The 69,265-nt window shown below is 43.3% G+C and overlaps 1 protein-coding gene across 1 annotated transcript; it reads right to left on the bottom strand.

Moving 5' to 3' along the window:
- Positions 1 to 9,569: 9,569 nt before the first annotated feature.
- On the bottom strand, positions 9,570 to 60,710 carry LOC132532419 (serine/threonine-protein phosphatase 2A 55 kDa regulatory subunit B beta isoform). The gene is made up of 4 exons (XM_060180495.1): positions 60,546 to 60,710; positions 21,998 to 22,167; positions 13,026 to 13,117; positions 9,570 to 10,309 (listed from the first exon to the last, which is right to left on the bottom strand). Exons 1-4 carry the CDS (start codon positions 60,682 to 60,684, stop codon positions 10,030 to 10,032), a joined length of 681 nt encoding a protein of 226 aa, XP_060036478.1. The 5' UTR covers positions 60,685 to 60,710; the 3' UTR covers positions 9,570 to 10,029.
- Between the last annotated feature and the right edge of the window lie 8,555 nt (positions 60,711 to 69,265).

The raw sequence follows: 69,265 nt of genomic DNA on the forward strand, positions 1-69,265 counted from the left end.
TAATTTATCCTTTCTTAAATAAAAAATAAATTAAAAGAATAATAATGTAAACACTAAGAGCAATATCCCTCATCTTGCCAGGGAAGGAAATGAGGGGTTGAAAAATGGAGTCCACCACTAAATAAATGCACCATGAAATTAGTACAATGACCCTAGTGCCCCTGCCCTGGTCATCTTTCTGTTAGAGTCCCATCAGAGTCTAGAAATCCATGCTCTAGTATACTCTGCAATTGGCCTGATATGCTGTCTGGTCCACTTTCTCTGGATGAGCAGTAGGCTGTGTTTAGCATGCAACTGTTGTCTCTCCTCTGTGACAAATGCAGCCTGACTATGCATAAGTCACCTGCACTTAGAGCTGGAAACCATTGGTCTTGATGAAATATGACTTTCAATTATGCCACAGTCAGAGAGGCTGAAATAAGATTGCCAAACTGGGAGGGGAGTTGAGTACTTTTTTTTTTTTTTCTTTAAAGAGTGACTTGGATATATAGAGTAAAAGCTGGCATTTACACCTCACACATTCCCTGCCAACCCAGCCATCCACCCCTGCCTCCCTGACCTACTGTTCTACCCCCTCAACTTTCCTCAGATTCCCTTCCCCCCATATCATGGACACCCAGGCAAATGAAAATGCCACTCTGCTCCCATCCCTGTCTTGTGCTATTAGCTGCATGCTCAGCTCTGAGCGATTTCTTTGGGGAGCTGACTCTTCTTCCTCTAGGAACATCTAGGGAGAGGTTTGCCTCACCTTTTGCTTCCAAGTAGGAGGGTTGAAAATAATAGCTGTCACTTCCCTTTGCCTCGTTACGAGGAATATTTAGTGCTGGAACTGGGATGTGGGGGAAATATCTTGGATGTGATGATGTTGCTCCCTGCTTCAGTGCACAAAGTATTGATTGTAAGCTGTCAAGTTTTCGCCATGCTTACAGGGTCCCAGAAGGCTCACTACTGTGGGGAGGGATAATGCATCAGGCAGGGCCGCATGTGCTCTATTAACTAACGTTCCACTTAAAGCTCTGTTGCTTGCTCTCAGAACATCTTGGCTTGCTGGCTCTGATTTTCCTTGTTTACTCCTTGTCTTCTCTGAGGTGTTCTATGATGCTGCCTATCAGGTTCTTGTAATTTAGTTTTCTCACAGCACTCTGAGGTTAGGCTTCTCTCAAGCATTGCATATTTGCTTATTATTTCAGTGAGTCCTTCCTGAGCACCTGCTGTGTGCCAGGTTCTGGGGAAGACAGAAGTGGACTTAGTGATCCCCAGATCCTCATGGAATTTAGGGTGGTCAGGAGAGTGCTGTTTAAAGCAGTTACACTAGAACTGCTTTTGTTATTTACCACACATTCTTGCTATTCTTCTTGTTGAGTTGGGCTACTGGAGAATTCCTAACATGTAAACCTTACAGACATTGTGTCATTATCTCTCTCTCTCTCTCTCTCTTTCTCTCATATTACAAAAGTTAATGTAACTAAGCTTAATAAGAAAGTGTATACAACTAATTTTTTATATCAAAGTAAAAAGATAGAGTGGAGGAGGGGACATGTGGGAGCAACTGACTTCTTTGTTGAACAGTCATTGTTTATTCTCATTCCAAGGGATCTATTTTCTCTTATTACTCATTAGAGTGCACATTTTACCATGTTCAAAGGCCTGAGCTTGAGTTTCTGGCCACCACATAGGAAACACCTTGCAAAGCAGAGTCTTTATGAGTGGTGAAATAGTACTGTGGCATCTCCCCTCTATCTCCCCCCCTTCTCTTATTGTCTGTCTAAATAGAGGGGAAGAGGAAGTCTGCTGGGAGCAGTTTAACTGTGCAGGCACAAAATCTCAGTCAGAACCATAATTCCAAAATTCTGTTGTCCACTAACTGCCATGTCCACACATTGATCTATTATAGGATTCATAAATGGATCCGATCCTTGTACATATGTGCCATGATTTAATTGCAGTGATAACTTCTTGTCAATAGTTTCTTTTTTTTTTAATTTGGAAGGGTGAACATTGCTTATTGCATCTATTCCATGAGCTCAAAGACCTGTCATTGTTTCCTTTAATATGAATTTTCATTGTTATTATTGTCACCAGGGTTATTGTTGGAACTCAGTGACTGTACAATTAGGTGCTGTTTACTGAGTGAATGAATGGATGCATCCAAGTCACCCAGTGGAGTGGCTATTCAGAGTAGTGATGCTGCTTCTATTTTTAGCAGTGGGGCAGCCCCCTTCCCTCACTTCTGTCCCAGACAAGCTGGCTGGGAAGGGGGTGTGGCACTAGCCCATCAGAGCACGGATCCCACTTCTCAGAGGTCTCTGGGTTCCCACACAAGGAGAAACTATGGAGAAATTATCTTTCTATTTTCACTGCAGCAGGCTCAGTTGCCCAAATGAATGGCCTCACAGCTGATTTCAGAGGTGGCTGAGTGCTAGGAGACCGTGGTGGTTGACTTTGCCAGGGATTGGGGCTGGGGAGTGACTAAGAACCTGGCAGTCACCACACATCTCCTTTGCTGGCTCAGCGGGGACTGCTATTTGGATGGTGTCTGAGGCCAGAACCAGCCAAGGTGGCTGAGTACCCTAGTGTTGCCACCAGCAGTTTGATCAGTGGGATATGGGTGAAATAAATTGGGGGATGCCTAGACAGCAATAATAAGGTCAGGACCAAGGTGAGAGCCCTCTGTGAGCTGCTTGGTTTCACTCTGTGCTTAGATGACAGATCAAATTTGTCTCCCTGGTCATCTACCAGACAGTATTTGGTCACAGGGAGACATGGCTTGTTTGTGAGGAGCATCATTGATAGAAATGAAAACAGGACCAGGTAACCAGCCCTTCCTTACCTGACGGGAAAGGGCAACAGCACATGTCTGCTACTGCTTCTGGCTCAGTCTTTTGAACTTGTTTCCCAACTTTGCAAGTGGAATGATATGTTTGCCAGGTGATTATATTTTTTAGTTTTGAATTTTTTTATTTAAAGATTTACTTGCCACCCGGGTTATCACTGAAGTTCAGTGCTTACATGATGAATTCACTCCCATTGGCCGTCTTTTAGCTCTTCCTTCTCCTTGTCTTCCCCCTCCCCACATTCCTCTTTTCTTCTTTGACAGAGACAGAAATTGAGAGGGGGAGACAGGGAGACAAAAGAGGGACACCTACATCAATTCCTCACTGCTTGTTGAAGGTCCCTCTCTTTCTCTTAAAACAGAAAGGGAGAGAGAAAGTAAAAGAGACCACAGCACCAAAGCTCCCTTTAGTGTGGTGGGAGGCCAGGCTTGAACTTGGGTCATGTTCATGGCAAAGCCATGTACTATCCAAGTGAGCTATTTCATTGACCCTGGTCTCATCTTGTCTGTGAGGGCACATCTGGAAGGTTTCCCTTATTCACCATGTGGACAACAGAAGTGTCATTCTACAGTTTCACTATTAGCAATGCTATATTCTTTTTTTAATTTAAGTTTTTTATTAATATTGATTTATAAAATTGTAATATAATAGGGGTATAATTCCATCAGTTCCCACCATCAGAGTCCTGTGTCCTCACCTCTCTGTTGGAAACTGCAGTAGTTCTTGCAAGGTCACCAATATGGACTGACTGTCTATATCAAACTATATGTATATATATATTATATGTATAATATATATTATATAATATATATTATATATATCCATATATATATATATTCCATTAGTTCTGCCTTCCTTCCTAAGTCACCCCTACATCTATTACTATTACTCTTTCCCCCTTTTTTTTTTCTCTTCTCTCTCAGAGAAGAGGGAATAGTACCTGGCTTCTGCTGGTGTTTTCCAGATCTGTTTCCCTTTGTTTGATGGCATAAAAACAGGCTTCCTGGTGACAGAGGCTTCAGGTCCTAGTGGAATGGAGGTGTAAGAGCTCTCTGGTTTACTTTCCCTATCAATTACTCTGGGAGTATGGACTGAAATTCTTTATGGCTTGCAGAAAGGTGGAAGTTCTGTAATTGCTTCTCTGCTGGACATGGGTGTTCAGTGGACCCATACCCCAAGCCTGTTTCTGTCTTCCCCTAGTGGGGTAGGGTCTCTGGAAAGGTGAGGTTCCAGGAAGCACTGGTGAGATCATCTACCCAGGAAAGTCAGGATGCAATGCCCCACTCTTGCTAGGTCTCTACAGACAGTGAGAAAAGGGGTTGGGGAAATACAGAACTCAAACAGGGGAGTAAGAGGGCAGCTCTGGACAGTTTTTCTGCAGGGTTGAAAAAGGGAAATTATGATCTCCCATGTTAGCAGCAATGGAGTCTGACTTTGATTATAATGAATCCAGGAGTGTTCAAAAATCAATGTGCTGTTGGTAACTGACTTATTTCATCAGGTGACTGACCCCCCCCCCCACCACCCCTACTGCCAACCAAAATTAGCTTCATCTTTGTTTCATGTGATAATTGTTCTGCTTCACACTTGCTGGTTGCCTGATGGGCTGATACAGTTGAGTTAATTAATAAGATCAAGGAGCGGTTTAAGGTGCTTCTGCTGAACAACAAACAAACAAACAAACAAACAAAGCTAGACTTTAAAGAAGTAATAGGCTAATTGGGAGCTGGGTATTGGCTTACCCAGTTGAGCACATACTTTACTATGTGTAAGGACCTAGGTTCAAGCCCCTAGTCTCCACCTGCATGGGGAAAGTTTCATGAGTGGTTAAACAGTGCTGCAGGCCTATCTCTCTCCTTATCTCCCCCTTCCCTCTTGATTTCTGTCTGCCCTATCAAAGAAAGAAGAAGGGAAAGAAGGTTAAGAAAAAAGGAAAAAAAAAAAACGACCACTGGGAGCTGTGGGTTCATTGTGCAGGTACTAAGTCCCAGTAATAACCCAGGTGGCAAAAAACAAACAAATAAACAAAAAAACTAATTAGGGGCTTTCTAAGTGGTTCACCCAGCAGAGCACATATATTATCATGCATAGGCACCCAAACCTAGACCTGGGCCACTGCAAGGGAATATCTGCATGGGAAGAAATCTCCATGAACAGTGGAGTAGTGCTGTAGCATTTTCCTCTTCTCTTGCTCTCCACCTCTCCCCCTATCTCTCTCTTTCTCACCTGCTTTCAAAAACAAACACACACAACAAAGGGTGTTGGGAGTGATGGAGTAGTGTAAGCACTGAGTCTCAGTGATAACCCTGGTGGCAAAGTAGTAAATCAGTTAAAAAAAAAAAGAAAAAAGAAACATATTGGTTCCTACTACCCATTCTCCTATGTCTGTCCCACAATTTCATTCTGGCTTGCATCTTTTTCCTGTTTCTTTCAAGTCACCTTCCTCTACCAGGCAAGAAAGCACAACGTCTGTCGAAGGTCAGCTCTGGAATTGCTTGTGTTGAAAGGTTGGGTCTGGTTGTAGCATCAGGAGGGTTTTATAAACATTTCCCCACACCAGCTGATGTCTTCAGGGTAACAGATGGCTCTGAACCACAGGCTGGGCAGGAGACAGCAGTGCAGGGGGTTCAGAACCCAGAACAGGCAAAGCAGCTGTTCATATCAAGGGGGACAGAGACTGACCTGTAGGCATCTCTTTTAAGTGCACCATCTCTGGGGCTGATGGGGAGGGCAAATGTAGAACTTAGTCTCCAGCAAAGACTGGGTCATTGTTGAAATGTGGTAGTGCTTTCTGCTGTGCTTGGTTCCATCTGTAGGCCCAATCCCTTTCTGTTTCATCTAGGGGCCTTGTATGTTTGCTCTCAAGTATCTTTTGTTCATGGTGGAGGAGAGAGTGGCTTCTCTGTACTCTTGGCTCCAAGGTATTTGGTCTCTGGGCTCAGAGTCTAGGGTTCTTACTTGGAGTGGGTATAGACTGTAGGAGTGTGTGAACCCCTTAAAAATCATGACCAAGGGGCCAGAGAGATAATTCAACATGTAGGATGTATACATTGCCATGTGCACAACCTGTGTCTGAGGGTGGGGGAGACAGCATAATGGTTATGCAAAGAGATTCCCACAGCTGAGGCTCTAAAGTCCCAGGTTCAATCCCCCCCCCCAACACCACTATATGTCAGAGCTGAGCAGTGCTCTGGTAAAAACGAACAACCCCAAGTTTGAGCCCCAGAATCACGTGGGAATGCTATCAAGGGAAGCTCTGATGATGCAGTATCTCACCTTCTATGTGAATATTAAAGCAGCTCAAGAATGGTGAAATAACATAGGTGATGTCCAGGGTCCATAATAGAGAGAGAAAGAAAGGAGAGAGAGAGAGAGAGAGAGAGAGAGAGAGAGGGAAAACCTTCATGACTGTTTTCTGGGGAAACGCTCTTGACTCCTGTGCGTGACAACCCATTGTCCTATAAGATCCTGTGACGCCATGAGGGACTTAACTGTTCTGTGCCGTCAGTGTCTTCATGTTTGATAAGCATGCTGTTAGTGGCTCAGAAACTGCTCGGAGGTGATGCTGAGGCACTTATCTGTTATGTTAATGTCTGTGTGATTCTGTTCATGTTAGGATAAATGGGAACATTAAATGTGACAGTTCATGATTCCTTTGAAGAAGGCAAAATCTTGCTTTTTGAAAGAGAAAAAAAGGTGACTGCAGTAGCACTAAATGAGCAATGGTGCAGAGCTGGGGACATTAAATCACCTCTAGTAGATGGGGGGAGCTGAGTCTCAGAGAAACAGAGACAAGGGCATTAAGGATAGAAAACTTAGGACCTTACTGGCCCTATTGATCCTGGTATAACAGTGATACTTCTTTAAAATACTTTTATTTTATTTTATTTTATTTATTTATTTCCTTTTGTTGCCCTTGTTGTTTTACTGCTGTAGTTATTATTGTTGTTATTGATGTCGTTGTTGTATAGGACAGAGAGAAATGGAGAGAGGAGGGGAAGACAGAGGGGGAGAGAAAGATAGACACCTGCAGACCTGCTTCACCGCCTTGAAGCGACTCCCCTGCAGGTGGGGAGCTGGGGGCTCTAACCGGGATCCTTACGCTGGTCCTTGCGCTTTGCACCACGTGCGCTTAACCTGCTGCGCTGACGCCCGACTCCCGACTCCCGATACTTTTTTTTAATGATGTTTCTGGGACTTCACCACTCTAAGCTGACTTTTTCAGGTAGCTGTAGAGTCAGAGAGGGAGTTAATGATTCCTTAATGATACCACTGAATCCATTTCTTCCCCAGTGCACTGAGGGCTAGACTCACATCTGGGTTATGCTCATGATAAAGCAGGCGCACTATCCAGGTGAGCTATCTTTGTTTTGAGTAGGAGAAGATTCTAACACTCTTTCAGGACTCCTCCATAAGCACTGCCCCGGGAGTCCCACCCAGTTATCAGCGGAGCCACTCACTACTGATGACTAGGACAGGCTTGCACCGCAGTGAACACAAGGGAGCACTGTGCAGGAAGGCAGCTACCTGGACTTTTGAGCTGTGCTGTTTCATACTGGGGCACAGCTTTCAAAAATGTACTGGCTTAAGCAGATAGTAGTTTCCTTGCCTACACACTGTTACCAGTTAGGTAGTAATTAGAACTCAAAGATGGCTCCTCTACTGGTTTTCTCTTCTCTAGGTTACACCTGAAAGTTAAGGCTTATTTATTTTGTCACTAGGGTTATCACTGGGGCTCAAAACCTGTTGTGGCCGCCATTACTAGTGGCCATTTCCCCCCTTTTCTTTCTTAAATACTTAAAAATAAAACACTTTTAATTTGATAGGATCAAGATAAATTGAGAAAGAAGAGGGGATAAAGGAGAGGGAGAGGGAGAGAGAGCAAGAGCGAGAACGAGAACGAGAGAGCACTACAGCCCTGCTTCACCATTTGTGAAGCCTCCCCCTGCAGGTGGGGACAAGAGACTTGAACCCAGGTCACTTAATCAGATGTACCATCGTCCAGCCCTGTCCCTTTTTCTCTTTGTGATAGACGTTGAGAGATAGAGGAAGAGAAATACAGAAGGAGAAACACCTGTAGCATTGCTCCACCTCTTGTGAAGCTTCCCCTCTGCAAGTGGGGACAGGGGCTTGAATCTGGGTTGTTTTTACATGGGAATGTGTGTGTTCTACCAAGTGTACCACCACCTGACCTGAAAGTTGGGGCTTCTAACCTATATACAAACTAAACGTTTAAGAAAAAACCCTTATCTCAAGACATTTGCCATCCACTCAGTAGCCGTTGGGAGAAATGAGTCACCTGGACATGGATGAAAATATGAAGCCTAACCCCACTATTCCAGATTCCTCCCACTTCTCCCCTAAACCATCTGTCTGATCAAATATGTAAGTCTCTTGAGTTCATTTAGCTTCCTTCCCAGAAGTGTGTCAAATAGAACATTCTGGAAGTTTTATACTTGAATTTTCTGTTGGATAAAGGATGAGGCAGTTTTCAAGTTTTAGGGCACTCTGTACTTTTTTTCTTTTCCTTTTTTTTTTTTTTTTTTCCATTTTGTCAGCAGGGTTATTGCTGGACTCGGTGCCTGCATGAGAATTTATCTTCTCCTGGTGGACATTTCCTTCCTTCTTTCCTTCTTCCTTCCCACAAAATAAATTGAGAGGGGGAGAGGGAGTCACCTGTAGCATTTGCTTCATCACTCATGAAGTTTCTCCCCTGCAGGTGAGAACTGGTGGGGGGGTGCTTGAACCCAGATCCTGCTACATGGTAATGTGTGCTCAACCTGGCCTGGCCCCTTCATGCCAACCCCCCCCCCTTTGGTTGCAGTTATTATTGTTCTTGATGTTGTCATTGTTGTATAGGACAGAGAGAAATGGAGAGAGGAGGGGAAGACAGAGAGAGGGAGAGAAAGACACCTGCAGACCTGCTTCACCACCTGTGAAGCAACTCCCTGCAGGTGGGGATCCCGAGGCTTGAACTGGAATCCTTACGCCAGTCCTTGAGCCACTTGTGCTTAACCCACTGTGCTACTGCCTGACTCCCTTTTAGGCCAACTTCTCATGGTGAAGTTTTCTGACCCCTCCCCAATCATTTTTTTTTTTTTTTTGGAGGTGAGCTCTCTGGTCTGTATTTTCCTGATCGTGAACTTGGGGTGGGTTAGAAGCATTTGACAATTAAAGTTTACAAGCAAACATTTATTTCACTGGCCATTTTTGCCCTAGCTGTAATGGAGATTGATGGCTGCATACTCAAATACAGAAGACACAGCACACCCCCAAAGAACAGAGCAGCCTTTCTTAGGGAGCCAGGGGAGGTGCACTTGGAATGGCAGCTAATAAAGCACCAGAGCTGGGCCTTTAGAAGTCAAGGCAGAAAAACAAGCTAGAAAAGGATTTGAAGAGAGAAAAGCCAGGGAACATAGATGTAGAGGACTGCAGGGATGCATTTCAAGTGGGAAAAAAAAAAAAGGCCAGAGTAACAAAGCAGCAGATGGAATCTGGGTGCTCAGGGCCTGGCCAAGCAGATTCTGAGAAGCACCGTGTGCAAAGCATTCTCTGTGTTCCCTGTTTCTATGGTGTTTACAGAAAAGGAGTACAGCTGTGTGGATGTGTTCTCTTCCCTCTTTATAGCCTTGTGAAATAAACCTCTGACTCAAAGGGAATGGCCCAAAAGGAAAATTGTGTAGGTGCAGGAGATGCAGACCCATTCTGATTGCTCACACAATGAAGAATTTCTCTTAAGAGTAAACGGTGTTTATTATTTTTTTCCAACCAAATGGGATTGCTTAATTAAAAAAAAAGTAGTCTCTTTTTTTTTCTCTTTAAATACTACAGACAACCTCATTATATCAGCAGACACCTAGAAACAAAAACACTGGACCCACCAGATAAAACTGGGCAATAAAAGCATCAGAAATTCAAGTCAACTAGGGAAGAATGACCGTTCACTGGCATCTCTCAACTCTAAACAGAAATGTCCTGGAACCCTATGGGGTATGACAAAAGTTTCTTAGAGAACAGGGGGTGGGGGGGTAGGTGGGAAATATGAACTCCTTTTAATGTGATTCCAGTTGTTTTCTGCATAGGGGGGATGAAAAGTCAGTGCATCAAATGAAGACCCAAAGGAGAAAAAAAACCCAGTTAAAACCATGTTTGACTAGTATTCAGTATGTGAGATTATAAGTAATAGCTTGCCCTCCTAGTTAACCTTGTCCTGGAATATATATAGGTTATTTGTAGCCGCCACTGCTATAATATTTTCTGAAGGATGCCAAGCTGTGTGCAAGATCTTTTTGCTAAAGTCCAGACTGTCAACACTGATCTCGTCTTTTCTCCGCTTGCCCCCCACACACACTTTTCGCGGTTTGAGGATGGCCCGGGGTTTGCTATTCTCCCTGGAGGCCTCCAGGGTGACATCACGCTTGGTGTTCCGGTCAAACATCCTGAAGAAGTTATTGTAGGAGCCTGTCATGATGACACTGCAAGGTAGAGAGGAAATAGGGAGTGAGTAGAGGCTACAGGAAGTTGCTTCTTTCTAGAGCAAACCAAAAACCGTGCCATGGCCAGTGTATGGCACTATTAGAAAAGCATGCCAACCAGAAAAAGAGCAAAAAAAGGGTTTGACTTCTAAGAGCTATAAGCTCTTTGGTGGAACTTGCAAATGAAGGACAATGATACCACTACTTGTGATTTATCTCGGTGTGGAAGGTGACTTGTGGTTCTTTGGCTCAGAAACTGAGTGTCATTAGTGGTTCCAGCCTTGCCTACCTCACATCGCAAGTGTGAGGCTAGAACAGGTTTCAAAAATTAGGGACACTTGTGAACATAAGGCATCAATGCACACATTTAAAACAAGGTGAGAGGGAGAGGGAGAGGGAGAGAGAGAGAGAGAGAGAGGAGAGAGGGAGAGAGAGAGAGAGAAAATCTGTGCATCTTTCAGTTCTAAACTTAGCCTTTTCAGAAAAACTCTTAAAAAAATGGATGTCAGCTGGCAGGGAGATAGATCAGCTGGTAGAGTACACACTTTATCATGCCTAGAGACCCAGGTTCAAGCCCCCACTTGCCATGTGTGAGCACCATGTGAAAGGGAAGTTTCATGAGCTATGGAGCAGCACTGTGGTGCCTTTTTAAAAAATCTTTTGCTCACTATTTTAAAAAAACTGCTGTGAATATGTAGGTATGAAGTGTGAGTAGGGGAGAAAATGTATGTCGCCATGGTTATACTGGGGATAAGAATAAACAAATCTGCCTGATGCATGGGAATGTGTGAGTTGAACCTGGTGTGCCTCTGCCTTGCCCTACAAACCTGCCTTTTAAAAAGGGTTTGGGGGCTGGGTGGTAGTACAGTAGGTTAAGCGCACAGACAGGCTTAAGTATCCCAGTTTGAGCCCCTGGTTCCCCAATTGCAGGGGGTGGCTTCACAAGTGGTGAAGCAGGTCTGCAAGTGTCTATCTTTCTGTCCTATCCGACAACAAAAATGGGGAAAATGGCCTCCAGGAGCAGGGGATTTGTATTGCAGGCACCAAGCCACAGTAATAACCCTGAAGGCAAAAAAAAAAAAAAAAAAAAAAATAGGGTTTGGGGTGAGGAGAAGGCATTTTACTGGACTCTTGGCATTTCTTCTTCTTATCATTTATTATCTCTATTTATTGGATAGAGACAGTCACAAGTCGAGAGGGAAGGGGGTGGTCAAGAGGGAGAGAGTCACCTGCAGCACTGCTTCACCATTCTCAAAGATTTTCCCCTGCAGGTGGGTACTGGGGGCTCAAACCTGGGTTTTTGCACATTGTAACATGTGTGTTCAGTCAGGTATACCACCACCTGGCCCCTCAGTTTTTGTCCCTTTTGGGGGGAAGAAAACCATCACCTTTCTGAACCCGAAACAAAAATTTCCAACTGTTGGGTTATGGAAGGAACGTGAATTGCCAGATTAGAAAGTCAAAACCTCTTCCTCTTGTCTCTACTACCACTTGCTACTTTATGAGCTTGGGCAGGTTATGTGATCTTGGTAAGCCTCAGTTTCCTCAGCTTTGAAATGGGGATGGCAAATATGACCTTTGCAATTGTGGTTGGTTGCCATTACATAAATGGGTGCACTATGAAAGTGTAGCTTTTGCATTGCAATTCAGATAGAGGGGAGATGGTAGGCGTAATCTATGCAGGCAGGGCTGGGGTCTTCCTTCACATGTAACAATGCACTGTCTTCCCTGAATGAGCTGCCTGCTGGGATTTGACTCCTCTGCCATTCCTCTTATTATTTATTTATTGCCACTGATATTATTGCTAAGGGATACAAAAAGAGAGAGAGAGACACCTGCAGCATTGTGCCATTGCTTGTGAAGCTTCCCTCTTGCAGGTGGGAATGGGGGGGCTTGGACCTGGGTCCTTGCACAGGGTAATGTGTGTGCTCTACCTGATGTGTCACTCCTTGGCCCCTCGTGGTTCCTTCAGGCCCTGCTGAGTGGAGCGTCATTGGTTCAATGGCAAAGAAAGCAAAAAGGAAGGTCAGGGAGTGACCGACAGTTTCCAGCTTACTAAAAGCTGAATCTGCCTGTATCAGAATTTCCAGGCTGCCCAGCACAGTTGTAGGTGCTGCCTTTATCAGGGAGCTAAATCAGTCACTGGTAGCCTGTGCCTAGTTTTCCTGGGAGCCAGAGGCACATTTGTATTTGTCAAACTGAAAACGAACTATTGGGAGGTACTATGAAGCATTGTTGAAATCAAGGACCTTAAAACAGTAATAAATCACTGGGAGAGACTGTGATAAATGAAGCCAACTCAAATTCAGCTAATGAACTGCAGGGCTTTTGGCCAGGTTTACATTAGCAGCTTCAAGGGGGTAATTTCTGAAATTAGAAAGTGTATGTTGCAGTCCTCTGAGCTGGTATTTGTGAATGGCTTCTAAGTGCTCTTCACTGGAGGCATACTGACTTAGCTCTAAGTGTCTTGTGCAGAAAAGACAAGATTTTCTTGTTGACATTAAACAGTTACCTGTGCCAGTCCTGAGAGAGGATCTGAGAGTCTGATGACATCTTTCTTACTCTCCAGGCCTGACGGCAAGGGCCAGAGACATGTCCTATGCACCTCTATTTTGACTCCTCTTTTCACTGCACTCCTCTGAGAATAAATAGCTCACTGGCCTCACAAGGACAACACCCACCTAGGAAGGTTCCCCAGCCACAGAGTCTTTCTTACCTGTCTGACCCATTCCACACACACTCGAATTTATCAAAAATGCAGTCATTTTCGTAGAGGGAGCACAGCTTGCTGCGGAGGTAGTCATGGACCTAGGGGTGGAGGGAGAGAGACAATGAAGAGGGTGAGTTACCATTTAGGAAATTATTACTTTGTGAATAATTTTGATTCTCTTTTGATGTGAGCTCTTCATTTTCTGGGTATCAATCTGGATCCCCAATGGCTCTCGGTCTGGACTAGGACTTGGTCTTCTCAAACTATGAGATAGGAGGTTGGAAGTTTGTGCCTAGTACTATAAAGCAGGGGTTATGGAATCCTTCCTTATGCTATGCTATGCCGTGCCGTGCTGTGCTGTGCCGTGCCGTTCTGTTCTGTTCTACGCTACTCTTTCTTACCTGTCTTCCACAGAGACACAACAAGGCAGAGATAGTGTAAGAGAGAACACAGCACAAAAGCTTCCTTCCATGTAGTGGGGACCGGATTTGAACCCAGGTTGCGCACATGGCAAGCATCATACTATCAAAATGAATTTTTTATTATTTTATTATTTTGATGGCCCAGAATCTCATTCTCTCTTCCTCCTTCCCTCTGATACCAGGGTCATTGCTGAGGTTCAGTGCTGACACTATGAATTCACTGTTCCTGGCAGTCAATTTTTCCTTTTTCTATCTTATTTGATAGGACAATGAGAAATTGAGAGGGGAGTGGTAGATAGAGGTGGAGAAATAACAGACACCTACTGCTTATGAAGCTTCCCCCCCCATAGGTGGGGAGTGGGGGCTTGAACATGGGTCCCTCCAGGTAATGTGTGTCCTTAATGGGGTGTACCACTGCCCACCCCCGCCCAAACATTTACATAGAATCAAAGCATTGCTCTGGCACATGTAGTGCCAGGAATCAGACTTGGAACTTCACATTCCTGAGCCCAATGGTCTAGCCACTCACTATGTCATCTCCCAGGCTGCTAGGATCCCATTTACTAAGCTAACAAATATTAGAAGACACTATTCAGTCAGTCTTTCTTTCTTCACTACTCTTTCTTTTACTCTGGAACTCAGGAACCCAGGAACTCTGTCTCTCTGGCACTCTCTCTTACTCTGTAACTCTGGAACTCTCCAACTCTGGAACTCTGGAACTCTCGTACTGGGGAACCCTCTGAAACTCTGGCACACTGGAACTCTCTCTTACTCTGTAACCCTGAAACTCTCGAACTCAGGAACTCTCCAACTCTCGTACTCTGAAACTCTGGAACTCTCACCCTCGAACTCAGGAACCCTCTCCCGGGGTTCCTTGGGGCGGGGCCAAGCGGGCCCGCGAAATTAATTGGACTGATCCAATTCTCTTGGCGGGGGGAGGGCTAGAACAAACCAATGTAAAGCATACGACAATTTACTGAATGACTGCTAAGTGTCCAGAGAGAGCAGTGAACAACTTGGGTACTTTCCCCCTAGTGTGGGGATGGGAGCTAGGCCACACAAGGCCCTTGATGCTGAGTTAGGTGAAGGGACTTCACAGAAAGGCTCTATGAGCTTGCTGGGATGTGACAAACTGTAAGAGTTCAAGGACAGAGGTAAGGAGAAAAGCTATAGACAGATGACTTATGCCAGAGAGGGTGGTGAGAAGACATAAACTCCTCAACACGTATGGAAGAACAGAGTTTTTGCGTAGAGCAACTGTGATGTGGGAAGAGAAAGACGGGAGTCTTTGGAGAGGTGGGAGAATGCAATTGCCTGGCCATTTTGGGGGTAAGAGAGGATGGGGATGTCCACACAGGCGAGCTGTTGAGTGGGTGTGGTTCTGGCACGTGTGGAGATCCTCTCATATTTCTACTCCTCAGTGAAGTAAGACACAAGGGTATTGTGGAGAGGAAGGGGGCTGGGGAATGTCACAGGACTGCTGGGAGGCACAGATGGCTACTTGAAGCTGTGCACTTTAACAAAGGTTTGGTTGGGCATATTCCTCCAGCTACACTCAGCAAGTCAAGTGTAGATTATGAATATGGCTGAAAGGGTAGCCAGTCACTGGGTTCAGTATTTCTCTGAGTGTCATACTCTTGGACCCACTGGTAGAGATTAGCAATGACAGCAGGCAGACACAATGTGCTAGCTAGGTGCTTTATCCAAAACATCTCATTTCAGCTCTAAAGTCACTTTATAGTTACTAGAAACATTCTTTTCACTTTACTGGAGCATGAAGTCCATGGTTTGCTTTCTAAGATTACATAGGGACTGAAGTGCCAGAGAACTGAACCTTGACATTGGGTTTGAGTGTCACACTTTGTTTTCTCAGCTATCTGTCTCACCAGGAGCATCAGTCCTAGACAGAAGCAGTGCAGATAATGAACTAAGACAAGACGATAAATAATGACAGAGGCAAGGAGAGGAGCTATATCTGGGTGACCAGAGGGTGAGAGAACTGGGGAAAAGCAGGGGTGGACTATTAAAAGCACTGTTAAACTTTGTTTAGACTAAGAGTGATGGTTCAATCTCCTTTGCCTTGAAATTAGTCCCCTCCTCTTGACCCTAGAATTGTAATTCTGCTGGAAGCTGAGCTCAGAATCATTCCATGTTTCCTTAGGTGTTTTTGGATGTTTGGAAAGCTCTGTGGGTTATTTGGATAGTGTAAATATTTCAAGTAGAAAGAAACTTTCTGCACCTTTATTCTTGTGTCCCCAAAGAGTCTGGGTTATTGTCAGGCTATCTGCTTCAGCACTGTAGTGACAGAGTTTGTGTCCTGTGCTTGGTGTGTCTGCTATGAATGAACTCACTACCTTTCCCTTCTTCTCTGCCACCTTATGGGCATACTGGCAGTGGCTCAGGTTGAAGGTCATTTCTGTTTTAGGGGTGAAGATCTCTACTGAACATTAAGAACCATTTATTTTTGTTATTAATAGTTCTCATAAATCTTATAGTTTGCTTACTTCTGTTTTGTTTGAATTTTTTTGGCAAGTTCATGTAAATCAGATATCTAGATTCTACATGAGTGAAGCCATCCAGTAGTTGCCTTTCATCTCTTATTTCGCTAAACATAATCACCACAAGTTCCATCCATTTTGTTTCAAAGGACACAGTATCATCCTTTTGACTGCAAAGTAATATTTCATGGAATATATACCCTATAACTTCCTTAGCCAGTTATCTGATTATGGGCATCTAAGCTTCTTTCACTCTTTGGCTATTGTGAATAATGCAGCTATAAACATAGGGCTGCCTATGGCTCTTCTAATTAGTGCTTGAGGGTCCACTGGATAAATGTCTAAGAGTGGTATTGCTGGTCATAAGGTAATTCCATTTTTACTTGTTTAAGGATGCACCATACAGTCTTCCAAAGGGGCTGTACCAACTTGTATTCCCACCAGCAAGAAAGCATAGTTGCCTTTTCTCCATAATCTCTCTAAAACCTGTCATTTCTTAAGCCATCCTCTCAGGTGTGAGATGGTAATTTTAAATTGCAATGTTTTAAATTGCAGTGTAGTTTTAAATTGCAATCATTAAGAATCTTAAGTGTCCAGTGGTTGACACTAGGGGTTGATGAAATTTTTCTACAAAGGATACATACATACACAGGTATGATTGTTGGAAAAATCATGATGCATTTTGTATAGAAATACAGAAATATACATCACGGCTTTTCCAACATAGAAGTATATCTATATCTATATCTATCTATCTATCTATCTATCTATCTATCTATCTATCTATCTACCTACCTATCTGTTGGGTAGTATGCCAGCTCCCCTGTTGTTAAAATTTGGATGGCTCCAGCTGGCCGAGCTAGCTTCACGGGCGGGTAACAGAGATGCAGAGACAACGGCTGGGCAGGGAAGCTGTATTTCTTTATTCAGGAACAACGATTCATAAACTAAGACAAACTAATCACCAAACAGAACTCTGCTGTCTCTTTGCGGCGGCGCAAGCACTCTCTCTTACTCTCGAACTCAAGAACCCTCTCTCTCTTCCTCTGCAACTCTCCAACTCTGGAACTCTGGCACTCTCTCTTACTCGAACTCTCCAACTCTGAAACTCTTCAACTGTCTAACTCTCTCACTCTCTCTCTAGAACTCAGGAACTCTTCAACTCTGGAACTCTGAAACTCTTCAACTGTGGAACTCTCTCTTACTCTGTAACTCTCAAAATCTGGAACTCAGGAACCCTGGAACTCTGGCGGGGTTCCTAGGGGTGGGGCCAAGCGGGCCCGCGAAAACTAACTGGACTGATCTAATTCTCTTGGCGGGGGAGAACTAGAACACAATGTAAAGCATACAACACTCCCCCTGGCTTCTGCTTAACCAAGCACCGGTATGGCTGTATAGGGATTGGTTTGATCCCATTCAAAGCAGTCTATTTACATAAATCACTTTTACATTTACATAAAGCACCACACTCCCTCCAGGGCATTAGTGGCTCAGTGGTAGAATTCTCGCCTGCTCCGCCCCCTCTCCTTGTCACACCCTGATTTTCACCAGTCACTTTTCTCTCCACCCTCTCTACATCACATCCTGTTTACACCCTACTTGGAAAGTATATAAGAACAACATTGTTCGTTTTGGTAGTGAAAAGTTGAAGTTGTAGTTTTAGTTTTAGTCTAGCTCGGCTTAGATTGCACTGCATCCTGCATGAATAAAGAGATACTGTGTACAGCTCAACCATGAGTCCCTGGTCATCTGTTATCCGCCCATGAAGCCAGCCCGTCGAAAACAACACCTATCTATCTATATAATTTTTCTGGACAGTTGATACATGAGCAAAGTTTCTGATTTCCCTGTGATAGATGTCTGTAGAATATTCCCATCTCTAACCCAAGTTTCTCTTACCATAATGATTGTTTTGTGTGCCATATGATATCCATTGAAACTTTTCCACTCTGCTCTTACAATACAGAAGAAGCCATAGGAAACACAACAAATGAGTAGGATTGTGTTCCAATAAAACTTAATTAACAAAAAGCAGGAGGGAGACAGGACATGGCTTCTAGGTCATAGGCTACCAGTGGTCTCATTTTTTTGTTCCCTTCTCTTGTGAAGTAGCTCAATTTCTTTGAAAGAAAATGAAGTTAACAACTTTGATGGAGGATAGTTTTGGAACTGAACCTTGACATTTTTTGGACTTGCCTCTTGTCTGTGTATAATAGAGAGGAGGGAATGGGGCTTTGAAAACTGAGGATATTTTCTACCCTCTGGAACTTAGTCCCCAGCACCTTGGGAATTCCTTGCTTTTACGGAGTCATTCTTTTAAATATTTTATTTGCTTATTAGGTAGAAACAGGAACTGAAAGAGAAGGGGGAAAGAGAGAGATACTTGCAGCACTGCCTCACCAATTGGGAAGCTTTACCCCTGTAGGTGGGGACCAATGGCTTGAACGGCTTTGCAGATGGTAAAGTATGAGCTCAACCAGTTGCATCACCACCTCTCCCACCCCAAGACATTTTTTATTGTTATTTTTTGCCTCCAGGGTTATTGCTGGGGCTCATTGCCTGCACCATGAATCCAGTGCTCCTGGAGGCCATTCCCCCGCCCCCTTATTTTGGTTATTATTGTTGTTGGAATAGGACAGAGAGAAATCGAGAGGTGGGAAAGACAGAGAAGGGCAGAGAAAGATAGACACCTGCAGACTTGCTTCACCACCTGTGAAATGACACCCCCACAGGTGGGGAGCTGGGAGCTCAAACAGTGATCCTTATGCTGATCCTTGCGCCATGTGCGTTTAACCTGCTGCGTTACTGCCTGACCCCCAACATTCTTATCTAACATCTTTATGTCTCTTAAATTCATGCTATCAAACTAAACTTCCTATCTGTGTGGTCTAGACAGTTCCCTGAGACTCTCTGCCTCTTTTCTGGAAGCAGTCCTAGCACTGATGCCATTATTCTTAGTGATTTATATACTGTAGTCTCATCTTTTCAGTGAGTTCTGTTGTTTCCTCGGTAATTACTATAACTGTACGCCTTAACACCTCTCATCTTTGTGGTTTCCTCTACTATTCTGAATTTATCAATTCACCTGACCACTTTCCTCAGTCAATTATACCTACAATATGGAGGAGAGGGAAATAACAATACAACCATTCTCTTAGCATGAACTTTCAACAAACTTGCTCTTCTTACATATTTTTTCCTGTTGGGGCTCAGTGCTTTCACAATGAACCCACTGCTTCTAGTGATCATTAAACATTTTTTTTTTTGATAGGAACAGAGATACCTGCCTCACTACTGGTGAAACTTCTCTCCTTCCCTATACCAAACAACTTACTCTCACTTTTAAATTAAGTGGGCTCCTATAGCAAATATGTCCTTAGTTCATCTGCTTAAAGGAAGCTTTATACTTTTCCTTCTCACTCAGGTAATGACCTTGCTTCTTTTTTTTTTTTTTTTTTTTTTTTTTACCAGAGTACTGTTCAGCTCTGGCTTATGGTGGTGCAGGGGCTTGAACCTGGGGGCTTTGGAGCCTCGGGCATGAGAGTCACTTTGTATAACCATTATGCTATCTACCCTCTGCTCACTTCTTTTTTTTATATTTATTTATTTTCCCTTTCATTGCCCTTGTTGTTTTTTATTGTTGTTGTTATTGATGTCATCATCATTAGATAGGACAGAGAGAAATGGAGAGAGGGGGAGAGAAAGACACCTGCAGACCTGCTTCACCGCCTGTGAAGCAACTCCCCTGCAGGTGGGGAGCCGGGGGCTTGACCAGGGTCCTTGCGCTTGGTGCCACATGCGCTTAACCCACTGTGCTACTGCCCGACTCCCCTGACCTTGCTTCTTATTGAAGAAAATTCCATCACACAATTTCCAAATCAGCTACATCTGTTTTCTCTCCTTTGTTGGAGGAATTGCCCATCTTCCCACTAAAGGCCAGTTATTCAATGGACTGTCCTCCTTGCTTTCCTCAAGGATTTCATTGTTTCAATAGTCTCCTTCTCTAGTGCTTTATTCCTATTAACATATAATATATGGTCATAACTCCATAAATCTGTCTTCCATTCTTGCCAGTATTTCTTGAAAGACTTGTCTTTACTCATACTAGTTAATCTCTCTTGAATTAATGACAACCGACCATCTCCATATTTCTAAATCCAGTTCTCTGTCCTCTCTTTCTTGACCCAGTAATTAATAAGTTCCTTCTCCTTTTCTCTGGGAGGAAATCTTTGTTTTACTATCTCCCTGGGATTACAGGCACAATTCTCTTCATTCTCTAGTCACTTTCATTTCCTTATATGTTTGATACTGATGACTTTAATATACCCTTTATATTCACATACCCAGATTCACACTGAGTGAGTTCTCTAATTGAGAACTGTACATGATTCTTGGACACAATTTCTTTATCTAAATGGAACTGCAATCCCTTTGCCTAATAGCTTAGGATGGGTTATCAACATGATCATTATATGGCATGATCCTTGGAGCTTCTTCTCGTCTTATTTCAAATCCTGCCTTGTTTTATCCTCCGCAGAAGATACAGGTAGAAGATGGTGACCTTTTCACTACTTTGTAAATATAAGGACCCATGGAATTGTGTAATTTGAAAGGTGGTGGACTATATTTCAAAACAATGTGTATTTCCCCAAGGTATAAAACTAGTTTATTCTTGCCACTTAATCTTTGCTTCCATTGCACACTTGGCTGGAATCAAGCTTATTTATATACTTTGTAGAGTTTGGTTTTTCTTTTAAAAAATTCTAAAAACTGTTTTTGTTACACAACATCTACTTGGTTCCTTTTTTTTCTACCTACATATCTCCACTGCAGTCAAAATCACTACCATCTCCTCCTATATAGATTTCCTTAGTCTGTTTGGCAAACTGCAACATGAAACACATGGTAACAAACCAGAAATTCATAATATTTTAAAATGTTGTACACTGGAAATGACAAAATAATCTTAGCTATTTTACCAGGATCTACACCTTCAAGCTCATTCTCCTCGTGTATGATAGTCATGTGGTAAAGAGTTCTTTTCTGAACCTACCTCACTTCAGAAAATATCTTTCTATTTTAATTTTTTAAAAATTATCTTTATTTATGGGAGAGAGACACCTGCAGGTGGGAGCCCAGTTCCTTGAGCATTGTAGCATGTGTGCTCAACCAGGTATGCCACCACCTGGCCCTAGGAATACTTTTCTTTAAGAATAAAAGACTCTAGTCTGCCTTCAAACTACCATCTTGACTCTGTCCCACTAAGGACGGATAGAAACATGTTAGAAGTATGGAATGACCTATCAAGGCCCATGTCCAGCGGAGAAGCAATTACAGAAGCCAGACCTCCCATCTTTTGCATCCCATAAAGATCTTTGGGCCATATTCCCAGTGGTATAAAGAATATGGAGGCTTCCAATGGAGGGGATGGGAGTCAGACTCTAGTAGTGGGAATTGTACCCCTCTTAACCCACATTCTTATTGATCATTATTAAATAACTAAAAAAAAAGGAATACAAGACTCATTTTTTCCAGGGGCTCCCCAATAAAGCACATGCATTACCATGTGCAAGGACCCAGTCCCCACCTATAGGGTGGAAGTCTCATGAGTAGTGGAGCAGTGCTACAGTTATCTCGCCTCTCTCTGCCTCTATCAAGAAATATAATAACAGGCTCCTGGGAACAGTGTAATCACGTAAACACTGAATCCCAGCAATAGCCCTAGTGCAAATAAAAAATTATCTTTACTTCCCAGGGTAGTCCTACCTGCAGGTGCTCCTAAGGCACCCAATACCTTCTTTTGTGTTTCGCACACTCGATGCTCTGTTCATTTTCTAGCCTCCCCACCAGACTGTGCCAGGAGAGGCTGGACTATGTCTGTCTTGCTTATCTTTGTATCTGTAGCATCTATCTCACATTATGTGTATATGGGTTAAATTCTAGTTCTCCATGTTCACCCCTGTTTTAAAGTATAAAATGCCTATACCATTCAGATGCATCAGCTCTGTAAGCTTTGACAGCAGAGGCTGACCCGGAAGCCCAACTTGGTATTCCATACCTGGTAAGTCTCGATGGGGCGATTTTCCATGTTGAGATCCCAGACTTTCACAGTCAGATAGTCTCTAGTCATGATATACCTCCCACTGTGGCTGAACTTCACATCCGAAATTGAAGAGATAATTTCAGAGAAAAATGATCTGTTGCTTGGATCTTCTGGCTCTTCAAAAACTACAGAAGAAAAAAGATAATGTTAATACCTTCTCATCAACGGGCTCGATGGTGTTTGGGCCAGCTCAAAAGTCCACTTTTCAGTTTAGGGTTAGGCTGCTACCAGCAGGGTGTAAGTAGGTTGCTAACAGAGAACTGATAGCTCTTTACTAGCAGAAGTTGTCAACTGGTGTCTGTGTTTTCTTTAAAATTTTTTTTTTTTTTTTTTACAAAGCACGAGGACTGGCGTAAGGATCCCGATTTGAGCCCCTGGCCTGCCACCTGCAGGGAAGTTGCTTCACAAGTGGTGAAGCAGGTCTGCAGGTGTCTATCTTTCTCTTCCCCTCTCTGTCCTATCTAACAATGACAACATTAATAAATACAACAGGGGCAACAAAAGGGAAAATAAATAAATATGACAAAAATTAAAAAAAATTTAATGAGAGATATTTAGGGAACAAGAGAGGCAGACACCAGAGCACTGCTCACTTCTGGCTTATGGTGATGCTGGGGATTGAACCTTGGAGCCTGAGGCATGAAAGTCTTTTTTGCATTAACCTTTATGCTATCTTCCTAGCTCTGTATTTTCTTTCTAATAGGTGATCCCTCCCAAAGATCTAGCTACAAAGTTCCAGGTCTGAGTAACTAGTTCTCTGTCACATTTCCCCATAATTCAACTTGATATAAAATTTGCTCATTTACACTTTATTGTCTAATAATATTTATAATCATTACATAACTGTGCAGCCATTATTATAATATGTTTAAAATATTTCATCACCCATCTCCACTCCTCCATACCCACTAGTTATCACTCGTGGTTTTCTGTGCCTTAGAACTGCTGATATACTTTCTGGCTCTATGAATTTGCCTCTTCTGGAATTTCACACAAATGGAATCATCCAATATGTGTTATTTTTGTAAATGAGTTCTATGTTTTCAAGGTTCACTATAGCATACAGGAGTACTTCATTAATCTTTATGATTGAATAATATTCTACTGCATGGATAAATGACCTTTATCAGTTGATTACAATTATTAGGTTGAATTACCATATTCAGTTCCTATTGCTGTAGGTAAAAAAAAAATAGCAAAACGTTTGCTAATATATTTGATTAATGTTTTCAATAAAATATTTTACTTGGCTGGAGCAATGTTGAGACTCTTAACAAAGATTAAGAAAAAAAGTTGACCTTTAGACACTCATGGCCTTTTTGAGATAAGCCAGACTCAGGAATTCTTAAAGTAATATGGGACTTTAGAGAAAAGATCACTTGGAGCTAACATAGTTGGTACAAGATGAGCCATATAAATTAAAAGGTTTTGCATTAACAAAGGATGATCAGGCAATGAACAGGAATGGGGGACATCAAGATTTTTTTCTATCAGTGTGAAAAGGAAATTTTAGATAGAAAATCAAGTTAGGGCAGGTAGGGATAGTTCTGATATAAACCAGGGAGGTATGCTCTTGAGCCTATAATGTATAAATAACTGAAGCTACTGAAAGAGACAATATGTACCTAAGATAGCAGAGCAAGGGGGCAGTCTACACAGAGGTATTGTAGGCACAGCAAAGTCAAATAAACAGCCTAAGGTCATGCAGCCTAGGTATGCAGTCCTGCTGTAAAACACGAATATTCATGGAAGCATTATTCTTAATAGTCAGCACAAGTAGGCACAACTCACATGCCCATCAGATAACAACTTTTAAAATATTTTATTTATTGGATAGAGATTAAGAGGGAAGAGAGAGACACTTGCAGCACTGCTTCACCACTTGTGAAGTTTCCCTCTTGCAATTGGGGATGGGAGGCCTGGATCCAGATCCGGGCACATGGTACCATCTAGTTATAACTAGATTAATTTTTGACTTACAACCATGGCAACTTAGTAGGGCAACTCAACCCCAAAATCACAATTTTAGGTTGAAGTAAGTAAGCATCATGATATTGGGCTAACTCAACTAGTCAGTATCAAATTCCATCTAGCAAGTAATAAGAAAATCAGGCTAGGGTTATCTAGACTAGACTAGAAAATCTTCCACCAGGGTTATTGCTGGGGATCAGTGTCAGCACTACAAATGAACTGCTCCTGGCAGCCATTTCTTTCTTTCTTTCTTTCTTTCTTTCTTTCTTTCTTTCTTTCTTTCTTTCTTTCTTTCTTTCTTTCTGTTTTGTTTTTTGATAGAAGATAGAGAGGGAAAGAGAAACACACCCACAGACCTGCTTCTGCATGTGAAACATCCCACCTATGAGAGGGGGGCTCAACCCTGGTTGACCACCATCTGGTTCACCACCATCTGGTTCCCAAGAGTTTTCTTTCAAGACTTAATGAATTAAACTACAATACAGATTCAACTTACAGAATAACAAATATGATCAGGCAGAATTAAGCAAACCCCATTGAAGGAGGAAAGTGAGAGCTTACCATGGGGCCTGATCCAGTGTCTCAGCCTATACCCTCATCTCTGGAACTTGGCACATTAACAGAGGTCTCTGGGTTCTCATCAGTATCCTCATGGGGAATACTGGACTGTCACATTAGTTTCAACCCAAGGCAATCTCATTGGTATGGGGGACTTAGAAATTCCAGGCACTAGACCTCTAACAGTTCCCTCTCACTACCGGTCATCTCCATCAGGAACAACATAATGGACCCCTCTGTGGGCCCTTATCAGACCTACCCTCAATGTGAATCAATAATGGTAGGGAATGTTCCATTCTCTGAAGGGAGGTTGGATAGCATACTCTGCCTATCACCCAAGGATGATGGGTCCTGAAATTGGTGCAGCCTGGAATGTTCCTAGCTGTGACCACAGAACGTGAGCTCAGACCTACAGGGATGCAGAGGTTACATAGGCTCCTGTGCTGATTATGGGCCCCAGATCAGATCGATGGGGTTTATAATATTTATTTTTATATACTTTCCTCGTATTTGGGAGCTACTCTTTTCCCTGATCCAGCTTTCTGGTCCTTTTTCCAACTATGACACCATTCCTCCAGACAATAGCTTAGATCACCTACATATTAGATGTCAGGTGCAGACAAAAACTACTTGGGTCTTGGGCCCCTTGGAATATACCTAAAATAGGCCTACGAGCTTTTTCCAAAACAGAGATCCTAAATCTCCATCCACAATACTCTTGCCTTTAGGTTCATGATTAGTGTTTGCTCTGCTTCCTATCTTAATTTTTTTAGCCACCAGGTTCCAGGTGCTACCATGATGCTAACTGGACTCCCTAGGGCAGATGACCCCATCAATGTGTCCTGGAGCTCTACCTCTCCAGATCCCTACCCCACTAGGGAAAGAGAGAGGCAGGCTGGGAGTATGGATCGACCTGCCAATGCCCATGTTCAGCAGGGAAGCAATTACAGAAGGCAGACCTTCTACCTTCTGCACCCCATAATGACCCTGGGTCCATGCTCCCAGAGGGTTAAAGAATAGGTAAGCTATCAGGGGGAGGGAATGGGATATGGAGTTCTGGTGGTGGGAACTGTGTGGAATTGTACCCCTCTTGTCCTATGGCCTTATCAGTGTTTCCATTTTATTAAAAAAAAAAAAAAGTCCAGGCACATTCCTGGGAAAACCTCTTGCTGGAGTGGGAAGTAGGAGCTCCAGGCTTGTTCACCTCCAGGTGACACACCTGCCTCTCATTAACTTACTTTCTCATTCAATCTACTACCCTCAGCTGCAGAAAGGGGATGCATATTGCTTGGCCAATAACCATCAAATGCTAGTTTTTAAATCATCAGTATGCATTGCTTCTGTATTGACCAGCCATATTCCATTCATCTAAAAGATCTATTTAAGCTGTGCTTATCCACCTCAAATTTCTTGAAGACCTTGAAAAAAATATATTGTAAAGAAATCACCTGTACTTCAAGATCATTTATCAGCCACTTCAGTGTCTTTTAAGAGAGAGAGCAAAAGAGACCATAGCAGTGAAACTTCTTGTGAAGTGATGTGGGCTGGGCTGGGGCCTGAGTTGTGCACATAGCAAAGCAGCACACTATCCAAGAGTTATTTCACAGGCTCACTTAAGTGTCTTATATGCAGATACAGGCAGTGCATTGTCTCATGCACACAAAGAGTATTGTTGGTGGAGGTATGATACTCACTAAACACCAAGGAATAAGACAGATCCAGTCTTTCTGATAGACTCATAAGCTACAGGAAGAGACAAATGACAAGCAGTTACATACATTTACAGGTGAGAGTTCATGACACTTATCTGCACTGTCAGAGGGAAAGGTGTTGAGGAAACAGATGCAAATGAACCATCACTGTGTTATGGTTCTTTTGCTTAGTGAACATGGGGTGCAAAGGATCTGGTGCTTGGGACAAAACAAAACTGGTTATTTCTCTTTTATAATTAATTTTTCCCCACCAGTGTTGTCTCTGAGGCTCGGTGCCTGCATGATGAATTCATCACTCCCAGTGATGATTTTTTTTATTCTTTTTGATAGGACAAAGAAATTGAGAGAGACACCTGCAGCACTGCTTCACTGTTTCTGAAGCTTCTCCTCTACGGGTGGGGTTTGGGGACTTGAACCTGGGTCTTTGTACATAGTAATGTTTGTGTTTAACTGCCCAACCCCAAATTGGTTATTCCTCTGGATGCTCTTGGCTCACCTTTAGAAATCTTGCTGATCTTAAGGGATGCTAATTAACTTCCTGAACAAAGAGATCAAGAAAAAGAAGAGAATTAGAAGATGAGTTTTGTTCCTGTTGTGAGGAGGTGGCCTTGATAAGTGTCCTAGTAGCCCAGATCTTGTCACTGGGGAGGGGTAAAATTTGCCCAGAGGGATCATGCACCTTGGAGCACCCAACAAAAACAGTAACAAATGGGGGCTGGGCGGTGGCACAGTGGTTAAGTGCCTATGGTGAAAAGCACAAGGACCAGCATAAGGATCCCAGTTTGAGCCCCCAGATCCCCACCTGGGGTGGGGGTTTGCTTCACAGGCAGTGAAGTAGGTCTGCAGGTGTCTATCTTTCTCTCCCCCTCCTCTCTTGATTACTTTGTCCTATCCAACAACAATGACAGCAGGAATAACAACAATAACAATAAACAACAAGGGCAACAAAAGGAAAAAAAATAGCTTCCAAATTTAGTCAAATCCTGCTTTTAGTTTCCCTTTCTGTTATTCTTTCTCAAATTCTGTTTATGAGTGGGATCATCCCATAATCATCTTTATCTTTCTGACTTAGCTCACTTAACATAATTCCTTCTAGCTCCATTTGGAGTAGGGCACCAAAGTAAAAATCCTGGGTTGAGGGTGAGGGTGGATGTTCAGCTTCATGGGGCAGGGGGGGTGGGGGGTGGGATGGGACATTTTGGTGGTGGGAATGGTATTTTACACTCCTATTAATTTGTAGTAATATAAATCACTAATTAATATGAGAGGGGAAAATTGGTTGACTGTCTCAAACTTTTTAAATCACAGACTGAGTTTTTTTTAATACATAGGCTGAGTCTTTGATATGTTGACTCTCTTAAAAGCTTAGACCAGGGAGAACAGAAGCAACCAGTGGCACAGCTATAAACAAATAATGTCAAAGGACATAAATTATGGTGATGTGTATGATACAGCTAATCCTAATAAAGGGATATTTCAAAGGTAACCCAACTGCCAAATACTGTGATTATCACTTTCCTGCATGCTTCTCTCAATTCATACCAAATGATATTGCGTCTGCCGATCTCAACCTAATCAGTGCAATGAGTACCACCTCAGCATGCTTCACTTCAGACTGTGTCTAGAGACATCAGGCATGGAATGTCAGCCCTTCACCCTCATTACTCAGGTGAGACCTTTCCTTTCGTAGTATTCTGTAATTTCATTCCAGGTGATTCACTTCCTAACAAAGTCCCAAAACCTAGATATAGACCAGGTCCCATGAGATAGAGCATATATTCACAGGTATCCATAAATTAGGGCAAAATATATACCTGAAAGCAAAAGTATACAATAGTCTGTAGTGAGTCAGTATAAAGTTCATAATGAAATAGTGTCTACTTAGACTTAGATACCCTCCTCACCTACTTCCTATTACAGTTCTCTCACTCACTCCAAAGCTAACCTTATCAAAGCAAGGACTGCAAAAGCTGAATAAGGGCAAGTGACTGGCATACTTTAATGATGACTCTTTAGTCACTATCAGGCCACCCTGTTGGGGCATTAAGCCAGCCCCCCACTCCATCCTACATTGCTGATAGTATGGCCTATTTACATAATCATTGTTTTGCCTGAAAGATCCCCACCCATTGACCTATCTTCTTTCTATCTTGAGACCCGCCCTGCCTGTAGGGTAACATTAATCCTACCAGCTAAAACCCTTGCAACAGTTGCTAAGGAAGCTTCCAACTTCCCAGCATGCTTTTGCCTTTCTCCACCTCCTTTTCTAGCCATTTCTGTTTCTGACTTGCCACTTCCGGTTTTATCCTATAAAAGTAACTTCTGTTTCTGGTTTCTCTCTCTTTTTTCCGTGTCCCAACCTGGAGGAGGGCAGGGGTGCAGACAGGGAGGTGGATGCAGTTTGGCGCCATGTGGCTTAACCCGCTGTGCTCACCCCCGACTCTGGGGCTCCCGTGTGAATAAAGAATTGTATTACCATGCTGCCACGAGTTCCTTGTCTCTCCTGCCCGTGACACTAGCCCGGCACCACCCCATCAGATGGGGCCCTAATCGGGGAGTCCTAAGATTGCCAAGCAGACATGATGGGCCTAGACCTTGAATAAATCCCTCTCTCTATTGTTACTGGTAATCGCTATCAGGAACAAAACAAGAGACCCCCTTTGTTTGCCCCCATAGGACCTTGCCCTCAACTTGGATCAACAATGGTAGAGAATGTTCCATCCTCTGGAGGGAGGATGGACAACATACTCTATGCTACACCTGAGGAAGATGGGTCCTAAAATTAGGCCAGCTTGGAATGTTCCTACTCATGACCACAGAATGTGAGCAAAGATCTAGAGGGATGCAGAGGTCACATAAGATCCTAAGCTTAATATGGGCCCCAGATCAGGTCAAATCGATGGGTTTATAGTCAACAATATCTATACCCCTTTCCCGTATTAGGGAGCTAGCTACTCTCTTCCCTGATACAGCTTTCTGGTCTTTTTTCTAGCCATGACATCATCTCTCCAGACAATAACTTGGATCCATCTGCATATCAGATTTCAGGCTCAGGGGAAAAAAGAAAAAGAAAAAACAAAAACAAAAACAAAAAACCCTAGTATATCCACAGGCTCTTTGGAATATAACTAAAATATGCCTATTAGCTATCTACAAAATGGAGGACCCCGCCAACTCTTCATCTGCACTATTCCAGCCCTTAGGTTCATGATTGTTCAACAATTTGTTTGGCTTTGTAAACTCTTTTCAACCACCAGGTTCCAGATACTTGCAGGATGCCAACCAGACTTCCCTGGACAGATAACCCCACCAATGTGTCCTGGAGCTCCACTTCTCCAGACCCCCTTCCCCACTAGGGAAAGAGAGAGGCAGGCTGGGTGTATGGATTGACTTGTCAACACCCCTGTTCAGTGGGGAAGCAATTACAGAAGCCAGACCTTCCACCTTCTGCATCCCACAATGACCTTGGGTCCATAATCCCAGAGGGTTAAAGGGAAAGCTATCAGGAGAGGGGATGGAATATGGAGTTCTGGTGGTGGGAATTGTGTAGAGTTGTACCCCTCTTATATCCTATGTTTTAGTCAATGTTTCCTTTTTATAAATAAAAATCTTAGAAAAAAAATTTAAAAATAGCCTCTAGGAGCAGTGGATTTGTAGTGCATGCACCAAGTCCCAGCGATAATCCTGGAGGCAAAAACAAACAAAGATAATATCTGCTACCATTTTCTTGGTCTTTGTGCCGTGCACACATTATCCCATTTAATACTTGCTCTGTCCTTGTTTAGAGGTGACACAGACTAGGACAGAGGCTAAGTTAACTTGCTTAGGGTCACTGAGCTAGTAGAGATGTGCGTTCAACTCTTACCATCTGCCTGTCAAACTGGGCTCCTGGTATTGCAAATATGTTTGATTTGTGTGCATAGCCCCACATCTCTGCCCATCATGAGACACTAGGCGTCAGGCTAGAATCCAAGCTTTTAAATCTTATTGGGCCACATCTTACCCATCTTCTTCCTAAATTCTATTTTTTACTAGCTGATAGGAGCCTAGTGTTTCTCCAGTACAGAACTCCTTATAAAACACTTTGGATTATAGTGATATAGCCAAAAGCCACTTTTAAATTCTACAGGTTCCTGGTATACGATTGTGGTTTTAATTTGCTTCTCTAAATAGATGATGTAGATTTTTTTGTGTCAATAGGCCATCTGTATGCCTTATTTAGAGAACTGCCTATTCAGATGTTTTGTCCACTTTTTATTGGGGGCATTTTGTTGCTTTATAATGATTTCTTTGTAAGCTTTCATCATCAATCCCTCACCAGATATGTGAAGTGCATAGAGATTCAATTGTTAGTTTGCTTTTTCATCTTTATGCAAGTTTCTCTGTATGTAGAAGCTTTTTAATTGGATGTAGTACCATTTGGTTATTTTTATTTTTTTTTCCAGATACCTTTGGCAATAGGGTTGAGTCTTAGAATATGTCTTTTGACGTCATGGTCCTGAAGCGTTTCACTTATGTTGCTTATATTTGTGGTTTCAGTGATTTTGTTTCCTAATTATTAAAATATTTTTCATGGGAGTCAGGCAGTAGTGCAGCAGGTTAAATGCATGTGGCTCAAAGCACAAGGACCAGTGTAAGGATCCTGGTTCAAGCCCCTGGCTCCCCACCTGCAGGGGAGTCACTTCACAAGCGGTGAAGCAGGTCTGCAGGTGTCTATCTTCCTCTCCCCTTCTCTCCATTTCTCTCTGTCCTATCCAACAATGACGACATCAATAACTACAATAATAAAAAACAAGGGCACCAAAAGGGAATAGATATTTAAAAAGTATTTCTGACACTGAGTGTTCTTGGATTTTAGAGTACCTTATCAATGTTATTAGGGAGGTTCATTGATTAAATTAATCAAAAAGTTGACTCTATAGAAACTGTGAAGCATTTTACTTCCTCTTTTCCATAAAAAAACTCTACAGGGTCCTTTATGTTATAACAAGTGAAGATGTGTGTATTCTCCACAGAGCTGAAAGTATCTTGTGTTCAGTGTCATCCTTTATGAGGCTATTCAAACTAGGAAGGAAGGGGATGAGAGGGCTCTGGGGTCCTGGTGCATGGGTGTTGTTAATGTTCGGAGGCTCCAGCAGGCCGGGCTAGTGTCGCGGCGGTAGACAGAGACAGAGACTTGGGGACACATGGCTGGGCTGAGAAGTTGCAGTTTAATCTTTATTCATGAACGACGATTCATAAACTAACCCAAACTAATCACCACACAGATCTCTCCTGCATCCTTCTCCTCACGCGGCTGTGCCAAGAACTCTGGAACTCTGTAGGGGTTCCTTGGGGCGGGGACTAGCAGGCCCCGCGAAACTAGCAGGGGCCAAACCAAATCTCTCAGAGGTAGGGGGAAGGGGGCCAAACCAACACGAAGAATACCAACATATTCCCCCTTTTCTTTTTAACTAAATGACCACAGCATCAGGGGTGTGGGGTGAAAAGAAACCTATATCGTACAGGCATTTTCAAAAAAGAAACTGGCACAAACATGGAGAAACATGTAAGCGGGCAACAAGGACCAGTGTGCTGCCAAGAGAAGGCCTGAGGGGGGCGCTTTTGCCTCTGTGGGCAAAGCTTTATCAGCTAAAGAACCTTTGCTGCCTCTGGGGGCTTTTACCTCTACGGGCATTTTTTTTTTCTCTGTGGGCATTACCTAGCATGGGGGCGGGGATATGGCCTAGAGTCACAAGGCAGCTGGCTGCAGACAGTCTTTGAGAAACCCAGCAGCATACAGGGAAGTGGCTAGTTTTGTGCAAAGTGTCCAAGAGTTGTACCAGTGAGTTCGATAAAAATGGGAGGCCAAAGCAGATGTCCACCGAAGAATTGTATGTCTGTCTCGATGGGGAATGTCAGCCATCGGAATTCTGCTTTTCTGTAGAGAACTTGACAGCTGCAATTCACTTACTTATGAAACAAAACTTGTAGCAGGTTAGAAGTTTACCACAATTGATAACTCTATTACAATTGGAAGTCCCTTCCAGCACGATTCCAAGGCTATTTAAAGTTCAAACAATAAAATGTGGAAAGACAAACATGAACCATAGAAAGAAAAAAGCCTCAGGCATGAGAATTATTAGCATAACCATAGCGCAATCTAACATTTCTAATTGAGAAGGAATTTGAGACTTTTACATATCAACAATGTCTTTTTAACCTTTTGTTACACCCATTCAAGATGGAGACACACCCTAGGTGTGCACAGGTTTTTTTTTTTTTTAGACCAACTCAGTTAAAATATATTGATTTTAAACTAATTTTTACCTCAGACTATAAATGTAAGTTAATTTTATCTTTATGAGAATTACGTTGAAAACCTTTTTCATTTAACTTTGTCTGGTAAGAATATAGCCTTAAAGTTACATTCTTAACCTTAAAGTTAATGTTACCAAACTTTAAACACACATACACATGGTCTTCAATACACAAGGAGAGAAACTTTTGTTATGAAGACATGTCATTTCAAACACGAATTCAGATCTGTACTGTCTTCGGGGAGTGCGTTTTCCAGCGGTGGCCTCTTGGGCAACTTCAGCTTCAGGAATTGTAGGTTGCGATCTCTGCACGAATTTCTGCATATACTAGCTCCTCTGCCTTCAGACCCGAGCTGAGGATCTCTGCCAGGGGGCCCAGTTTTGGCAGGGAGCCCGTGGTCTCCGGGGGAGGGGGGGTCCGAGATCTGCCGAGACTTCATAGCAGGAGGGCAGGTGGGCCAGCTGTGCAGAAGGCGCGGGCCGAGGTGCCACGGGGTGGCGGCCAGGATAGGCTGCCGCGTCCCTGCCCCATGGCCCTGCCATGCTGGCCGAGCAGCGTGGAGGGAGCCCTCGCCCAATGCCCCGCACCACATGGCGGAAAGCCGGTTCATGCGGGCTGGTGTTGGGCGGAAACCACAGAGTGGTCCAGAGATAAGTGTTCCAGAAACAGCGAAACAGTCTCGTGAAGAAAGGGCAGAGGCCTTTGGAGATCTCTTCACAAGCAGAAGAGAAGGCCATAGTACATAGGTAGCCAAATTGTCTTCACTTTTCTGAGAGATGCGCAGGTCAGGTCCACGTGGGCGCCATTTGTTGTTAATGTTCAGAGGCTCCAGCAGGCAGGGCTAGCATCTCGGTGGTAGACAGAGACAGAGACTTGGGGACACATGGCTGGGCTGAGAAGTTGCAGTTTAATCTTTATTCACGAACGACGATTCATAAACTAACCCAAACTATTCACCACACAGATCTCTCCTGCATCCTTCTCCTCACGCGGCTGCGCCAAGAACTATGGAACTCTGTAGGGGTTCTTTGGAGCAGGGACAAGCGGCCCCGCGAAACTAGCAGGGGCCAAACCAAATCTCTCAGAGGTAGGGGGAAGGGGGCCAAACCAACATGAAGAATACCAACACATGGGGGTGAGAGTATTTTGCATATACTTATCACAGAGAAATTAGACACTGTACCCATGTGTCAACAACCATGTTGTAAACCATTAAACCCCCACCCAATAAAATAATAAATAAAAGGAGGAAGGGCCCAGAATCCTGGGAAAGGGTTAAAATCATAAATGAAAGAGCTCAAGTGAAAACTGCTCATCTCAGATAGGCTTGGGGTATGGATCGACCTGCAAATGTCCAGAGGAGAAGCAATTACAGAAGCCAGAACTCTACTTTCTGTACCCCATAAAGAATTTTGGTTCACACTCCCAGTGGTGGAGAAGTGATAGGAGGAAGGTGACCAAATGGTTCTGAACTCCCAAATCCATCAGGAAAAAGGGAAGATATAGTAATAGGCATACACGTGACTTGGAAGGGAAGAGAAGATGGGATCATGGTGGTAGTGGTGGGAGGCAAATATAGACAGGTAGTTGTAGAAATAATAGTTAACCCATATCTGCAACCTTGGGAGAACTGCTGTAGTGGAGGGAATAGGGACACAGAACTCTAGTGATGGCAGTGGTGCAGAGTTATACCCTTGTTAGCTTATAGTCTTGTAAATAAATATTAAACCAATAATCTTCTTCTAGCGTTTGCCAAACCAATAATAATAATAATAATAATAATAATAATAATAATAATAATAATAATAATAATAATAAACACTGCTCACCTCAGAGAAACCAAAACACTAAAGTGACCTTCATTTCAATTGGTGCCAAAGTAGAAGGGAAGCACACAGATCCTAGTTGGGGCCAGGGGAGACAAGGTATAGAAACCATGGTGGGTCAGAGCTCAAGGACTAGCGAAAGGATCCCAATTCGAGCCCCTGGCTCCCCACCTGCAGGGGGCGGGTCGCTTCATAGGCGGTGAAGCAGGTCTGTAGGGGTCTGTCTTTCTCTCCCCCTCTGTCTTCCCTTCCTCTCTCCATTTTTCTCTGTTCTTTCCAACAACAACATCAATAAGAATAACAATAATAACTGCAACAATAAAAGAACAAGGGCAACAAAAGGGAAAAATAAATAAATAAATGAATAAATATATTTAAAAAATAATAAAAGAAACCATGCTGGGAGGGGGAGTACCTTTCTCTGTACCTCACACTGATCCCTGCACAGGAACTCATGCCCATGTTGAAGTGGGCAGCCAGGAACTGAGCCCAAGACAACAGATCTGTCTTTTCAACCTCTGTCCACATGCTACAGTGTAGGTGAGTCCTAGCTCGGCAGTGATGGGTTCAGACCCAGCAGCACTGCTTACAAAGTACAGAGACTAGACAAACTGCTAAACTCCTTTCAACATTTCATTTCCTTTATCTTTCCAGTGTTTAGGTAAGGGGCCAAGTGGTGGCATACCTGGTTGAATGCATTTGTTGCCATATATAAGGACCTGGGTTTAAGCCACTGGCCCTCACCTGCAGGGGGAAGCTTAGTGAGTGGTGAAGCAGTGTTGCAGGTCTCTTTCTACTCCTTCCCTTCTAAATTCCTCTTTGTCCCAACAAACAAAATAAACAAACAAAAAAAATATTATTTCTTTGACACAAGCAGTTGTAGTTTGGTGCTGAGTGATGTAAGCCATCCCCACCTGGCTTTAACAACCCAAGGAGACAGAGTAGAAGAAGCTTGCAAGGGGATGTGAAGGCTGTTGGTGATGCTAAAGGAACAGACTCTGAATCACGCACATGGCTTTAAACGACTCACTTCTGCTGACACTTCTTCTCTGGAGAAGCACAGCTGGCAGGCCTTTCTGTGGTTGACAATCTCCCCATAATGGGGACACAACTGGCAATTTTCCTAAAGAGTGAGGCAGATGGTAATTTTTCTTCAGAGATATGCAGGCAACAGTTTCACCCCTGGAGAGAAAAGGCTTGCCGATTGAGATGCAGCTAGTGTTTTTTATGAGACAGGAGACACATCCAATATTTTTGCCCAGTGACAGAAACAGCCTTCCCACAGAGGGTAGGAACTCCCATGGATTGATAATGCTGGCCTTTGTCCAGCTGGGGACAGTGAGGGAAGTTTAAGATTTAATTAGTGGCCACCCTACAACTATGAGTCTAATGACAGAGTCCCCTGACAAGATCACATTAAGACTCTGAGGATTCTGAATTGGGAAATAATAAAACCCAATTGCCCAACATTTGTAATTGTTTTTTCATACAGTCTTTCATTAATTCTACAAACAATTATTCAACAGTGAACACTGTAGTCACATGAAGTATAGCCTTATAGAGAATGAGCCATTCATTTAGAAGAGGTTTTTTTGATATCCAACTTCTATTTTCAAAATATATCTGTATACATACACAGATGTCTCTGATTTGTGATGGGGTTATATCCCAAGTAGCATTAGTTCAAGGTATACCTAACTTATAGAACATCATAATTTAGCCTCAACTACCTTAAAAGTGCTCAGAATGTCTATACAAGTTGCCAGTAAAGCAAAATTACTGAATACAGTTTATTCTATAATTAAGTTTTGGGCATCTCAGACACAGATGAATATTTTGGAGGTATGATGGGATGTGAAGATACAATGGCCAAAAGACATGGGTAATACAGACTCTGTAATAGATCCATTGTTTACTCTTGTGATTGTGTGACTCATCTAGAGATGTCCCTCATGACCATTGTCCAATGCCACATACCACTAGTCCAGAAAAGATCAAAATTCAAAATACGACTTCTCTTTAGAATAATTTATCCTTGCTCCATCATAAAGAAAAAAAGAATTCCTAAATGGAGGCTGGCTGTAGTTCATAAATATCATTTCTTTAAAAAAAATTATTGGGGGCCAGGTGATAGAGCAGTGGGTTAAGCACACATGGTGAAGTGCAAGGACCCATGTAAGGATCCGGGTTCGAGTCCCTGGCTCTCTACCTGTGTGTGTGGGGGGGGTCACTTCATGTAGGGAAACTGTGAGGATACGGTTGAGCGTGGTGGAGCCTCCCACTGAAAGATGGGTGGCTGAGGAACACGGTCTTCCTGTCAGCCTCTCTCTACCAGAGATTGAGCATGGGAGAGAACAGCCTTCAGGTTCAGCTTCACCTGTCAGACTCTCTGCCTCACAGGGACACTGCATTCCCAATACAACAGCTTACTTCCTTATCTTTAAACCAAATGGTCTGCTTATTCAAAAGCTACCAGAAGTTATCATACCTGATCCATCTTCTCTCCACCTTCAGGACACCTCCCTGTCTGCTAGCCATTGATAACCCTACTTCCTCATTCCCCAAACAGCTCTCCTGCTTATACAGATGCTATCAGAGGCCCCTTTTCTCACTTCTTTGTTCTTGCCCTTCTGAATAAGACTATAACCAAACTTCACCCTCCTGACATGCAAGGACCCCTACACCCGTGCACATCAAAGCCTGACTTCCTCATTCCTTAGATCACTCACCTGATAGATTTCCCAACCCCTTACCTCTCTGTGCCCCTTTTCTGCTTTAACCATATATGGTATAAACAAGCTACCTCCATCTGCAACCCCTTAAAAGCCTTGCCTTTTTGATCAATAAACGAATCATCACTACCAGCTTGGTCTGCGGGTCATCTCTTGTCGCGGACACAGAGTGAGTCCTGTAAGACTCAGCCCCTGCTGCCTTGGGTGACATTCTCCTAGACCCTCCCCCGCCATCTGGTGCACAACAGGGTCGGCATGCCAGGAGTCTGCACCCGTGAAGAGGCCTCCCCACAAGAAGAATGGCAACTTCACAAGCAGTGAATCAGGTCTGGAGGTGTCTACCTTTCTCTCCCCCTGTTTTCCCCTCCTCTCTCAATTTCTGTCCTATCCAACAACAACAGCAGTAATAACAATAACATGGGCAACAAAAATGGGAAAAAATGGCCTCCAGGAGCAGTGGATTCGTAATGCAGGCACCGAGCCCCAGCAATAACCCTGGAGGCAAAAATAAATAAATAAATAAATAAATAATCATTTAAAGTCAAGAATTGAGGAGCTGACTAATTTGTGGGATGTGGGAACCCAAAGTATTGATATATTAAGAACTGAACAACAAACAAATGCAGTTAAATAATGAGCAAAAGATCTGAACAGACACTTCTCCAAAGACATACAGTTGGCCAATAGGCCTACAAGAACATGTCCACTATCATTTATTTCTAGGAAATGCACATAGAACCCACAAGGAGATAGCACCTCACACCTGTAAAAGCAGACAAGAGACAGGGAGCAAGTGTGGATGAGGGTGTGGAGCAAAATGATCTCTAGCACACTATTAGTGGGAATGTAAGTTGACACAGCCTTGACACAAAACAACATGGTGATCCCTCACAAAATTAAACTACCATAGGATACAGCAATTAAACATCTATGTATCTATTCAGAGAATACAAAAACACTAATTGGAAAGGATGTATGCATTAACTGTAGCACTATTTACAATAGTCAAGATATGAAAAAAATCCAAAAAACCCAAGTGCCTATGATTCGATTTTATGATGGATATACACTCACAAGGGATTATTTCTGTGAGGAAAGATGACATCTTCCTATTCGTGACAACACACACGACACTCCATGTATGCTGAGCAAGATGAAGAATGGATGAGGTATGCTTGCACAGCAGTGCACCTGGTTGAGTGCATATATTACCATGTGCAAGGACCAGGGTTGGAGCCTCCTGCTCACCTGCAGGGGGGATGTGTCACATGCAGTGAAGCAGTGCTGAAGGTGTTTCTCTTTTTCTCTTCCTCTCCATTTCTCCCTCCCCACTCAGTTTCTTACATACACACACACACACACACACACACACACACACTAAAAAAAATGGCCACCAGGAGCAGTGGACTTATAGTGCTTGTACTGAGCCCCAGTGATAAACCTGGTGGCCAAACAAAAAAAAAACTGGATAGTTTTACTCATGTGGACTACAAAGAAACAAAGCAGATCAATGAAAACAGCCCTTAGACTCTGACACCAAAACAGTGATCACCAGAAGGGCAGGGAGTACAGGGTAGAAGGGGCTCTGGGATACTGGGAAAGGGCAATTAGAACTTTGCTGATGGATATGATGTATTGAATGTACTTGAAAATATGGGACAGGGAGGCCCCTAAGTTTTGGATGAGAAAAGCATCATGAAGGCTCATGACCTATAGGCTTGGAGCCTTCTCACAAAGGAGCCTCAGCCTCTTCAGGTTCTGATCTAAAAAATTAAAATAATAATAATAATAAAGAAAGAAAGAAAGGGAGTCCGGCTGTAGCGCAGTGGGTTAAGCGCAGGTGGCGCAAAGCACAAGGACCGGCATAAGGATCCCAGTTCGAACCCCAGCTCCCCACCTGCAGGGGAGTCGCTTCACAGGCGGTGAAGCAGGTCTGCAGGTGTCTATCTTTCTCTCCTCCTCTCTGTCTTCCCCTCCTCTCTCCATTTTCTCTCTGTCCTATCCAACAACAACAACAATAATAACTACAACAATAAAACAACAAGGGCAACAAAAGGGATTAAATAAATTAAATAAATATTAAAAAAAAATTAAAAAAAATAAAAAAAAAAAAGAAAGAAAAAAGAGGGGCCAGGTGGTGGCATACCCAGTTGAGCACATATATTACCATGCACAAAGACTTTAGATCAAGTTCCTAGTCTCCACTTCTCTCTCTCTATCTCCCTCTTCCCTCTCAATTTCTCACTGTTCTATCAAGAAAGAAAAGGAGGAGGAGAAGAAATAAAAGGCCTCTGGGAGTGAGGGAATTGTCATGCAGGTGCTGAGCCCCATAGATAACCCTGGTAGCAACTGAAGAGAAAAAGAAAGGAAAGGAGAAGGAGGAGAAGGAGAAGGAGGAGGAGGAGGAGGAGAAGGAGAAGGAGAAGGAGAAGGAGAAGGAGAAGGAGAAGGAGAAGGAGAAGGAGAAGGAGAAGGAGAAGGAGAAGAAGGAGAAGGAGAAGGAGAAGGAGAAGGAGAAGGAGAAGGAGAAGGTAAGGAAATTAGTAGAAACCAGGTCCTGGGTTTGGCTGAGGTTTCCCTGTCAGCCTAACAGTTGAATTTGGGCTAATATCTGCAGAACTAGCTGATGAATTTGGGGGGGGAGCTACCTGTCATCCTTTCTAAAGAATCATCACTTATTAGCCAAGCCAGGCCAGAGTCTTATTTTGAGAACTGGCATTCTGGAAACCTATCGATCGCCAGCTGACAGCAGGGAAGGGAGGCGGCTCCTGTCCAGACAAAATGATGGGCAGCCGTGGGTGTCTCAACAGGAGCTTAATGAAGAAATCTGCCAGCCGGCCTCTCACTGCATCCCATCCCTCTTGTTCTGAGCTGGGTGAGTGCCCAAGCTCTTTATAGCACCTTTTGTTTCCAGTGTGGAATTTGGGAATGTGACAGTGTTCCTAGGACCCCCAGCCCACTTGGCATATCCCAGATTGCAGCCTTCTCCTGTCTGCTCTTTTCTCTCAGCCTCTTCCCTGCCCTCTGATCTCTCTCTCTTTTTTCCAATGGTTTCTTCCCAACTGGAAGTTGTGTGCAGCTGCTTCCAGAGAAGCCACAGCTCCCCACAGAGCCTCGGCCCAGGTGGGAGAGTCTGTGAGTGAGTGGCCATCATTAGGGGTGATTGCTGGGACTCTGGTTGTCATGGCACCACATAGGCCAGGGCTGCCTGCCTAGGATGGCCCCGTTTCCCAGGCTGTGTACATAATCACTGTGACTAGAGGCATAGGCACGGTAAGGGAGAGTGGAGCAGCTTCCTGCTGGCAGCAATCTCCTTGAAGCTGGGCGGGAGGCTCCTCCAGGTACATGTGGGCCAGGTGCTGCCTGGATGGGGCCCTGGGGAGGCGGGGGTGGGGTGGGCTGTGCTTCTTATTGCTCCTTATCTTCTTATAGCTCTGTGGCTATGCACTGTGCTCCCAGCACTGACTTCTATGGAACAGCCTTGTTTCTTACCCACTGACAGTGCTGTGTCATATAGACATTGAGCAGTAACAGAAAGAGGAAGTTTTCTACTGTGTGGAAATAGATGAAGCTTTGTCTCTGCCGTGCTGTACTAGATTTTTATTGTCCCCAGGGTTTTACTACTCTGGACTGACTTTTTCAGACAGAAAAATAGAGACAGAGAGAGGGAGAGACACCACAGACAGCACTGAAGCTTCCTCCAGTGTTATAAGCTTGAACATGGGCTGCACTCATGACACAACAGACATATTACCTAGGTGAACTATTTTGTTGGTTCTGCTAAAATTTTCCAAAAAGACTGATTTATTTCATATGTGACATGAGGGGGGAGAGAGAGAGAGAGGGAGAGAGGGAGGAGGGAGGGAGAGGGAGAGAGAGAAAGAGAGAGAGGGAAAAGAGGGGAGGGGAGGGGAGGGGAGGGGAGGGGAGGGGAGGGGAGGAGAGGAGAGGAGAGGCGAGGCGAGGAGAGGAGAGGAGAGGAGAGGAGAGGAGAGGAGAGGAGAGGAGAGGAGAGAAGCCGAAGTACCACTCTGGTACATGCAGGTCCAGGAATCAAACTAGGATCCTCAGGTATGCTAGCCCTGCACTCCACCACTTGGCTACTGTGCCAGACTCTTTATGTGATAGTCCATCCCATCTTTATAATATTCTCTATTAACAGATAAAAAATAATAAGGATCACAGTATCACCTACCATCGGTCATAGACCAGAAAGAGACAGAACTGGATATAAACCAGTTCTGGTTCTCTGGCCATCACTACCTACACCCTGTCATCCACCTAAGTTGTATCATTTTTTCCCCCAGTTCCATGGCCAGAAAGGGTAACAGCCCCTATCCCCTTTCAACCTGTTGCTGATAGGTGCGCACCCCAGCATGGCTCTGTTAGAATGAATTTAGAGGCAAGGATTAACCTCTGCATTGGGCTTCATTAGCTGTGGACTCTCAACTGTGGTCAATGAGCCACAGGTATTTCTTTAAAGTAGACCTGCCCCAGTGCACCAGGGCAAATGTACACACCAATTGCCATATTTCTTGATCATTGTGTCACTTGCTAAGCCATCTTTTTGGCTCCTGACACACCATCTCCCCATGGGCTCTACTTTCCTCCAAGGTACCCCCCAGGACCTTGAAGCCCCTGTGCTCTGATATAGAAATTAAAAAACTTTATATCCCTCACCAAGCACTTTTGCTTATTGATTTACTCACATGGAAGAAAGACAGTTCTCATGAAATTGGCTAGAGGTTAAGTGTCCCATCTCTACATAGTTTGAGTATTTCCCTATAGTGTTTCTGGGGGTACCTCAGCAGGTGCTTGTGGTGTGTTGATTTTCTATGAGCCAATTACCCTGGTGAAATAACCTAAGTTTTTTTTTTTTTTTTTTTTTTTCCCCAGAGCAATGCTTATGGCTTATGGTGGTGGGAGTTGGGGATTGAGCCTTGGGCCTTTGATGCCTTATGCATAAAAGTTTTTTTTTTTGTTTTTTTTACATAGCCATTATGCTATTTTCCTAAACCCATACCTTAGCTTTTTATGTTCCCCCAGTACCAGGTCTCCCCAGCTACCACCAAGTTTGCCAGGGCAGAGGGGAAGTGTTTCTAGGTGTCACCTATCAACAGTTTCAACTGTGGGTTTTAGACTTTGGTTTGAATTTATACTTATGACTCAGTTATAGGCTTTGTGTACATTACTTGCTTTTCTGAGTCTCAAAGTTCTTATTTATAACTCTGAGCTCACCAAATCTTGTTGTGTTAAGAATAAAATATGTATGATTACAGAGAACTTATCACAGGCCAGGAATTACCTTTTTGAGTCCTCACAACAGGGTCCGCAGTTGACAGAGGGAGACATGCAGCTTAGGGAGGGAGGTCAGGTACAGGTAGCTTATCCAAGTTGCCCACACTTTGTCTAACACCAGAACATTATTTCCCATTGGTGAATATTCTTTCTCTTTCTTCATTCTCACTAGAGCGCTGTTTCTAAATCACAAAGACCTGCAAACAGCTTTTTTTCCTACTTTCACAAACCCCAATAGAGTTGATGACCTTATATCTGAAAGCTATTACATGACTTTTCTCTCTCCCTTCCCTTCCATTTTCCTTTTATTTTCCTTTCCTGGCCAGAGTTTTCACTAGAGCATTGTACCAATATAACTTTACCACTACTAGCAGGCTCTCTCTCTTTTTATTTTTTAAAAATTTTTATTAGTGACTTAATGATTAGCAAAATTGTAAGGTAACAGGGGTACAATTCCATACAATTCCCAATACCAGAGTTCCATGTCCCATCCCCTCCATTGGAAGCTTCCCTATTCTTTACACCTCTGAGAGTATGGACCAAAGATCTTTATGGGAAACAGAAGGTGGAAGGTCTGGCTTCTGTAATTGTTTCTCCACTGGACACGGGCACTGGCAAGTTGATACACACCCCCAGCCTGTTCCATGGGCATTGGCAAGTCAGTACATACCCCCAGCCTGTTCCTGTCTTCCCCTAGTAGGGTAGGACTCTGGTGAGGTAAGGAGAGAGGAGGAGAAACAGCATAGCACTGATCTACTGCTTGTGCAGGTTCCCCTTTGCCTGGTGCTTCTATGTCATGACTAGGGACTCAAACCTGAGTGCTCTTGCATAGTAAAGTGTGTACTCTACCAGGCTAGCTATCTCTTGGCCTCCTGTTGGCATGTGACTCTCAAAGTTTGCTGACAGATATTCAGTTGGATTCAACATTCACTAATAGGCATATTGATAGCTTCTTTTCAATGTCACTCCTTTCCCTCCCACCAGTCTCTTCTATCCTTTGTGGACTGCTGAGTGGAAAAAAAAATAATTCCCTTTTCTGAAGTTCTAAGGTAAGTTCTCATCAGAACACAAGAGTCATGGTGCAGACCACCATAAAATATTATGCTCTCCTTAAATTAGGTTATTATACATAACCCGTGTTAATATGTTATTATTATTTTTTTTTACTGGATTCTGTTATCCAGACCATAAACATTTCAGGAAACCTTCTGGGATAAAATTTTAAAACTAAGAGAACTCTTGAGTTTTAGCTGATTTGATTGCCCTACGTTTATATATTTGGCTTAAGAATCAGAGTATCTGGAGTATTCTGAAGCAGAACAAATTTTTATCTGAGGTTTAGAAATTTTATATATATACCTCTAGCATATATTGTTTAGTATCCATGATCTGTCAGGGACTGTCCCAAGAATGTTTCTACTAAGTAATGCTCTCCACATAGGCAGACAAGCATGCATTATATTAACAGGAATGTGAAATTCTGTGGCCCTACAGTCATGTGTGAATAACATCAACAAACACACTCGAGAGCTACGCACAGAGCTTTGGGGAACATGGAGGAAGCACCAGCAATGACATCTGGCACCACAGTTCATTTTCACAGTCTGACACGTGTTCTGCACAAACGTTTTTGCAACAGTTCCTCTAGGACATTAGGGATCTAAAGCCCATGTTCTGTTTAGAATGGACTTTATAATAGAAACTTTCCATAATTTTATTTTTCTCACCTCATCATGATACTCTACACAGAGGCAGTGACATTTCTTACATGTCTGCCTAGCCCATTGTACTTAGTTCACTATCTTAATGCTTACTGACCAATCAGTCCCTTGCTTTGTGTGATCTCATGGTCTTTTTTCCAAAGCTCAGTGATTCCCTTTTTCTCATATGTAACTCTCCAATGACAATTTTGCTGCACTATAAAGCATTTTAAATGGTGCCAACATTTCACAATGAAGGATTAAAGGTGCCCATCCATGAGATAAATCCTATTTCAAGCCGTATGTTTAGATGAATGATAGAAAATAAAAGCAAGTTATCATTATAAGCCTCATGGGGGTGAGCACTCCCCTGCCTTCTGTTGCCCCTCAATTGTACTTAAGGATGGTGGGAGGCCAGCAGGTGCTTTAATGCACTCAGTAGATAAAGGGACCAGTCCCGATGGGCTGGAAGCTGCTAGAGTGGACAGTAGATATTACATCTCAGTTACTGATACCACCTGCTGAGCTGTCAAAATAGAGCCTCATGTGAGCCTCATGGGGACTCAAATTACTGATATACTTAAACATGGGTCAATTACACCCATGCTAGTCCTCCTTCCCCACTCTGTCCTCCAGTATCAGGCAAATCCTAAAGGCAGCTGTCCTCACTATATGGAATGAAAAAAAAAAATCCAAGATAAATCTGTAATCTTTGTTGGCTTCTTAGACCTATCTTTTCTAGGTCTTGATTTACTTGATTTTCAAAAGAAAAAAAAATACTCAAAGGGGTTTTTGAAGATCAATTAAGATAGTAAACGAGAAGGACCTTTGTAGATATGAAGGTGCTAGATAGAAAAAAGTTATGTTGGGGAGTTGAGCAGTAGCACAGCGGGTTAAGCACAGATGGCGCCAAAGCACAAAGACTGGTGTAAGGATCCAGGTTTGAGCCCCCCGCTCCCCACCTGCAGGGAAGTCACTTCATAAGCAGTGAAACAGGTCTGCAGGTGTCTTGTCTTTCTCTCCCCCTCTGTCTTCCCCTCCTCTCTCCATTTCTCTCTGTCCTATCCAACAATGATGACATCAATAGCATAGATAACAACAATAATAAAACAACAAGGGCAACAAAAGGGAATAAATAAATATTTTTAAAAAAGAAGAAAAGCTATGTTATGGGCTAGGTGTTGATGCCACACCTGGTTAAACGCACACATTATAGTGCACAAGAACCTGGGTTCAAGCCCCTGGTCCCCACCTGCAGGGGGAAAGCTTCATGAGTGGTGAAGTAGAGCTGCAGGTGTCTCTTTCTCCCCCTTCCTTCTCAATTTCTCTTAGTCTCTATCCAATAATTAATAAATAAAACATGAAAAAGCTATCAGTTTAATCACTTTATGCTGTTATCCCCCTTTTCTCTGTCCTATCAAATCAATAATATATGACTTAAAAAATAAACAGCCTGAAGTAGTAAAGTCTAGCTATGACAATCAGTGCATAAAACAAATACATAAGACTGTATGCACATATACTATTTTCTAGGCATGTGTCTTTCACAATCTCATTAACAAATATTTAGGATTAAAATATTTATTTACTTATGTAACAGCCTATGTATAGAGGGGGGGGGGAAATAAAGCACTTTGATCATATGGAGAAACTATTTTATGGGAGAGTCATAAGGAAAATCAGGCTCTCAAAAACTATAGTATTAGTTGATGGAGGGCACCTTAGTCCTACTTAAGGATCCAGGAATTCTTCCTGAAGCAGATGTACTGACCTGAAATTTGAAGAGTGTAGTAAGTAGAATAATGACTCCTCAGGGATGTTCATATCCTTATCCCTAGAAACTGTGTTATGTGACTTCCCATGGCAAAAGGGAAATAAATTATTTATCAACTGACCTTACACATAAGGAGATTATTCTGGGCTACTTTTATGTCAACCATAAAAGTCTTTAAAAGTCAAAGAGGGAGGCAGATGAGAGGAATCAGTGGGATAGGATGCTAGAAGGACTTGTTGGCTTTGAAGATGGGGAAAGGGGACATAAACTAATGGATGCAGCAGGCCTCTAGAAGGTGGAAAAGGCAAGGAAATGGGTCCACCCATAGCCCCCTCCAAAAGGGAACAGAGCTCTGCCAACACTTTGATTTTTACCCAGCAAGACTCATGCCAGACTTCTGACTTGCAAAGCTTCCAAGATGATACACTGCATCCTTTCCAGTCACTGTTTTGTGGTAGTTGTTACAGCAGCTATAGGGAATGAATGTTCTATCTCCTCAGGGTGGGAAGGGCTGGGCTACTGTGAGATCTAGCCTGCCCTGGCAGAGCACTCTGGTGGCCCTCCCTGGGGAAGGTCCTACCCAAGTATTTCCTTGACTGGGGTCCTCTTGAACCTCTGATTCAGTTGCCCACTTGGTGTCTGTGACTGCTCTATCAGTAGTGACTTTGCACAATGACAACAGGCAAGTTGACCTAGAGGCATCTGAAACTCAGATCACCCAATGACCCCTATAGCCTCACAGCCAACCTTTCTGGTGTGTCTCTGGGGCTGCAGCCCTGTGCCTGAGCCATCTTCAGCTCCTCCTGACTTCTCATTCAAGACCCCTGGTGGGGGAGAGGGCAGGAAGGTGTCAACCGCTAATGAATGACATCCACCTCCAAAATTAATAAGCCTTCCAGTTCTATAGAAAATCCACTTAACTAGAGCCTCCAGGATAACTAATTGACACAACTGGTTAAATTAATCAAAAATGGAAATGAGGGTGGAAGAAGTGGATGGGGGAAGGGATTCTATTTCTACTCTCAGTTTAGGCTGGCTTGTTCTGTTGTTAATTGCTGCTAAGCTTGAAAGGGGAAGACACTGGATTGGGGGGTAGGGACAAATGAATACCCACTCCTTGTAGCAAGTCTGTTCGGCTTTTTTTTCCAGGAGTGGAGGGAGAGGGGTGTCTGTATGTGTTTATAATCCTGTCATCAGGCACAAGCGTTTTAATAAGGGCCTTGTCTTTTTAACCTAACCAAGCTCCCCTGAAATAAACACTGTTAATTATGCCCCTGATCAATACTGAACCCCCTTTGGAGGCTATGCCAGACCTCAGAGGTTTTAAGATTCCATCGCATTTTCAGCTGGTGTCTTTGGTCACAATCCATCAGAGACCTGGGGGATGAGCTGCAGGTTTACTTAGAGATATAGTGGTCTATAGAATCGAGGCTTGGCAGTTACAGTTGTAGATGAGGCTGATGAGTGGAGACAGTACATTCCAGGTTCTGTGCAAGGACAGAGGTGATTTTGCCACTTGGTAACTTGGTTTGTGTGTGTGTGTGTGTGTGTGTGTGTGTGTGTGTGTGTGTGTGTGTGTGTGTGTGTGTTGGGGGGGGAGGGATCCTACAGATGGGGATTATAGAAAACACAGCTCCAGCAATGATCCTTCTAGATGCTAGAAACAGAACATGCTCTTTAGAAGATCAAGCTCCGGATGACCTGATGAAACTTGGACTGGGTAGGCTGTATTGTACCAAAGCAAAGGACCATGGAGAAGGATAGGAAGCGATGGGATGCAGGGCTTCTGGCATCCTGGTGCATGATGATGCAAAAGGGACCTAGACTGGGGGAGAGAGTGTCTTGCAGACACCTATAATGGGGAGATGGCAGGCTTTACCTGTGTGTCAACAGCCATATCATAAACCATTAACCTCCCAATAAACTGGGGGAAAAACCCACACTTTGGGGGCCAGGTGGTAGTATACCCGGTTGAGCACACCTCATGCAAAAAGCAAGGATCCTGGTTCAAGCCCCTGCTCCCCACCTGCAGGGGGGTTGCTTCACAAGCAGTGAAGCAGGTCTGCAGATGTCTATCTTTCTCTCCCCCTCTCTATCTCCCCCTCCTCTCTCTCTCCCATCCAACAGCAACAGCAGCAGCAGAAGCAGCAACAATGGAAAAAGAGATGGCCTCCAGGAGCAGTGGATTGTAGGCAGGTACCCAGCCCCCAGCGATAACCCTGGAGGCAAAACAACAAACACACAACCTCCCCCAACACTTCTCCTGCTACCAATTTCCCTTACTTATAGAAAGAATACATTCTTCAAGAAGCAGACAGATCTGGGTTCATTCAAATCATGCTTCTTTCATATGATCTATGGCAAATTTCTGCCCCTATGTGCGCCTCCTCTGTCAATCAAGTTACACCAGTCTTCATGGGTGATAGTGAGACCTCAGTGAGATACAGAGGAATCAAAAATAATGTCTACTCCACCACCCCAGTAAATATCTTCAAAGAACAAGAAAATTTCTCATTGGGGCATTAAACTTGCCGTTTGCATTGGAATTCTACCTGCTTTCCCAAAGGCCACCATAATCATGAACATGCTTGACTTTGAGGCCTAAAGCATGAACATTATACCAGAGCATGACAGAATCAGATGTATTTTTTCTTTTTTTCTTTTTTTGTCACCAGGGTTTTCATTGGAGCTCAATGCCTGCATGACAAACCGACTGTTCCTGGTAGCTATTTATTTATTTACTTATTTTTATTTTATTTTATTGGAAAGACAGAGGGGAATTCAGAGGTAAGGGGGAGATAGAAAGGGAGAAGAAAAGACACCTGTAGCACTGCTTTACTGCATGTGAAGCTTCCCCCCTGAAGGTGGGGAGTAGGACCTTGAACCTGGGTCTTTGTACATGCTAATGTGTGCACTCATTTGGATGCACCACTACCCGGCCCTCAATTTCAGTTTTTCTTTCACACCTGACAAGCAAACTTAAGTGCTGTGGAGTTGAGGGAGATGCAATCTGCCCCCCACACAGTGCTTGGACTCATCTGAAGGAGGGCACCTTCTGTGGCCAAGTCTCAAGTTATAGATTTGCCAGGGCAGAAGGACCTTTCCTATAGCCTCTAGATTCAGGTTTTCAAACATGATGAGACATCACCAACTAGCTGTGTCCTAGTCACCTCAACCTGGACACGCCCCAAAGAGAACTCTGTCTACTTTCCAGGTCAAGCCTGCTCCTTTTCAATCATCTCTCTTCAGTATATGTTTTTAGCATACTCTCAGTTGCTTAAGACCCAAACCTAAGAGTAATCTTATATTCCTCACTTTCTATCACCTTTCTGCCTTTAATCCCTCAGCAACTCTTCCTAGCCTTATCTCCTGAGTAGATCCTATATCTGCCCACGAATCACTCTGTCATTACCCTCAGCATAGGCAGTACCAATGCCATTTATTTTCCAGATGGTGACAGATTAGTTGCCTACTTGTAACTGTCCACTGGTCATATCTCACTAGAATAGAACCCAGGTTCTCTGACTTAGTATATAAGGAGGCATGAACTGCTCCCAGCCTCCCCTTTGTAACCTCCCTACCTTTTTTCTTTTAGATAGAGACAGAATACAGTAGAGAGGGAGATAGAGAAATAGAGAGAGATGAATCACAGCATCTAAGTTTCCTTCAATGTGGTGGGGTCTGGGCTGGAACCTGGGTTGTGAACTTGGCAATGCAGCAGACAATCCAAGTGATCTATTTTGTCAGCCCCCATCCTACCTTCTCTTTAATCTCACCTGCTCTACTGTTCCTTCATGCACTAGCCTTCACTCACTGGCCTTTAATCCATTCTCTAAACACATAAATTTGCTTCTATGCTCGGGCTTTCATGCTTAGATGTTACCTTTCTGCCTTCTTTTGACAAGTCAGGCCTCAGTTCAAAGGCTTTCCCTCACCCAGTGGAAGTAGCTCTACTGCCATGACTCTTTGAACCTGTTTAATTTGATTACAGCTTTTCTCACTGCCTGGAATTATCCTTGTTTATCTGTATACTCACACAGCAGGTCCTTGAATAGTATCATTTTGTTCAGTGATGATAAGAAGAAAAAAAGCTAATCACGGCAGATGGTGAGTGAAATTATGTCATTCAAAGACCTGCTTTCATTATACATTCACTGGTTTAACTTTAGCTTCCAAGAATCTATCAATGAAGTTAAGAAGGACTTTTCCTATGTTTTCTGTTCTCCCTCTCCAGTAGAGCTGGGTGTCTTAAAGGCAAGAAGAAGTAGGTGTTGAAACATCTTGGTTGGATAAGTGGCTTTTGGTTAAGGCTTGAATGGATCCCCCTGTCCTGTCACCTGTTCTTGGGTGGCCATCAAGTATCACTAATCCTCTGAGCTGCTGCCCCCATGTCTGGATGTGGCCCATTACTGTACATGTCTTACAGGGATGCCAAGATCATTGAATGAGCTCAGACTTTGGAAGTTTTTTGAGTTTAGTGAAGTGTTGTAAGAGGTCAGTTGTGATGACAGCTGATTACTACACTGACATCTACTGCTCCATGTGTTTCTGATCTCAGACATGGAAGCAACTGTGATGCCTCATTACACCCCTAACTAAGCTTCACCTTCATAGGACGTGCTATCTCTTTCATTCTCTGTGTGCCCTAATATGGGGAGGTAGTCCTGTCTTATAGATAGGTAAACGGAGGCACAGAGAATATCATTATTATCATTAATATCACTTGATCAGGAGTTGGATATTGGCACGCTGGGTTAAATTACACATTTTCTTATGTGCAAAGACTCAGATTCAAGCTCCATTTATAGGGGGGAAGCTTCACAAGTGGTGGAACAGTGCTGCAGAAGTCTCCCTCTTATTTTTCTCTCTGCCTATGTCTCCTCCCTCTCTGAATTTCTCTCTGTCCTGTGTAAAATAAATAAATGAATGGACCTTAAAATTGAAAAAGAATAAAGATCGCTTGAGTAGGCTTTAGACATAGGCTGAGAGTGGGTACCAGGTTGATTTTCCTCCCTTACCTCCTCCCCTTGTTTCTGAGTTCATTTTCTGTTCCTGTTTAGTTGACAGCAGGGAAGAGACACAGCTCTGGGACATGCCTAAGGGAATGCTCTTGTCCCCCTCCCCCTCCATACACACACACCAAATTCCTGTGTTGAAGTGAAATTCCCAATGCACTGGTATCTGGAAGCAAAAATTTGGGAGGTGGTTAGTTCCTGAAGGCAGGACTCCTTCAAGTGGGATTAGCACCTCTTTTTTTTTAAAATTTATTTATTCCCTTTTGTTGCCCTTGTTTTATTGTTGTAGTTATTATTGCTGTTGGTACTGATGTCATCATTGTTGGATAGGACAGAGAGAAATGGAGAGAGGGGGAGAGAAAGATAGACACCTGCAGACCTGCTTCACCGCCTGTGAAGTGACTCCCCTGCAGGTGGGGAGCCGGGGGCTCCAACTGGGATCCTTATGCCGGTCCTTGTGCTTAGCTCCACATGCACTTAACCTGCTGCGCTACTGCCCAACTCCCAAGGGATTAGCACCTTTATAAAGAACACCCCAGAAAACTCCTTCTTCTCCTTTCTACTCTGTGAGGTGGATCTTCTAATGTGAGAAGATGGCTGTCTAAGAGCCAGGTAAGAGATCCCCACTGCATGCCAAATCTGCTAGTGTTTGATCTTGGATTTCCCAGCTTTCAGAACTGAGAAAAAAATGTGTGCTATTTAAGCCACCTGGCCTGGTTGTGTTCTTTTGTAACACTGAGAGTGGACTAAGCCAGGAAACACCATTCTGGGCTATGAAATACCTTGCCTGTGTCTTTGACCTAAGTTAGGTGGTATCCAGGGTGTGCACATGGAAATGACCCTCTGAGCAGCACCACCTATGGGGAAGAGGGCTCTTCTGTCAGTCACCAGCACCCCCTGAAATAACAAATGAAATGAAAGAACCAGGCAGTGGTGCAACTGGTAGAGTGCACATGTTACTATGCTCAAGGACCTGGGTTCAACAGCTCTGTCCCTACTTGCAGTTTTAGTTTGAAGTTCAAGCCCCCAATATTTCAGAATATGATTGAATTTGTACAAGTGGAGAACTTAGGGTAGGGGAGGTAGCATAATGGCTACATAAAATAACTTCTATGCCTAGAGTTCCAAAGTCCCAGGTTCAAATCCCATGGCACCATAAGCCAGAGCTGAGCAGTGCTCTGATAAAAAAGAAGCAGTAATTAAATAAATGAGGTTATTAACCTGGATCCAAATCCAATGTGACTGGTGTCTTCTCTTTAAGAGGAGGAGTTTTGGACATAAGACACCTACAGAGAGTGGAACACATGAAGACACAGGGGAAAAAAGACTTGTCATCAGCAAGCCAAAGGAAGAAGAACACAGCCTTCCCTCCCAGTCCTTAGAAGGCACAAGCCTGACTGGTGATACCTTAACCTTGTACTTCTGGCCTTCAGAACAGAAAGATGGTAATTACGACTTTGTTCTGTAAGCTACCTAGTCTGTTGCAGCAACTCTAGTGAGTGAATCCACCTTCCATTTGCCTTTATCCAGATGTGGCTGTTCTGCTAGTGTTCCCTCAAGCCCTTCTCCAGCCTGGGTGTGGGTAAGTCTGTCGCTGGGAAGATAATTATGCCTCTGCCCTCATGGGAGACTTCACTCTAGTTGAATAGAACCAGTGAACAAAGCACAAACATCTACAGATGAGTGCTACACAAGAAATAAAGCAATCAGGCCAGGGAAACAGCTCAGTGTGTTAAAGCACAGTGGTAGTTTGTTGGAGGCTCCAAAGTCTCAAGTTCAATCTCCAGCACCACCATAAGTCAGACCTAATAACACTCTGATATCTCTCTCTCTCTCTCTCTCTGTCATCAAAATACATTATTTTTTGGATAGAGACAGAAATTGAGAGGGGAGGGAAAAACAAGGAGAGACACCTGTGGCACTGTTTCACCACTTCTGAAGCTTCTCCCCTACCAGTGGGGGCTGGGGGCTTGAACCTGGGTTCTTGTGCACTGTAATTGTGTGCTCAACCAGGTGTGCCACCACCTTACCCCCAAACAAACAAACAAATCTTTAAGAAATATATAGAAATTGGGTGATGAGCAGCTGGGGAAGTGACTCAGCTGCTTGAGCACAATTCATACATGCTGAGGTCCTGGGGTTGAGCTCTAGCACTAAACAGGATGGAACAGCGTTTTGGTCTATTTCTCCTATTAAAAAAAAAAAAAAAGAAAAACAGGGAGGTGCGAGATAAATATAGCACAGTAACATCTCCCTAGAAGCCTAAATATGAGAACAGATCAAACCAGAAGCATGATGAGAGAGCATTCCAGCCAGAGGAAGAACTTGTACAAAGGCCCTGAGGCAGGGCAGGCTGGAGTGTCGAAGATGCAGATAATAGGCCAGCATGGGGAGCTGAGGATGGAGAGATGGGTAAGGAATGGATTTAGGAGAACCATGGCAAGGAGATGGGATTGAATGCCACCTTGGAATTCATCATACCTGGTCAGTTTCTACACATAACCTCCAGCACTCTTGCATCAAAAGGGACAAGCATGACACACCCACCAAGTGCAGCTGCCATTAGCACCCTGTTGTTTTAGACATTAAAATCTCAAACTGCAAATGAAATGAGGGGAAAAAAACACCCAGAGAAATGCTGGGTCTTCCCTTACAACCCCTGCTGAGCCTGCAGAATGAGGGACATATGGAAATTAATATATGCAGTTCTGATAGCGCGGAGCTCCTCGGCATTTTGATTAAATGCTGACGGTTATTAAATATCTTCCTCCTTGGAGCTCATCTCTCGAAAGCCAATGTTGCTTTTCATTCTGAACTCTGATGAACTGTCTCAATTCTGCATGCACCTCGGCTGAAACGTGGCCCCCGCAGAAGGCTGGCATGGGAGGGGGAGGGAGAAAAATCAATATGAAATGTCAGGCAGGAGGTCAGACTGAACTTGTTTTCCTAGCTGGCAGGAGCCAGGGCCTCTGAACAAAGGGAGATGGCCTCCTGAGAAGGTTGCCACTTCAGACGAGTCGAGTCAGGAAAATGAATTCTGTTCACTTCTTAACTAGATTAGGAGTTTGGTGGCTCACAACTTAGAGGTTGCTGGTATTGGGGTGGGAACTTAAGGCCACTAGCTAACTCCTGGGCCTCCATAGAGACTGTCCCCCCACCATGGAGGGACTGAGGGAGGGGGTGTCCCTGCATGTACTGCTCACTAAACCACCTGAATTCTTCCCAGGACTCTTCCCTGCTTTCCCCAGGTAACTGTTCTATCTTTTGGCCTTAATGGAGCAGCCACTGATTTGGGCTGTGAGATTGTCTGCACATTCTCATAGAGTCTTGCTTATTGTGCCTCTTTTCAGACCACGGTCCACACTTGCAATGGGGAATACACATCTGTCCCTTTAATAGTATGGTCACTTTGTGTGAAAATTTGACTAGGGTATGGGATAACCAGATAATTTGGCCCAACAAGATTCTGGCTGTTTCCATGAGGGTGTTTTGGAATACATTTAAGTTGATAGATTTAACTGCAGTCACTAGGGAGGGCACCTGCTTTGCCAAGCAGGCCACCTAGTTCAAACTCTGGCATGACCCAGGAGTACTATGACACTGGTGGAGGCTTTGATGAAATGATGTCCCTTTCTCACCCTCTGTGGCTCTTTTTCCAAACTGCCTTATTGCATTTTTAAAAATGTTTTATCTAATTTAATTTATTTATTATTGCATAGAGACTGAGAGAAACTGAATGGAGAGGGGGAGATAGAGAGCGAAAGAGAGACCTGCAGCCCTGATTCACCACTCATGAAGCTTTCCCCCTGCAGGTGGGGACAGGGACTTGAACCCAGGTCCTTGTGCACTTAAAAAGGTATGCCACTGCCAAGCCCCTGCTTTATTGGATTTATATGACTATGCAAATTGCTTTAATGATTTATATGACTATGCAAGATGATGGGGGAAGTCTCTCTTTTTATATGAAAAAGGTGAGTGAAGGCAGTGAAGTCCCAGAGATGACAGTAACAACAAGCAGACTGCCTTCCCTGAGGTGGGTGGGCCTCATCTGATCATTCGAAGATCTGAGCAGAACAAAAAAGTAGCTGGACCCTCTTCCTAGTAAGGATGAAGTCCTTTGCCTGGCTCCTTGGAACTCATGTTTTTTTTTTTTTTTTCTTGCCTTTGCACTCAGAAAGAAACATGAATACTTCCTATGTCTTGGGCCTTTGAATTTGGAGTAGAATTAACACCATCAGGCTTCTGGGTCTCCTGTGGTCCCACTGCAGAACCTGGGACTTGTCAGCCCCTATATTCATGTAAGCCAGTTTTCTATAGTCTTTCTTTTATTGTTGTTATTGTAGGCGCTGTTGAGCTGACAAGAGTTGCTATTTTTCAGATGGACAGAGACAGAAGGAGGGGGAAAGATACAGCAGCACCAAAACTTCCCCCAGTGCTGTGAGTACTGGGATGGAACCTGGGTTATGTACATGCCAAAGCAGGTGTAGTATCTAGGTTAGCTATCTTGCTGGCCCTTGTATAGAATCTCCTTTTCCCCTATTTTTTAATTAGTGATTTAAAACATTTCATTTTATTTAATTTCTTTTAATAGGAGAGAAATTGAGAGGGAGGAGGAGATAGCGACAGAGACATCTGCAACACTGCTTCATGACTTGTGAAGTTGCCAACCTGCAGGTGGGGACTGTGGGCTTGAACTCGGGTCCTTACACACTGTAACATGTATGCTCTACCAGGTGTGCCACCACACAGATCCTTGGTGATTTAGTTGACTGAAGTCACAGGAGTAGACGTCCACACTACACCCATCACCAAAGTTCTGTGACTCCCTTCCCATAGTTCTCACACAAAATTTGAGAGACAGTTTGGTCTTTTTTTTCTATAAGTTTATCTGTTTTAATTCTGTTTAGTTCACACATATAAGTGAAACCAGCTGTCTTTTACCTCTTTGTTAAGCATAATCACTTCCAGTTCCATCCACTTTGTCCTAAAGGATCAACTATAGACTTTTTATATCTACAATGCCCTTGTACCTACTGATCTACCTTAGTATGTATCTAAACATATATCTAAAATCTCCATCTTTTACCTTTATAGCTTGAGCTGTTTCTCCTGTTAAGTTTTATCTTCTTATGGACACTAAAACAGAGAATGAGGGCTAAAAGAAAGGAATTCATGTCTGGTTTTGCTCACTATCATTTCTCCAAGTCTGGTATAGAATCTGACATGCAGTATGTGCTCAAGACACACTGAATGAACATAGAACAGGGTTTTGCACATATGGACCAAGGCTGGAAGCTGCCAGCATCAAGCACCTGCCAGTGTGGAAGAGGGGAATTCAGGAGGAGTCATTGTGGTCACTGCCACCACCATTTAGGAATGTCAGTGTGGCCTACAGACTGCAAGGCCCTCACACACAATACCAACAACTTTGCTATTAAGAAATCCTTGTATAGGGCTGGCAAAATAACTCACTTGGATAGTGTGCTGCTTTGCCATGTGCATGGCACAGATTTAATCCTCTCCCCCTCTCTCCAATGCATTGAAGGAAGTTTCAGTGCTGTGGTCTCTTTGCCTTCCTCCCTCTTTCTCAAAAAAAAAAAAAAAAAAAAAAAAAAAAAAGAAAAAAATCCTTGTTGATTTTATAGCACCTATACCTTCTCCTTTAGAATATAGCTTTGGGGGTAGGGGTAGATAGCATAATGGTTATGCAAACAGACTGCCATGCCTGAGGCTTTGAAGTCCCAGGTTCAATCCCCTGCACCACCATAAACCTGATCAGTGCTCTGGTAAAAATAAATAAATTATACACACACACACACACACACACACACACATATATGTCTTTGGTCCTTCTATATTCTGCTTTTTTTGTTTGTTCATTTTTTAAACTTTATTTATTTTCTAGGCCAGAGATAAACTGAGAGGGGAAGGGGGTAGAGAAGGAGAGAGAGGCAGAGAACTATCTGCAGCACTGCTTTGACACTTGTGAAGCTTTCTCCCTATAGGTAAAGCAGCTGCACCACAGACTAGAACCAGGGTCCTCATGCTTGGTAACACATCACTTAACCAGGTACGCCACCACTTGACCCCCCTGCCTTTACCTCCTGTTTAACCAACTGCTCTAAATATTAAGTCTGGTCATTTTATTTCCCTAGTGGATTTAGTGTGTGTTCACTGAAGTTGAGCAAAAAACAGAAACATCCAAGTTCTTTTTCATTGCCATTGAGACCAGGTCTACCTTCCTTCCCAGCCTCTTCCTTCTTCAAGCCATCTCCTCCACACCAACTGCTCACCTTGTCACCCTGCAGTCTGACTTCCAATGGCTTGGTACTATGCATGAGTTAACCCTTCTGTCTTGAATGCTTCTCCTCACTGGCGTATGTAAGAAAGTATTATTAAGCATCTGCCATAGGGCTCTGGGCTGTAGCATATATGGTTGAACATACACAGGACCTGGATGTAAGCCTCTGGGTCCCATCTATAACAGGGAAACTTCACAAGTGGTGAAATAGTACTGAAGGTCTCTCTCCCTCTCCCTCCTCCCCTCTCTCTCATCCTCTACCACTCTTCCTTCACTTTCAACTTATGTTTCTTCAAAATAAACAAATGAAATATATATTTAAAAACATCTAAAGTAGTCAGTTACTATTTTAGGTGAGGAAAAGTCCATGTGCTCAAGGAACTAAGTAAGCACTTAGGCACTTTCTAATAGTGTCTGCTATAGACACTTCCGGAGGCGGGGCTACAGAGTAGAAGCAGCTGTATTTCTCTCCTCTCCCTGGTCAACTAAGAATAACAAAGATCACCTGCAAACACAAGACATGACTCTGAATACTTTGGGAACCCACCAAGTCACAGGTTAGGAGTGAGTAATGAAGCTAAAAAAATCTACTTATAGTTAAAAAGCCCACAGGCTCCCATAGCCTACAGGGAAGATAAAGAAAAAAGAGAGTTTAACAGCCACCTGCTTCACCTTAAGGATTGAGACAACATTGAAACAACTGTTAGTTTCCATAACTGTGAACCCTTTAAGTACCTTACTTAGACACAAGTCAATCCAGGCAAGTGTGGGTCTGATGTATTGCACCAAAGTAAAAGACTCTGGGGTAGTGGGGGAGGCTTCAGGTCCTGGAACGTGATGGCAGAGGAGGACCTAGAGGGAGCTGAATTGTTATATGGAAAAACTGAGAGATGTGAACAGGGGTAGATGGCATAGTGGTTATGCAAAGAGACTTATTCCTGAGGCTCCAGTCTCAGGCTCATGGTGAATTCACCTTCTTTACCCCATCTTGGATGAAGCTTGAAGATATCATGTTAAGTGAGATAAGTCAGAAACAAAAGGATGACTATGGAATGATCTTACTCAGAGCCAGAAGTTGAAAAACAAGATCAGAAGGGAAAACTCTAAGCAGGAGTTGGTGTGTTGAACCAAAGTAAAAGACTCTGGGTTGGGTGGGGTGGGGAGGGTTCAGGTCCTGGAACATGATGGCAGAGGACTTAGTGGGGGTTGTACTGTTATGTGGAAGTGTTATGCATGTAAAAACTATTGTATTTTACTGTTGACTGTAAACCATTTATCCAATGTTGGATAAATGTTGGGCATTACAACAGCCCACCTGCTCCATTGTTGATACTATGGTCTATTTACATAATCATTGTTTTGCCTAAGACCCGCCCTGCCTGCAGGGTATTGGTTAGAACCTTTGCAATAGTTGCTATGGAAGTTTTCTATCTTCATGTTCTTTTCTCCACCCCCTCTCCTAGCCATTTCCTTTTCCCACTTGCCACTTCAGGTTAAAGACATATATATAAAGGTGTTGTCTCTGATTAATAAAGGTACTGCATTGTGTTCCCGCTCTGCCAAAAGTTCCTGGTCTCTCTCCCACGTCGCTGAGTAAGCAGCAGCCCAGGTTGGCTCTGGTCAAGTTCTCTCCAAGCCAGAGAGCACGTGCCCAGGAAGGAACACCTGCAATGCTAGCCTGGCACCCCAATAAAGAAATAAAAAAAGAATTTCTGTTATGATGGAAATGTCCTTAATCTGTATCAGCTACAATGGTAGCTACTAGCCAAACTTGGTTATGAACACTTGAAATGTGGGGAATATGAATTGAAACTTGCTTTAAGTATAAAATGTACACCATGTTTCTGGAGACTTAGCATGAGATAAAAAGGCTGAACGTTGCTTTAGCAGTTACTAATTATAGGTTTTTCTCCATATCTGAAAATAGAACATTCTTATTTGGTGTGATCTGGTACGTTTCTTTCTTTTTGGTGTGGTGGTGGTGTGGTGTCTTTCTAGATTCTCCATATATATTTAAGATTCTCTCCCTCACAAATGCCTTATGGAATTATACCCTACTATAATCTTTTGCTTTTGGGCTGCAGGGGAGACCTGTGTCAAATTTATGGGACAATAGGCATTTTATATTTTACATGAGAAAACAGAAACTCAGAGAGTTGGACAGAGTCACACAGTTAATAACAGGTGAAGTCTGGCATTGATTTGGTCTGTGAGTTACAAACCATCACAATGAGCCCTCCAGCACACCCTTGACCGACCTCTCTCGCAGTAAATAAGCAAATGGAAGGGATTAATGTGATATTGATACTATGTACCTTGCCTAGTTAGACTTCTACATAGTCAGTCATCAGTTCACTCTCACCATACAGGGATGAAAATTGAAAGCCAGGATCAGGGAGAGAAAAGCTTTCATGTCTGCCTCTTCACAGAAGACTGCAAGATTGCTCTGAGCACAAGGCATTGGCTGCACAAGCACAGCTCTAGTATCTCTAAACAATCTTAGCAGCTGCAGATTATTTAGCTGGAGACACTGGATGTGAATGACCACAGATTTCCTGGTACTTTAATACTGAGGAGGCTTTTCTGTTCTTAAAAAGCCTGCCTTCCACCTATCTCCAAGTCCATTCTGTTCACCACAGCAGTGCCCACTGTGCCAGCAGGTGTCACCTGTTTCCACCAGTCTTCAGGCTGCAAGCATACCTCCTGCACTGGCTAGGGAGCTGCTTTGTCTGGTCAACTCTCTGACAACTCCAGTATTACCAAGGAGTGTGGATGCACTTGACCCTGCTTGGGAACTCTTTACCTTAATGTCCACCAGTGTCATAATAGAGTGCTGGTTCCTACCCATCTACAACTGCTTTTCTCGTATGTTCTCAACCTCCCACACAGTCCTACAGCTCCCATCAACAATGCTGCTAAGATCTGCCCATAAGGGTCTTTGCAGCTCTTCCATTTCCACATCACCGGGTCAGCCTCCTTATCTCTATCCAGTCACATAACAATCCCCCCACCTCTCCTCTCCCTGCCTCCTCAAGTTCATCCCACTGCAGCCAGAGTGATCTTAAGACATAATTCAGATCCTGTCATGACGTTGCATGCCTGGGCTTATGTCTTATTCACCTCTCTACTCCACAGCTGGGAGCAAATGTTTATGGTTTCATCTTTATCAAAGTACGGAATGTGAAGCTGACTTCTGCTTGAGGCCAAGAAGTGACACTTGCAGTTTCTTTCCTCCTGGTAGATGTGTCTAACATGGGGAAGGGGAGAGAACACATCTGGCACCCCTGCCCGGTCCCCATAATCCGTGGGTACTCACATTTGGTGTGTCTGTCACACAGAGCCGATGCCCTCATGTCACACAGTCGGATTGTCCCTTTGCTGCTGCTGTACACGAAAGTGTTGCAGTGATGGGGGTGGAACTCAGCCGCTGTGATCACCTCTGTGAGCTCCTCCATGTTGGCTGGCTTAATGTCAACAATATCTGGCACAGATGAGTCAAGGATGGGACCAGTAAATGGTGGAACCTCAGGTAACCAGAAGATCAACACCTCCTTTTAATGTAACATTAGCATTTACCACATACAAAGGAGCCTCATCACTCAGCCAACAGGCAGATGCTGCTGACTTTGGGCAGGTGAGGCCCAGGGTTTTGAAAGAGAGCATGAGGACTCAGGTGTCTCTGGCTTTTTTTTTAGCATTTCATCCTCCATAACATGAAGATGTAAGCATCTCACTCACCATCAAAATCATCTGCAGATGCAAAAATGCTAAAAAATTCCAAGTTGCAAAGGTTTTCCTTTGCAAACAGTGGTTAAAGAAACCAGTACTGTCTGAACTAAGTATATTTGAATCATCACCAAGATACTTGGGCTAATACATGACATCTAGGATAGACTAAATCCTCAGGAAACTCTCAAGATCTTTAATAATATGTTGATGATAATGACAATGATAATAATAGCTATTATCATTTACTGTAATTCAACCACTGTGACAAGCACATCATATACTTTAACTCACTGAATTCTTAAAAAATTTTTTTCATTATCTTTATTGGAAATTGAGAGGAAGGGAGAGCTAGAGAGGGAGAGAGACAGAGAGACACCTGCAACACTGCTTTATCACTTGTGACGCTTTCCCCCTGCAGGTGGAGACTGAGGGCTTGAACCTGGGTCACTGTGCATTATAACATGTGCACTCAACCAGGTGTGCCACCACCTGGCCCTTCTGAATCCTTCTAACACCTCTGTAACTGGCACTTTCATTAAAATTTTCTGTTTTATCCTTTATTTATTCCTTTTTTTTTTTTTTTTTTTCAGCTTTGGCTTATGGTGATGCTGTGGGATTGAGCCTGAGACCTTTGGTACCTCAGGCATGAAAGTTTTTTTTTTTTGTATATTCACTACACTATCTCCCCAGCCCAACTAGCACTTGTCTTATCTCCATTTTTCAAAGGTGGGAAAAGAGGCTCAGAGAATTTGAAACAACTTTTTCTAAGTCATATGGTTAGAAATGTCAGATGCAAATTTTGCATTCTTTAGTAATTATGCATCATTTCTTTTGTGAAAGGTATATAAGATCTCAAGAGTCTGTAAATAGTGACCCAGTTTAGAGATTATGTGGGAGTTTAACCAAGGGGAAAAAGCTGTTTAGTTGTATGTGGGACAGTTTTAGCTACCCAGGTAACATATCCTTAGTTTTGGCTTAAAAAACATTTTGTTTTATTCCCACCAGGGTTATTGCAGGGACCTGGTGACTGCATGATGAATCCACCACTCCTGACAGTCACCCCCTTTTTTTCTTTCTATTTTTATTTGATGGGGCAGACAGAAATTGAGTGGGGAGGAAATGATAGGGAGTGAGAAAGAGGGGGCACCTGCAGCCCTGCTTCGATGCTCATGAAGCTTTCCCCCTGCGGGAGGGAAGCAGGGGCTCAAATCCGATTCCTTGTGCATGGTAAAGGAGTAAAAAATACATTTTTTAAGATTGTGAGGGTTGCGGGTAGGTACAAGCAGTGGCTCACCCTGTTGAATGTACAGTTCTTTCTTAAGACCAACTTAAATCAGCTCCTGTCCTTTTTTTATTTTTCTTTATGTAGTTTTTGTCTAAGCTATCACCCAATATTCATAAAACCAAAGACTAACAAACAAGTCACAATTTAAGTAACATATGTGAAAATATGTAACAATGAAAATTCTGTCAGTGCCATGAGCTTATGTATCATACTTTTGAAGACATGGCATTGAATCAACAAGCAGTGAAGTGACACAGATTATTCCCTTAGCACAGGCTAGATAATACTCTTGATGCATTTCATAAAGTCTCTGATAGGGCATACATGAGGTACAAGGAAATGCACTGATATTTTTAGTTAGACAGGACTCACAAAGTAGTCAGTCATCTGTTACCACCCCTCACCTCTGCTACAATGATTCCACTGTACAATTTGTTGCAATAATGGCCTTGCTTCTGTATGTTTCTTCTTTTCCTCTTTCCCCTTCAATTATCCCTTATAAATCCTGGTGGGTTCTTGCTAAAATTATCTGGAGACCAAACTAACATTACACTTTACTACAGTCTCCCTTGCCAAACCCAGATGCAAACCTCACTTGGGTCTCCAGAGTACGCAGGTCCCAGCTATTCACAAAACACTACCTTTCAACTCAACTGCTGCCAGAGTTATAAATAAGACTGCAGTGGGGACCACATGCTGGGGAGCAGGAGCCTGTGCCCCCTCCCCCAAGAAGCAGCTCTGATGTTCTCAGCAGAACCCCTGACCCACACCTAGGGGCCTGATGGCCACACACAGGGTAGGGCAAGCGGAGGTTTGTGCTCAGCTGTTGTCAGATTTTATCACCTTCCTGAGAGAGCCTGCATGCCCTGCTGTGCCAGTGTGCATGTTTTTCTCTTCCCAAAATAGGGAAAGAAAAATCTGGTGTCAGCTTTCTCAACCTCTTCCAGCACAGCTCTCACAACAAGCTTAACTGGAAGGGATCTTCACTGTGTGGGAGGGGGAGGTATCACATCGCTGGTTATTTTTTTCTCACCTAAAAATAAAGTCTCAGAGTCGGGATGTGTGAAAATGAAGCTTCAACAGATCTGCGAAACTGGGAGCATCCCCCATGTTCAAGAACACCACTGTGGGGGTAGATTCAGTGAGTTGGCTTAGGGCTGCTCCCTCCTCATGAGTCTCTCTTCACTCCCATCCTAGAGCTCTCTGTCTGTCTGTTTGTCTGTCCATTATCAAGAACACCACTGTTGGGGTAGGTTCAGTGAGCTAGCTTAGGGCTGCTCCCTCCTCATAAGTGTCCACTTCCATCCTAGAGCTCTCTGTTTATCTGTCTGTCTGTCCATTATCCTGCAATTCAAGTCTCTCTTTGGGCTATAGTGATTTGAGTCTTGACACTACGGGTCCTATGGGACAATATGGGATTCATTTTTCTTTTTTGTCTTTGCTTGGCTTTTATCATTCTGGGATGAGATATATACATATATATAGAGAAGAGGGAGGGAGATCATAGCACTGAAATTTTCCCCAGTGCAGAGGTCAGCCTTGAACTTGGGTTGAGAGCATGGTAAAGCAGCACATTTGTTGGTATTCTTCATGTTGGTTTGGCCCCCTTCCCCCTACCTCTGAGAGAAATAGTTTGGCCCTTGCTAGTTTCGTGCCCCTTTTTCTCCCCACCCCCTATGCTAAGGACATCCAGAGTCCCAGCAGCAGCAGGGGAGAAAGAAGGATAGGGAAGCACATGGTGTGGTGATTTGCCTGTTCGTGAATAAAGAAATACAGCTTCTCGGCCCAGCCGCGTGTCTCTGGTCATCTCTGTTACCCGCCCGTGAAGCCAGCTCGGTTAAAACAACACACATTATCCATGTGAGCTATTTTGATGACCCTCTACTCTTTTTAATAAGTGTGTTGGCCAAAGTCGGGCAGTAGTGCAGCAGGTTAAGTGCATGTGGCACAAAGCACAAGGACCCATGTAAGGATCCTGGTTCGAGCCCCCTGGCTCCCCACCTGCAGCGGATTCGCTTAACGGGTGAAGCAGGTCTGCAGGTGTCTATCTTTCTCTCCCCGTCTCTGTCTTCCCCTCCTCTCTGTCCTATCTAACAATGACAACATCAATAACAACAATAACTATAACAATAATAAAAACAAGAGGAACAAAAGGGAAAATAAATTAAAAAAATTAAGTGTGTTGGCAAGGGTGACAACAATAATAAGCAGTGCTAGGTCTGCCCTTAATTAGGGCCCTTTACATCCATTGCCTTTTGATCATCACCTCAGTCTTATGAGGTCATTACTGTTAATAGACCTGTTTTCCAGTAGAGGAAACTGCGACCAAGGCACATTACTTAAGGTGAGACAACAAACAGTGGGCAGAGCTGAGATCTGAATCCCAGTTTGTATAATTCCAGGATCTGGGTCCTTGTCTATATTCTGCCTCTCCTAAGGAAGACCCTTCCAAAGATGTTCTGAATGTTGGCAATTCTGGCTCTCTTGAAAATATCCCAGAGGGGCCAGGTGGTGGCACACCCAGTTGAGTGCATGTATTATAATGCACCAGGTCCCAGGTTGAAGCCCCTAGAGCTACCTGTAGTAGGGGAGCTTTGCAAGCAGCAAAGTAATACTACTGGTATCTCTCTTTCTCTCCCCCTCTTTATCTTCCATTTACCTCTCAATTTTTGTCTCTATTAAATAAAAATAAAGAAAAATATTAAACAAACCCACCCCTTGGCTAGTCCACTTCTCTGCTTTGGGCTTCTTAATTTCTTAATTTGCCTGTCAAAGTGAGAAGCCAAAAAGCTTTTTTTTTTTTTTCTCAGAACCTGAATTTTCACAGTATCTAGAATGCTTGTGTCCTCTGATCTGATAAAGAAAAGTTTTTGAGTCAAGAGTTGGGACGGAAACAGGAGAAGCAGGAGTCAGGTGGTAGCACAGCAGGATAAGCACATGTGGTGCAAAGCACAAGGATTGGCTAAGGATCCCAGTTCAAGACCCCAGCTCCCCACCTGCAGGGAAGTCACTTCACAAGCGGTGAAGCAGGTCTGTAAGTGTCTATCTTTCTCTCCCCCTCTCTGTCTTCCCCTCTTCTCTCTTTCTCTCTGTCCTAACAACAATGACATCAATAACAGCAATATAATAAAAGACAACAAGAGCAACAAAAGGGAAAATAAATAAATAAAATATAAAAATTAAAAAAAAAAAGAAACAGGAGAAGGGATGCCTTGATGAACCATTAATGGACAGAGGATTTGCTGAATTCTAGAAACATTTTGCTGCCAAAGAATGCAATGGCTTGTAGGGATGTTGAGAAGGAACATTTTACAGCTACATCATACAGAAAACCAGGCCTTTTCTCACTTTTCCAAGAGAGATACACATACCTTGAGCACATGTGGTGTTGCTTTTCTGGTTGGGAGGCAAGTGGAAAGGAGATGAGCAAAGTCTGGCTTTTGTTATTGTCTTGGAAATGGAATGATACATTTTGACAGTCAATCTTCTTTTGCCTACCCTTTAAAGCTCTCCATTCCAATTATTCCCCTGTTGTCCCAAAGAACTTAATGGCAAAAGAAAAATATAACATTGGATTTTACAGCTAATATGCAAGGCAGACAGCCAACAGATTGCTATTAAATTAACCCTGGGGCCTGATGGATCTGTTCTTCCTGACCCCAACTGCTTAGGGCTTTCCTTATTAATGTGGAGCCCAGGCAAATTACCTCTGCTAACAAAAGGGGTTAATCTGCCTCTCTGCTGGGACTCTGGAGGCAGCTCTGGGGATAAGAAGGGGGCATAGCCAGTTTGGCAGCTGAGCACCATTCTTGGGAGGCAGAGGCAGGAAGGTGAGGGCACTGCTGTGGCAGGCAGTGGCCTAAGGCATCATTTAAAATAATAATTGAAGACACTGGGAGGTCACCCCTTAAGGGATCAGCTTCAAACAGATATGAAGCCAGAGTCATAAATTATATCAGCAGTGAGGTGAGGGGGTGGGGAGGGTTATGGCAGGCTGCTTAGGGGGGTTGGGGGGCCATTCCAGAGTCATATCCTTAATCCCAAATTTGGAACTAGCTTTCTACAAAAAAAAAAATGTTTTAATGGTGCAAAAGGAAACAAGACAACTCCCCTACTCCAACACTGACAACATGTAGTTATAGAAATACAAAGAGGTTAAGTAGAAAGAAAATTTTAAAGATAGAGAAAGAAAGAGTGAAGAAGTTGAGGGACAGGCAGTACCTGGGGGAAGTAAACTGTCACCCAGGAAATGGGAGTGGTGACAGGTGTGGCTTGGAAAGGTGAAGGCCTGGCTTGGGTGTTACAAGCTAGACCTGTGGGCAGGCTTGTGCTCTCTGCTAGTTCAACATGTGAGTAGGAGCTCTGAGGGGTCTCTCTCTCACTCATTCTTTGCACTCTCTGTTAGGTGAGCGCCCTGTCAACATGGGCTTCTCTTGCTCTCTTTCGCTCTGCTCTTGTTCTCTCTGCTTAGGTGAGTGCACTGTCAGTCAAGGGACTCCTCTCTCTCTCTCTCTCTCTTGGCCTAATATGTAATATCCTCAGTTTTCCTGAATAAAGTGTAAAATTCCTGAATATCATGCCCTCTCCTCAATTCTTTGTTGAAATTATGCATTAGGAACTTTTAAATTTTGGGAAAACAGATAGTCCCCCAATACAAAGAGACCACAGCACTGAAGCTTCTTTCAGTGCACTGGGGGCTAGGTTCAAACCTGGGTTGTGCACATGGCAAAGCAACCTACTATCCAAGTGAGCTATTTCACCGATGCAATTAAGTAAACTTTGATCTCCTTAAATTGTTTCATGTAATGAGGTTCCAAGCCTGTTAAAACTATAGTATGAAAAGTTCTATCTACTGAGTATGAGAATAGTGTCACTGAAAACCTATACTCTATAGATAATGAACTAAAAAGTAAGATATGAAATGTTACTGATAACTCCATTTTGGTGGGTATACAGAGTTTTTTTTTTCTTTTCATTTATTCCCATATTTACTTTTAATGAGATTGCAATGTTTTAGGATGACAAAAGGCATGCTTTATTTTTATTTATTATATATAAGGGTTTGGGTGAGGGAAATTAGATGAATATACACAAAACCATGAGTTATGCAAAAACGAGAGAGAGAGAGATGGAGAGGGAGAGAGGGAGAGAGGGAGAAAGAGAAAGATGGGAGGTGGGAGGAAAGTAGAATGGATAGAAATGTAGTTCCATCTTACCAGGGAATAGATTCTAAGGGCAGCATGTTACAATATGGTAACTCAGGCTTAGTCTCATTCATTCATTTGCTCCTTCATGTATTCCACAAACATTTACAAAGAATTTGCCAGTACTCTTGGGTGTAGGGGTACAACTGTGACCAAAGCACCCCCCACTAAATCCTCTGACCCATACAGCTCATTATTCAATAGGGGACATTTTTCACTACACAAGATAAATAAAGTCTAAGGTAGTAATAATTGCTAGGCAGAAACATAAAGCAGGAAAGGGAGAGAGAGTGTTTGTGTGGGCAGGCAGGGTGTGGCTATGTTCTACATAGAATAGCAGACTTCCTGAATAATTCAAGAGTTTTTTTTTTTTTTTTGCTTTGCATTTATTTCCTATTTGTTTTTCTGAGTCCTTATGATAGAGTGATCTAGCACTAAGTTTAAAGTGCAATTTAAATCTATTGTATATGTACCAAAAGTAGGTGGTGAAAATATAGGTTATTTTAGAACTTAATTAATGCATGTATTTAAACAAAGAAGGTAACAAAGACCAAAAGAAAACCTCTTATTCCTTTGTGCAAGAATCATTTATGAGTAAGTTGAGTGATCATGTCTGTGACTGTTAACAGAAAGGGGTCTAGCAGGGAATTTGGGAATGCCATTTTTTGTTGTTGGGTCTTCACTACAATGGCTGATGGTCTTCCTTCCTTCCTTCCTTCCTTCCTTCCTTCCTTCCTTCCTTCCTTCCTTCCTTCCTTCCTTTTCTTCCTTCCTTCCTTCCTCCCCTCCTTCCTTCCTTCCTTCCTTCCTTCCTTCCTTCCTTCCTTCCTTCCTTCCTTCCTTCTCTCTCTCTTTCTTTTTCTTTCTTTTTAAGATAGAAAGAGAGGAAGAGGGAGAGAGAGAGAGAAACCACAGCACCAAAGCTTCCTCCAATGCCACAGGGGTTAGATTTGAACCTGGGTTATATACTTTGCAAAGCAGGTACACTAAGTGAGCTCTTTTGCCTTCCAGGGAATGTTGTTATCTGAGTTTCAATTTTGTTGCTTTTAAATGGATATAATGTTACTTACTCTGTTGATTGAAGAAAACTGATTCTAGTAAGATGATGGAGAAGTAAGTTATTTATTAAGTGCTTTTAAAGTGAACTGAAGAGTCCCCATTTCTATTTTTTTTTTTTTGGTTTCTTTTTTTAAATTTATTTTTAATTTAAGAAAGGATAAATTAACAAAACCATAGGATAGGAGGGGTACAACTCCACACAATTCCCACCACCCAATCTCCATATCCCATCCCCTCCCATTCTCTATCCCTATGGGAGCATGGACCCCAGGTTGTTGTGGGTTGCCGAAGGTGGAAGGTCTGGCTTCTATAATTGCTTCCCTGCTGAACATGGACGTTGACTGGTCGGTCCATACTCTCAGTATGCCTTTAAGAGTCCCCATTTCTAAAGAAAGCACCTGATTATTTTGGATAGCGACAGAAATAAATTGAGAGGGAAAGGGGAAATAGAGGGAGAAACACATCTGCAGCACTGCTTCGCCATTTATGAAGCTTCCACCATGCAGGCGAACCACAGTCTTTGTACATTGTAATATGTGTGCTACAAGATGTGATGAGTGTTCCTAGTTTCCTGTGTCTGTCTCTGCTGACTTTGCTTACATTGACATTCCCTTTGTTTTCAACCTAAGTCCAATCAAGGGTAGAAGAGATAAGCAAGATGTTTTTCTGAAGACCAATCAGAAGAATGACATCTATCTACCCAGGTAAAATAACCTGCTCAGAAAGCATCCAAGACTTTTTCATCTCATGCTTCAGATC

The sequence above is a fragment of the Erinaceus europaeus genome, chromosome 2 (assembly GCF_950295315.1).
Source record: "Erinaceus europaeus chromosome 2, mEriEur2.1, whole genome shotgun sequence".
Classification (NCBI taxonomy): domain Eukaryota; kingdom Metazoa; phylum Chordata; class Mammalia; order Eulipotyphla; family Erinaceidae; genus Erinaceus; species Erinaceus europaeus.

Coding starts and splice junctions, on each gene's coding strand:
- LOC132532419 (XM_060180495.1), bottom strand. CDS start 60,684: ATGGAGGAGCTCACAGAGGTGATCACAGCGGCTGAGTTCCACCCCCAT. Junction 22,168..60,545: donor GTGTGACAGACACACCAAAT/GTGAGTACCCAC, acceptor TTTCTTCTGTAG/TTTTTGAAGAGCCAGAAGAT. Junction 13,118..21,997: donor GCCCCATCGAGACTTACCAG/GTATGGAATACC, acceptor CTCCACCCCTAG/GTCCATGACTACCTCCGCAG.